Source organism: Astatotilapia calliptera, chromosome 18 (genome assembly GCF_964374335.1).
Source record: "Astatotilapia calliptera chromosome 18, fAstCal68.1, whole genome shotgun sequence".
Taxonomy (NCBI): domain Eukaryota; kingdom Metazoa; phylum Chordata; class Actinopteri; order Cichliformes; family Cichlidae; genus Astatotilapia; species Astatotilapia calliptera.
Window position 1 is genome coordinate 17,835,623 of NC_137439.1, and position 72,089 is coordinate 17,907,711.

The window sequence follows — 72,089 nt, forward strand, 5'->3', positions numbered from 1 at the left end:
ACTGCAACGATGGAACTAAACTTCCCAGATAATCTCTAAAACTTGAAACACAGAGGCCACAGAACTCAATGAAAAAAAACTCAGCTTTGACAAATAAACAAACTACACAGTCTTTAAATGGGTGCTATAACACAACATTAACATGTTGCAGTGTATTATCAGACAATCAACAAATGATTCTCCAAAGTGCTCTCACTTAGACCTCAAGATACAATCAACACCCAGGATGAATGCAACTTAGTATTCAGGCGTTAAAGCAGGAAGAAAAATAAACCCAGAGAGTAATTGCTGATATGTTCCTAATGTGCCCCCTCACCCTTGCCTCCCCCTTTCTCTGTACCTCCTGCTGATAGGCCACCCCTGATGGCTGTCACACCTGGTGTTGAAGACAGTAGGGTGTATTTTATCTGCTCAGGGCCCTTTGGGGGGCTATTCGTCTTCCTCCAGACTGGTGTTGGGAGGTCAGGGACAATCCCTCTGTTTATCCCGCTGTCCGTCAAGGCAGCTCGCATCCCTGGGGTTTCTTTTGCATCTCCCCCATGAAAGTGAGGCACACTCGCACCGCTGAGCTGGAATGTTCAAGTAGGGCAATCAAGCCGCTTGACACTAAATTCGCCCATACAGGAATGATGTTTTGAAATCTACTAAATATCTAGACATGCAGCGCACTGCAATTTCCATCAATGTGTTTTATGACTCAAGCAAAACCTTTAAGAAATATACAACCTGACACAGTGTCCGGGTGAGCGCCATTTTTTTTCTTCAAAAATCATTTTCTTGAGGTACACTAACATGACTATATTTGTGTTTGCCTTTTCTATACACTCCTGCAAAATAGTTAACTTGGCATTGTTTAGATGTGGAGTGTGCCCAGTGGCCAGCAAAAGCACTGTTTATCTACTCTGCGTTGCACTACTGCTTCTGCCTGCACACGTGTGTCTGGGATTCTGGGATAGGTCCCCTGGGCAGATGGACCACACATGTGGAGAATGTGAACTCGGCACTCAAACTAGTTTCTCCAAAAAGGGGGGGGGGGGGAAAAGTAGAAATTGTAGTGACTGGTATAAGGTGACAAAAATGCTTGAAATGAGTGAGTGTGACACAAAATGCAATTAGAAATATGCTAATATTTATGTGCACAGACTTACATTTGTGGTGGTACAATAAGTAATTCTTCTGCATTTCAAATTACATCACACACAGATGAGGTAATGTCTTGCTTTGGCAGTTTTCAGCTGCATATCGGGCTATCTCGAGCCACATATTTCTCTCCCAGTGAACCATTTTCAGCCGCACAAAATAAATCTAGCAACTACAGGCTTAACTACACATTAATTAAACAATGTTTTATCTTCTATTGCTTTTGCTATCAAGTTGAACGACACACATTTTGAAATGTTCAAAGTTAGAAAGAGGGTGAGAAAAAAAAAGAAGCAGGAGGGAGGGAAGGAGAAAATGAGTGAATTAGTGAGGGGAGCGGTGTGTGAGTGTGGAAGGTGAAATTTGACTCACAAGCTTGCACTCTTGCCTCTCTCTCTGGGACTTCTCTACTTGGCTTTGACTTAATTGCGTCCCCGATATAAACAAGGGGGTTAGTGTGAGAGCAGACCAGCAGCTGAGGGGCTCTCACAGAGGGCCAGACTGGGGATTGAGTTCAGAAGGAAGGAAGGACTTAACGCAGAAACTGATATAAAATATGCAAGGGAGTGAAAAGGAGAGAGACATGGACAGAGGATTAAAGATGCGGGGAAGAAATGATAGCTCCTTAACGCAGCAGAGATGACAAAATTAGAACGTGACAGAAATGTGCCAGCTTTCATATCTCACCATATTTTGCATCAAAGCTTGACTGGCGTATCAAGTGGTAATGCTGCCCTGTAATGCCAGAACCGGAGCATCAGACAGTAGCCCTTCTGGCTCCAGCACAGTTAAGGCTGCCCTTCTGAACATCTCTTTCACAGATACTCTCTACTGATCGATTAGTTCCAGCCCTTTCAAGCAGACAGCTAAGGATTGTATTCCATTTTAAGTGATCCCTACTCAGAGTCTTAAGCCCACCAGACCCAGGCAGATGCTGCTGAGGTGCACCTCTGGATTAAGCCCCTAAACTAACAAAATAACTGAGGTAACAACCACATACAGTATACTTTACAGTAGTAGCTCCAAATACATTAGGTCCATATAAATGGTGGCTCTGGATGGATAAATCCCATTAGAACTCGGCTATAGGAGAATATTGTCTTTTGGAAAATATGCTTTAATAGCAAAATCGTTGCCTTGCACACTTGAATTTGGAACAGTAGTTAAACATTTTGGGAAGCATGCTTAATTGCTTGCTTTCCAGAATTCTGCTGAGAATATCACTACAGCTTGAATATATTTATTATAAATACAATGAAGATGGGTAAGAGGTAGAACAGATTTGAACAAATCTATTCAAATGCATCAACGCTGGGGCACCAGGAAATCTAAAACCTATATTCCATATATTGGTAGTTAGAGAAAGAAAAGAATAGGTCCTCAGTGTGTATCTGCTACTTATGGACATTTGGGCAAGAACCTTGAGTTAAAACACTGAATAAAGCCTGCTAAAGTAGCTGTGAAGTTAGTGCAGGATCCACACTGTAGTTCTGGTGGCTTAACAGCAAGTTGATAACATAATTAATAAAAGCCAAATTAAACAAACTAAATGAGAAAAGAAGGGAGAGTTCCTAGACAAGGCATGAACCACAATACCTTGGCTGTTTTGTGTTTTACACCACTGCAATATGTGAACTTTGTCAGTCTTTTAAACAGTAGAGGGGTTTTATTAGGGTTAAGCTTAGCCAACAAAAGTGCCATGGTGTTGTACAGCCAGTGTTGGGAAGGTTACTTTTAAAATGTATTCCATTACAGAATACAGAATACATGCCCCAAAATGTATTCTGTAATGTATTCCGTTACGTTACTCAATGACAGTAACGTATTCTGAATACTTTGGATTACTTAATATATTATCATGCTTTTTACAACAACGTGAATGTACTATTGCTGTGTGATTTATTACTATTACTGAAGGTCCGCGACTCCGAACTGTAGTAAAGGGACCTCTGATTAAAACGGCGGGGTCCCTGTCGGCTCGTAGCCGAAAACTAGCTTTACTTTGTTGTGTGGGTCAACTTTTCTTGCGACAGACAGAGAGAGGCGTTGAAAGACTGCTCCAACGGAACTTATTGTTTTCGGAGGAAAACACGAACACGGTGTACAGTTGAGTCTTAATAGCTTACTTACAACTGGGCTCGTCAGGCACTCTTCTTGGCTGAAGTGGTTATTATTATATTTACATGCTTCCAGCTCCCGTTTTTCCTCGATGACAACTCGTACCTTTCCACTCCCCTTTTTCTCTCTCCCTCCTCGCGCTCACAGACCCATAACGTGTATGGCAGTCCATTCTCCCTGCAGCACGGACTACACTGCCCATGATGCTACATTCTTTAGAGCTATGCTTGTAGCATTCTGCCTGTTAGCTTAGCACAACAACAACAACAACAACGAAAAGGCGCTCTCTCACCCAGGAAACACACAGTCGCAGAGAGAGAGAGAGCGTCGCCCTGTAACCATGGCAACCGTAACGCTGCCGCCTGGATCAACAGAACGTAGCTGTCAAACAAAACCCAAACAGTCCTGACCCGCGACAAAATGAAACAGGAAAGTACCGCAGTGTAATCCATTTATTTCAACAAAGTAACTGTATTCTGAATACCACCCTTTTAAACGGTAACTGTAACGGAATACAGTTACTCATATTTTGTATTTTAAATACGTAACGGCGGTACATGTATTCCGTTACTCCCCAACACTGTGTACAGCAATGCTAAGGGATGCAGTCTGCATATGTCATGCACACCAGTGTCTTTGATAAAAGGGTGGTGTAAAGGTGAGGTAGCTTCATACTTCCTTCCAAGCCTTCAGCATGAACACCAATGCATATGTTTCCAGAATTTTAGATATATCGTTTATATATTTTTTATATTACATTGTTACCAACAGCAACAGAAAGATAAGCAGCACCTTTGAACTTTGTCTTGTGGATCGTTAATCTGCGCCACAACCAATGACTGCAGCACAGTCAGAGCTGTTGTCGTTGGGTGAAATATAAGGGTGAAATAAGGGTGAAATATTCTATTCACTCATTTTTGCTGGAAAGATAATAGGCTTTCAAAAATGCTGCACTAGAAGTGGGTATTGTTAATACAAAAATACAGGAATTAATAAGTACTGTGTGCTGTGTTTTTAGTCATAGAAACAAAAAACCCTCAAAAACAGTACAACCTTTATAAAACTCAGTACCATGTGTCAGTCAGAGTGATTAATTGCTACTGATTGGTATAATTTTCTGATGAATACTGTATTTTCCCATTTATTGCTCTGTAAGAAGTGGGCTATGAGAGTTCCCAGGAAATTGGTGTTTGACATGGTGTGCTATGAGAGCCATGTTGTCCTTTAAACTGGGACAAATTGTGTCTTGGGCAGCTGCCAGGGTGTAAAATGCCCAATTTCGGCCCCAGCTATTTAGAGGCAATCATCCACGAGGTCAGGCCAGTCTCAGCACTTCATTTCTCATCTATTTTGCTTCCACCCATGACAACTAAATGACGGCTGACACCGACTCACACGATTTTGTACTCACACGAATTTGTACTGGCTAAAAATTTGTGTGTGTCCCACAGCCATGACCCCTCGGCTCATGTCCTGCAGGGGATAAAGGACTGGGTCAAACATATGACATCATTCTGAAGTCATGGAGTTTAGCAGTGACCGAGCTGTGATTTTTATGTGTGTGTGTGTGTGTGTGTGTGTGTGTGTGAGTGAGTGGGAGAGAGAGAGAGAGAGAGAATGTTTATTTTTAAAATGTAAAAAATTAGGAGTTTTGCCAAGACATCTTTTTGTTAATCAGATTTAGCATCTGGATGCCATACTGTTTCAAATTAGATTGTCTCTCTACTCAGAACATTTACAAAATTCGCCAGTGGGACTGTTTCTAAAAGAATATTTACATGCATTTACATGCAAAATAAAGTTAGCAACCCAGAGTTCCTCTGTTGCCGAGAGTACATCCTCTACCAAAGTCAATATCAATGCCTTACCTCAAAATTTAAAAACAGAATTCAAATCCAAATTTTAATGGATTCTGCTCCACCCGTCCTCCTGATTTCATGAATTTCAGCTTAATGAATAAGCAATCAGTAATGATCCTTCACACAGGAGTTCTAGTAGGACTGAAAACTGAACTAGGGGAACTGCTGCTGTGTAAAGACAAATAGAAAAAGGAGTTGGGATCTGTCACATACATACTGATAAATGCACATACTCACCACGAACTGCAAGGTTAAGGAGCTTAGAACATGTCGAGTCAGTTTTATTCATTGCCCAATATCAGAAATCATAAGTATGTCTCGAGTGGCTTTCTAATCTGCACTGCGTACACTGCCCTGTTACCTTAAAGACTCTGTCCTAAGTGCTCCCTGCTGAGAGTAAGGTAAAAACAGATGTTGGTTTCTCATAGATTTTGAGCAACCGGTACCTTTTACATCAACCCTGCCTGGGCAGTCATGCATTTACAGTAGGTAGTTGTAACAGTTCAACATAAATGCTCAGTGGCTTTAAAATGTCCTCATGTTCGTGATTGTGAGTTTCATATGCAATAAACTAATGTCTTTAATTTCCTTTCAAGGTCACACTGGTGAAAAGTATTTTTTACTATTGATTATAAAGGAGTTGATTGTATTATAAAAGACAGTTTTTTTTACATTTGTTTCATTTCTTTTCTGATTGAGGTCATTAGAAACCTCAAAATTAGTAACAGCGGGGGGAAGGGTTACCATCACCTACACACCACCCTTCTGTTTGAATTACTGCTAATGTCTAAAGGCATTGTGTCTTACAAATGCTTTATTTGACACTAAATGAAAAAAAAAAAATCATTGAAAGACTGGAATTGGAGTCACCTTTTAAATGGAAATTCCAGCAAGTTTAATGGTAGGCCCTTGGTGGAGGTGAAGTAGATTATTATCCATCTTTATTCGCTGTTCTCTTCTTTTGTCTTTGGAGTCTTTGGGAATTCCAAGAACTCTGTATTAGAAGGTTGGGAAATCTGGCATATGATTGGAGACTGACTCTTTCTTTTTACACATGAACCTCAGCCCTGAAACTTTCTTGACATTACCCAACAGAGTGGTATGCAAGGCAAATGTTATCTTACTTGTCCCTTGCAACAAAGCTGTGTGATTGCCAATTGCAAATGATGTAGGCGAATTCACAGCAACTAGGCATCATATCTCCTGACTCTTGCATGCTCTACCTCGGCAGGTCCGCTGCCTAAACCAAGCACAGTATTTCCAGTTGTAAGAATATGTCTGAATCTCTGTCATTATCGGCTTTATGAACTCCTGACTGCAATGGTTTACCCAGAGTTTTACTCAGGTACTGTCAGTGTGATACTGAATGGCCAGCTACTCATTGGCCATTACGGTCAGACAGTAGCATAAAATCACCTCATTAAAAGAAAGCTAAATATTGACAAAAGGTTTAGGCTTGGCTGACTGAAAGTCAAAATTTAACACGTGTGGGCTGCATTAAAACATTCAGAAGCTATTTGCAATTTTTGTGATTTTTCAATCAGGCTATAAAATCACCATTGCTTTTTTTTTTATCCGCTTTTTCTGTCTCTTTAGTATCACAGATGACTGGAAAACAGTTGACCCCCATCTCATGTTGATTATTTAGCTATGCCTTCCTTCAACTCTGCACTTCACTCCCCTCACTGACCACCTCCGTTCCCCCAAAGACCGCTATCCCCCAGTCAGATTTACTGCAAAATATGTGTGTTCCACCATATTTGTGAAATTCCCCATGTGTCAACCTCCAGCTCCCCTAAGCAGGGCTTTGAACCTGCCCACGAGCTTGAGAGCGCACATAAATTCACCACACTTGATGCAGAGGAGTAGACTGTCTTTACATAGGAGTCTAATTGCTGAACTTTGCCACAGCTGAGTTTGCGGAGCTGAATGATTTGTCAAAATTCCTCTCTCTTAGTAATAAATTAGCCTGCCAACTTGGTCAGCCAGTTAACATTTTAAATAAATAATGACTCTTATTTGGATTGTCTTGGTTCTCTCTCCCTTTTTAAAGGAATAACTACAGAAAGGTTACTTGGCAACTGAGCAATGTTTTGACATTTTCAACCCTCGCTATTAATATCATAATAAACGTGCAGGGAAGAACTGTCATGAAACACAAAGCAAAACTCTAAATCTATCGTAGTGATTCTGCAAAAATATATAACCTGCATCACATATATGCCTGGAAAAGCGAACACTTTCATGAAAAATAATTACATCTGGAACATAATGTTGTGATGAGTTTCATGACCACCTAGTTTGTGCGACTATGAATTAGCCTGTTCTGGAAAATTGTGGGAAAAAGTGAGTGTGCTGTCCTATCAGAAGCCAAAATGAGTGTTTACTTTGACTTGGAGTTCACCTTGCACTTGGATTGACCCTCCACCAAACTGACTTCATTGGCTCACACTTGCTCTTCTTCTTTTGCTCATTTCCATCTTGTCTGTCCCCACTTAGTCAGCTTTTCAAGCTTCTCTGTGAATTTTCATAATTCTCTCATTTACTGCACTGGTAAAGCCCAAGCTATAAATCTGCAGTGAAGCATGTTACCTGACAGCAAAGTAATATTTACTCAACTACTGTACTTAAGTATTAAAGTTTGCCGCTTGCCCTTTAACACATTCTTCATGGATTTATTGTAGCTTTAACTCATCTACATTTATTTAGTGGCTTTAGTAACAATATTTCAAAATGCTATATAACATGTATTAGTATTTTCTAGGATTTTAGTATAATTACAAAAGTAGGACATTTACTCATAATTAACTATATTTCTAAGAATAACTCCTGGCATCCTGGGACGCAAGTAAAAGATCCAAATCCCATATGCAAGACTGCAAATAATATTTTCCTCGGTTTTTAAAAGTTTATTAAGACTTAATCAGTAACAAAGGGGGCCATGGTTAAGACATTCTTTAATTAAGTACAGATACTGGAGTTAAAAAATACTCCAGTAAAAGTGAAAAAGTGCAGGCTTTTCTTATTCAGAGTAAGAAAGTAAAAATCACACTTTGGAGGATGTTTCTACCACCTATTTTTGGATAAAGCTAACTGACACTTGTTTCTATATTATTGTAATAATGAAATAATATTAATAAAATGGGAATACAAACTTTAGTCTAATTTTCACTTCTAGCTGTATCAGCTTTAATCAGAAAAAAAATAGCTCTGTTTTCTGTTGCCTACATTGTAGAGGGTGACTTTGCCTCTAAACAGGAAAATTAGTACAGATTAAAGTGGGATTCAGCAGGAGGGGGAACCTAAAATCTATTGTAGTGGCTCAGTGTGGGGAAAAGAATCACAACTCATAATTTCTATTGAGAGCTTAGGTAGATTTTCATGAGTTGTTCTGGCTGATTTCCATCCTCTACACTGACACTACACTGCTTATGCTGTTGTTATAGCCTACAGTATACAGTTGGTATGAAGGTGGAATTCACTGTCAGCATAATCAGCTAAAATTCCTAATAATCTATGCTACACTTTATGTAACCATGAGCCCCACAGCTACTGTGCACCAGTCCAACACACTGTTGTTTACTTTAAATGCATCACAGTACAGAAAACTAACCAGCTTATCCTGTGCTAACCTGCATAGGATTGCAATCCTTACCTTTAAGTCTAACCTCTCTACCTTTTCTCCAGTCTATCTCCATCTCTGAGTGAAGTTAGCTCTTTTTCTTTTCTCTCCCTGTAAAATACAGCAGCTGGACCTTTAGCTAGCAGCACACTAAACGGCAAACTGCGCACAAACAGTTTGTGTGTTTGCTGATGTTTGTTGAGCTGATGAAAAACCTGCATTAGAAATGACCTGCCACAACATGTTACTCCCCTTAAGCTTGCTCGTCTTTTGTAGACTTGGTAGATGCTGCATTACCGCAACTGTAACTTATGACACCTGCATTCGTTCCAGTGCTGTGTCAAAAAATGGTTTTGCATCTTTCATCTCTTTTTATGCAACATCCCCTCATGATGAATTCACAAACAGGATTGCCTCTCATGGGTTACTGATTAGACTCAAATTGGGTTGATGTGTGAAGGCCAGTGTTGGGTAAGTTACTTTAAAATAGTAACTTAGTTACATTACTAGTTACTTTTCTCAAAAGTAACTCAGTTACTTCAAGTTACTCGTTACTTTCAAAGTAACTAGTTACTAGGGAAAGTAACTTTGGTTTTACTCAGAATTCTCTTGTTAATGTGTTGCTTCCATAACTTTGTGCCACCTACCAATAGAAAGAAAAAGATAATGTGCATATTTCCACGAGAGAAATCCCACGCCTGGACCGTCATTGACTGCTGCCATGATTCTAGCCTATGTCACAGCGTCATGTGCGCCTTTTACATCCAATACAAAAACTGCAGTCGTGGTGCTTTCGATTGTACTCAGAACTCGGAAATTCTGCCTTCTGAATAGGAAGATGTAGGTAACACCAGACTGCAGATGAGCTGCATACAGGGCTGGACTGGGACAGAAAATTGGCCCGGACATTTTGACTAGAGACTGGCCCACCATTATAGGAAAAATCATAAAGCCTTTGAATGAAAATAAACACTGTTGTGACAGTGATGTACACTGTCTGATGGTATATATGCATCAATCTATCAATCGTTTGTTGTAAGATTCAGATAATTATTTTTTAAAAGCTAGACATTTTAAATGAGAATAAGAAAGAAAAGTATTTCTTTGTGCCCCCCATTCCCAGTTAATGCCCTACATGCCCCCCTGGCAACACTTTGCTAGATCCGCACCTGCACAGTTACCAGCTGTCAGCTACCTAAAAAAGGATCCTGGTGTTATTTGTCTCTCAGAAACAGTTCATAACTTCCCTTCAACTCATTCATGTCACCTAAAAGGTAAACCTGTTTCTCCATCACCTGTTCAGCTCTGATGATCCAGTAAGGACATCCTGGTTTCATCTTCATGTTTCCCTCTCACCAGATAACCAAACCATATCATGACCAGCAGCTTTTTTGCAGCTGTGGCTCCAGCAAACATCAGCTGATACTAGAAATTAATATTAAATAAATTCTAACAACAGCTGATCAAGCTTAAACGTGCTGCTGTTGTTTAGCGCGACATCCGCTGGTTTCCTCTTTCGGCGCAAAGTGAGCAATAAACAAACAAGAGAGCCGATCAGCTGATCATTGATCAGTTTTCATGACTGAAGTAGAAACGGGAGAGGGAGGGGGGAGAATGAGAGGAGAAGAGGCAGCTGTGCAGCAAAGACACAGAATAACTCCAGCTTTGTGCCTTTTTCATTGTAGCTGAATTACGGGACAAACTGTTCCTTTTCACCTCAATAAGAAACGCGTAATATTTTCTCTGAATACCAGACGGGACGGTTGGCAACTCTAATAACTTATGAACAAAATAAAGTTTAACATCGTTAACATCATAGCACCACCCAGCTGTATAGAAACTCCGTCATGCTAGCTAGCACGCAGTACGGAAAAAGTCAAAATAAACTCCACCTAAACTTGGTTTATATCTGACCCAGAGAGACTGCAGGTCATAACTTCTTACCTGAAGTTCAGTTCACACTTGGACCGGCGGCCGCCTCGGGTCTCTTTTCCTGCTGGCCTCACCACTTGCTAATGTTACTGAATCTGTGGAAGCTCCGCGATAGCCACCACACGAAGTAACGAGTAACGACCCTATCTAAATCCCAGTAACGACTAACGCGTTCCTGATTTTGGCATAATAACTAGTTACCGTGCTCGTTACCACAATAATAACGTAGTTACTGTAACGCGTTACTTAATAACGCGTTAGTCCCAACACTGGTGAAGGCCTGCAGTGATGTGAAATTATAACTCCCCTCAAATGTATCAGACCAAAAGTAACGAGCCTGTTTGAAAATGTAAGGAGTAGAAAGTACACATATTTGTTTAAAAATGTAGGGAGTAAAAGTAAAAATTTGTCGGAAAAATACATGCTGAAGCAGAGAACAGATACCTGAAAGTTCTACGTAAGTGCAGTTGAAAATAAATGTATGCACATTTTGAACTTTCCCGGCTGTGTAGGTTCTCATTCATCTAGGTCAGGGCCGGCCCGTGGCATAGACCGTATAGGCAAATGCTAAGGGCGCCGTCCATCAGGGGGCGCCACGCCAGTGCCACAAATGTTGAAAAAAAAAAGAAAAAAAAAAGTTGGTACTATTATTTCTAAATACAAAAAATAATCCCACGTTAATTAAAATGCAAAGTAAAGCTTATTTAATAGAAATATTATTTGTTACAACATTACACTACACTGCTGATGTAGGGGGGCGCCACCTAAAATCTTGCCTAGGGCGCCAGATTGGTTAGGGCCGTTTCTGATCTAGGTCATGGTAGTAAGCTTAAAAAAAAACAGCTTAAAAAGTAGACACATGGAGTTTTAAGTTTGTTTTCATCCTAGAGGCTTCATTAGTTCTCAAACCAAAAGGTGGAGAGTGGTACTCTGCATTAGGTATTGGATGAAAGATGAAATGTCTCAACAAACCTTAAGAAGTCCAGTTACCGACTTTTTAATCTCCTTAGATTGACTTTTCCTTTCTTTTAATGTTGTTGCATTACTATAAAATGTACAATAAAATAAAACCTAAAATAATACTGTGAAAGAGGTTAATAATGTCACATTATTGCCACAAATGCAGCAGATGTTTCATTTCACTTCTCCGTGTCTCTCAATTTCATACGTTCTTGAGTGTATGTGCACCCTGCTGGGCTAATCCGCAGACCTTTAGGTTTTCCGCCCACATCAAACTGGGAGCCAAGATTCTTCACCCCAAGTTCCTTATGAGTGAGGCACTTTGTACCTCAGGCTCAAAATAGCATGCGGCTCTCAATTATTGGGTAAGGAGCAAACACAGGTGTGGAAATCAACCACCACCACTGGTGCCGCTGCCACAGAATAAAGGCACTCTTGTCTCAAAGAGTCTGACTAGGAAGACCAGGCCATGCCAGGCTTTGAACTACAGAGACCCTCTTGGTTTGTTTGGCGCTGGAGCTAAAAGAAACCTTTTAAAGGTGTGGAAATGAATCGTCCCACATCAGTCATGCATTTCCACTACTGAATTATTCAGCAGCCTCTGCTGCCTGCTGACCCTCTAATCCTGTGTCTGTGAGAGTGTTAGATTCTTAATATTTTTCAAAGTTTTGTCATCGTGTTATTTATGAGGTTTGATGACTCAGGAACATGCAAAAAGATAAATAAATAAAGGTGCATACTTCTAAAACTTAAAGCTAGCCTTTAAACTTCAGTTTAATGGTGTTATTTTTACCTTTATTGGAATAATCACTGAAGTCAAAGATAAAATTGACATTTCCGCAAAAGTGACTTGGGTCTAGCCCAGATTACATCCTAAAGAATAAATAGCTTGGAGATTAAATTTCTCCCCAGCGCTGGCAAAATGAATTATGAGTAATTTTTCAACTAGTGGTAGTGAAGGACAGTGTGTTTGGAGCTGGGTGGGGGGCGACAAAGAGCAGAACTTAGTGGTGTCTGCCACGGACAATGAGCGCTCTGTTTGTCTGGCTGTAATTCTGCTGGTGTGGATCAGGTGGCCCCGTTTACCTCCAGGTTCTTGGCCCCTCTCCTGCTGCTCTGCTTTTCTCTTCTCAGCACGTTCTTTAAATTTATTGGCGAAGCCAGTGGTTCCTGTGAGGGCTGACCAGGCTTGTGCACTGATGAATTGCTGACTAATTTAGCCACATCAGAAAATGGGAACCTCACAACAGAACCAGACAGATTAAGATACAGTAACTGTTCAACTGGTCACTCGCTCATTCGTTTTATTTACAAGGATTTAGAAGCCGTTTCAGATAAGGAACTAATCAGTCAGGAGGGCTGCGCTGACATGTCTTTCTAATTAAATGTTGAAAAATGACAGTGGCAGTGACTGTTGAATGAGTCAAGACTCAAAAGAATGTTCAAGAACTATTGGATGCTGATATTTATTTACTCTAACATTACATTTTTGCCCAAGTTGTATTTTTTTTAAAAAATATAAATATGATTTTGGATTTTCATGCGCATAAAATGAGAAGAAAAGCCAGTATTCATGAAAAGACTGTTGGTTACGGAGGAGAAAGTGAATACATGAATTATTTTTGTAGCTTTTCACAAGTGGGAGACAAAGCCCCCTCGCTGAAATCTACTTTCACAGTAAAAACAATGACAGCGGATTTTGCATCTTAGTTTCAGAGTGCAGTCTGTATCCTGAAGATCTGTGAGGTTGTGTGTGGCCCACACAGGAAATTAAGAAACCTCTGCAGCTTTAAGCATATTTATATCTGAATTATCCGGGAACAGCGGATTTAAACAAAAGTGAAACAAGGTTCAACATGTGCTTATTCTGGTTATGTGTGGTCAAGTAGCAGCTTTCCATTCATTTGAAGCTCTTGGGATTAAAAGTTCATATGTAAATATGTATTTTTTAAATTGTATGTATATTACTTTTTAATTGTGATAATATATATATTTTTTTTTTTCCTGTGGCCCAAATTAGATACGATAAAAGTTAAAAACTTTAAATCTTCATGTTAAGAGTTTTTGTTTAATAGATACAAATTCATTCTTGAGATGTTATTAATGTACCATCAACTCCAGGGGCAGCTTACAGTGTAAATGATTCATATTTACACAATCAGGATTAACCATGCTCCCGTCACTTAAAAATTTGAGAGCAGCCCCGTTACGTCAGCGAGTGTGTGTGGGCGACGAGGGACCCAACAAAAACAGGAGCTATTTATTTTAGGGAGGGATATAAGAAGCAGGAAAATGATGAGAGAGAGCCCCCTTTGAAAGCCCCGAGCCAGTCGCCGCGAGTTCATCACAGCCTTCTCACTGCTGTGCACAGCAGATACAGTACACTGCAGCCAGCAAGTGTCCAGCCTCTGTGGGCATAAATTTACACAGATGGTTCTTGTATCAATGGATTAAGGTGCGTATTTCCTCAATAAGCGAAAAAACAAAGGCTATACTGAATTTATTATGTCTTAATTGAGGAGACCTACACCGATGTATATTTGTGTGTGAACAACCTGGACTTTTTTTCTTTTGCTTTTATGATCTCATTTAGGGATCTTTGTCAGTGCAGTTTACATAGTTTCACTTTTTCAGACAAAGAGGTCCTCAGGTATGTTCTGTCCAAATACAAGGGCGTTAAAATCACAGTCAGTTTGCTTTTTAAGTTGTTTTTTTAAGTTAACTACATTTAAATTCCTTGGACGTAAACGTGAAAAAAAGGTGACAAGAAATGTCACTTAGAAGTTTATAGAAAGACTTGTTACAGTAGTAGACATACTATTGTTATACCTGATGATGGTGTAAACTCATGTTTGATTTAAAACACAGTAGAATAATATAAAGGAAATTCCCAACTTGTGGAAAATGTTCATTTCAAAGAATCGTTTTCTACATCTACATATTTGCACTGCTTTAATATTTATTAAAGCCAGTTTTAATGAGTGCTACATTATTATTATTTTTTAAATATCTGTGGATTTTTTTATGTATTTTTCACACTGTGAAAGAAATTAAAAAACAATAAATAAATGTGCACTGCAGTAGAGAATATGTTCTTACTTGACATGTCCAATGAGCTCTGGCTTTACTTTAAATGGATCGGAATGGAAAAAAGCTATAGCCTATAAGAAGGTAGTTCACATATAATCATAATACAAAATATACTTTAAATTTAAACTGCTGTATATTAATATATTTCTTTCAAACGTGGATATATGTGTAAAAACATGACGAAGAAGATTGAAAAGTGAAATATTTTTAAAAAACATGTAAAAATGTTAGAGAGGGACTCGGTAAGGTGTATATGAGACTTTCCCAAGTATGACAGAAGGGCCTGCAGTGGCGGTGTATAGCAGTCAGGACTCGTGGTGCCCTCCAAGGTGAGCTCTGTCTCCACCAGGCTAAGGAGACCATGGGAAAGCTCACATGCCAATTAATCACAGCTAATGAGCTGGAACAGTGTAGCTCGAGCTGCCTTCCATGACCATCTAACCTCACACACACACACACACACACACACACACACACACACACACACACACACACACACACACACACACACACACACACACACACACACACACACACACACACGTCTGTGTGGAGAGACGTGTGAAGGACAGAATAACAGACACTTTTTAATGTTAATCTCCCGTTATATTTAAAAATGGTCTCATGCTTCTTACGCTTCTTTTCACGTTTAAACGCATCATTTAAAATGTTAAAATATTATCTAATCAAATATATATTGAAATGCATATCCCTATATATTCTCATAAAACGTAGGAGCCATATGGCAAATATGAATATTTCAGATTTTTGAACTCGCAGCAAGAAGAAAACCGTAGTCTGCCAAATTTCTTTCTTCATTAATGTTAACAAAAATGCAAACTTACCATTGTGTATTCACACTTCTTGGCATCAAAGTGACCCCTGCAACCAGTGGGTTGTAATGAACAGAGTTTAAACAAACATGAAAGCAGAGCGATGAATGAGAGGAGGAGGAAAACAGAAATAAGTGAAGTCATGTAGAAATGACGAATGACAGGCTTGATGTTGATGAATATACTGCAAGCATCTTTTGCTGCTGAAAGGCACACCACGCTAAAACTTGTGGATGACTCCATTATATACTGTGTGTGGGCAAAAGCCAAATGCTTCCAAATAATCCACTCTTTAAATGTATTTTTAAAAAATGTATACTTTTTGCTTCATACCCAGCTATTGCATAAAAAGGTGAACCGCAGTCCTGAAGCGCAATAATAATAATAATAAAACCATCATCCATCGTAAGATCCTACATGGCGCAGCTGTTATTATTTTATGTTACACATGGCAAACCATACATAATGCGGTTTCTCGACCCCTCTCCAGCTACTGAGGAAGCTACAGCTGTTTGCCTCTTACTGTAACACTGATCCTTGTGGCACATATATCTTAACTGACCCGTGTGAGTGTACATTTCAGTTATCATTCCTTGAGGCACATATATCTTTAGACGAGCTTCTGTTGCAGCGTCCCCTGTCCTTGTACCCTGGCAGGTGATGCAACGGAGAAATCGTACAGGGTGATTGTCATTTAAATTCTTGCTGCACTGCCAACAGACCCGTTTGTTATATGATTGCATTTTTTGTAAGGGTGTGGCCGTCTTTTTATTTTAAGAACAATTCTATAGGTTGTAAATCATCATGGGTAATGTTTTGACAGTGGGAGAAGTACCAGAGCCAAGGAGATGACCTTGTGCAACAAAATTATTTTATTACAAATTGCCTCAGTCTGAGACTGCATGTTTACATTGCAGCCAAATGCCATCAAATTAAATAAGGAATCTGAGCATTAAAACTGTGCTGTGGAATGTATACCTGAAGTTATAGCTACACACACACACAGTCTCCTGCAGATGTTCACTTTTACAGACACACACCTGTCTGTAGTTTAAGAAGTGCAGAATAGAAACTTGAGCTAGTACTCCCTGCCAGAAATTTGTGGTATTTGGGTGTTCATGTACGTATGTCATCCAAATAAAAGAAGGCTTAGCCAAATCCCCCAACTGCTTATGGCATATCCCACCTTGAGGCATCCAAGCCACAGGAAACCTCCCGCCATAACATTCTACAGTTAAAATGGTATTCTGAGTGTTTAGTACTTTCACAGTTTTCTCGGTTTTAGTTTGGTTTAGGAAGTCATTCATTAATTTGAGGCCAGATGTAAAGGGTTTTGCCTACCAAATAACCATAAACATACTCAATTCAAGGAAACATTTTCTTGAAGTTGCTATTGTGGATACATGAACTTTATCACCAGCAATTCTTAAAGACTAATTTTGGTTAGTAATTCTCATATTAGCTTATATAACAACATCAGTCTGGAAAGACCGGAGGGTGGGGCCAACTCCTCGGTGTGTTTCTTATATCTCCCTAAATATCCCTGCGGGTAGGATCATCTTGGGTGTTCCAGGGAGGACTCTGATGTTGTTATGTGTAACGGGTTCACAGCACAGAACGCATGGCCAGGAGGAAAAGAGACAGCAAAAGAGAGCTACGTGATGAGAAGCTGAACAGAGGGTATCAGCTTGACCCGAAGGAAAAAGCACCCTCTGTGCATGGCTTGGGGTAAGATCTAAGTTGCCCTTTAACTTCCCCTCTCACACTCCTTTTTCTCGTTCTTGGTGGGGAGGGTGGGGGGGAGGGGGGTTGTAGGTAATGAAGCTTAAGTGAGCCTGGTGTCTGGTAATGTAATATACACAAAGCCCTTGTCAGGTCTGGATCCAATAATGTGTCATTTACCACGTCTGGAACAGATTGGCCCAGATGATCGGAATGAACCTTTGCCCGGGTGAAGAGTACTCAGCATCCCTTGGCCTCGAGGCCTTGCGAGTGAGCCCTAGCCGCACCCATTCTCCCTTGCACCTTTCATTTCTCTATCCCACTGCATGGCAGCATTGTGAGTTTAAGAGGAACTCATATATGTACATGATGTGTGGTGTTCAGTGCACCCCGAGCATCTTTAAAACATGTAAAAAAGAAAACTGATCAATGTCCGCAGCTCATTCTTTGAGCGCTCAATGTGCAAAACTTGAATTTGTTTCGACATCACTCTCACTAAACCTTACCAAAGTCCCTCTCAAAGTAAGTTTTCACTCAGCAGCCATTTTGGTAACATATTAGTGCAGTGACTTTGTCCTAACATCAGGTTAGACTAAGCATGTAAATTTTCACTACATTTTGTTTAATTTCTGAGTTTGGACTTAAAATTCCGACGCTGTTGAACAAATGACTTGTTAATTCCCTTTATGATTACAGAGAGCCTTTACAGTGTCTCTGTATTTTTCCTACAGATTTGGTGACACAGACTTCTGGTTACATGTCTTTGACTCCATAATGATCATTCTCATAAATATTGCTAAAAAATGCAATGAAAATGATTGCAACCCCCGATGATCTTGCAGTCTCATCTCCTTTGAAATGGTTGGTTTAAAATCTGGGATCAGGTCTGCAACCACTCACAATCACAGTTTTCAAAGTGACTTTGGTGTATCAAGATGCTGACAACATGACAGTAAGATGGAGCTGTTTGCAACAAGTGTGCTATTGTGTGCAATTGAATGGAAAATCTGTTGCATCTTGCAAATCTGTTGCTGTTTGTTATAAATCTGTTATCATCTACATAGACAGAAATTGCAGCAAGCATACTCCCACAGAGCTGCAATCTAACTGGCTGTGTCTCCAAGCCTTGCTGTTAGTAGTGCAGAGTCTGCCTTAGTTAGCTATCTGCTAACTGGTTTGCTAGGCAGATATGTAATGGCTAGTCAGAGCTGCACTAACCCACTTCTTTCTTACCTTAGTTTTTTGGCCGTGGTCATCAGATGTGTTATCTGCGGCGTCCCTCACAAGTTTCCCAGTTGATGCCAGGCACAACCAACCACACATCCTGCCATCTTTGTCCTTTCCCACCTGTTTCAGCTTTCCCCTTCCTCCTTCAGTTGACCTCTCCCTTCAAAATAAAAGCACCATAACAAATAAATTTTACCCCAACTAACACAGAGAAAGTGTAAACTATTTATACCTAATTGTACATTGGAAAAAAAATTAAGCTTCAGTGTCTCCAGTCTACACTATTTGTATCCTAGTGTGACACTAACTTGTTTCCTCTCAAGTCTTAGACTTTCTCTTTATGGTTCTTGTGTGTTGTTTGCAAAGTGTCACAGACACACAACATTAATACATAGACAACCTCCACTCTGAGTCACTGATTGAGTTTTTAAGAGGTTTAGTGTTGATGCTGATTGGTCAGAGTTCAGAGGTCATGCTTTTAAGGTAAACCAACTTCATAAATTGTGTTTAGAAGTGATCAACTTATTGGCTAGGTTGAGAGAATTGGCCCATAGTAAAGCCAGTCTGTTCATGACATTTTTTTTGTAAATTTGATTTTATTATCAGATCAAAAATAAACACTGTCAAATATAGCTGACAATCATTTGCACATTCAGAATTGTTAAAACATTAAGGTAACCATTATTAAGTCTCAGTTGTGTTTTCAAAGGCACTAGGCTGGCCATAAAACATGGGATTATGCTACTAATGAGTGGCAGCAGTCAACTGTGTTTTAGAAAAGCGTCTTATCAGCAATTTGTACCTGAGGGAGAGTGCATTTGTCCGTGGTTACAATTACAAACACAGGGGCCAGTGAAGTTGTAGGGGAGCAGGAAGCATGAGACTAGAAGGTGCATGTGTGTGAATTTACCACTTTGTCCGTGGTTACATGGGTGCTGGACCCAGCGCGAGGCCCACACAAATAGTTGAGGCCCCAAGAGTTCACTGATGCAGGGTGAGAGAGGAGAGAAAGACAGATAGCATGGATGTGCAAGGCTTAAAGAATGTTTTAGTCCTCTGACTCAGTGCAAAGCTTTCATAAAGTGAAAATGAAAAAAACTGTCCCAGACTTTGGGAAAGGGAACAACAGCCACACAGACTGAGTGAGAAAAACACGTTGGTTATTAAAAGCATTCCACCATCCTCGATCTTGGAGGAAATTCCTAAAATTCCCTTTTTTTTCTTTTCAATGTGCAAGAAAAAGGAGGAGAATAAAATAAAGCATATCAGAAGGGAATACAAAAAAAATCTGTCTTTATAATTCCCAATCCTCCTGCTACATACTCCAACTATGCAATGGCGTCCTCACCCAGGCGGACTCATTCTGAAGGATCCTCAGGAGTATTGCAGCTCCCCTCCACGGCAAAGACTCTGATTTAGTACTGTTAATAAACATGATGTAGTGCTTACAGTGATTGCTCAGACAGGAATGTTTCTCTTTTAACTTCTCTTTTTTTCAAGCACACAGTTTCATATATTTGTATGTAGCACTGAGAGAGTAGTAAGTAAATGCGGTCCCTCATGGTTTATTTCATGCTCTTTGTGCTACAATTATTTAAGTGGAGGATACAGACAAATTCCTTTGGAGCAGGTTTAGCACTCTGAAATGCCACCAGGTTTTCCAGAATTATTTCTGGGGCTGTGATCATGACCTGCTGTTTCTGAAGCAAAGGCAATGCAAATTGTTGTATTATTAGCTCATCCAGGATATTTCAGCTGCATTTTTGTTGGCTGTGAAAGGTAAACGTCAGATACTCTGAAAGACCTGGGTAACTCACAACATGGTATAAGAGCATTAGGGTAAGGAGACTTTTTAGTCTCTTATACATTGATTGGCTCAGAAGCCCAGCTCAGAAAGGGTTTCTCACAAATTAATGCACAGTTTGGTTATTCCAATCCTCTTCAAGAAAGCAACTGTCTACAGCAAGCTGGGTTTATGATGTGCCTGCCAGTTTCTTCTTGGTGCAAATCTTTCAGCAACTTGCTCCCGGAGTGGAGCCCACGTGGTCATCCACAGCTGGCTCTTATTATAAACCCATACAGTAGCCATTCTTTTCACTTACCCCCTCCCAGTTAGGTGATGCTTATTAGAAATGTAACATACTAGTCTGGGAGTGGGGTTTTTTTTGTTTGTTTTTTACAGATTTATGTATCATATGTACTTCTTTAAAAATGATTACGTGTGATCTATACTAAAATACAGTAATTAATCTGGAAGAAGTGAAATAGCAATACTAACACCTGATTAGGGATGAACTCACTAAGAATTATACATTTAAATTTCAAAAAGATCTGTGAATTTTTCCATAATATGAGTCTAAATGTTCACTCAATCATTATGCATAGGCCATCATTTTTAATCTTCGGTTCCACCCCATCCAAAATGGGGAGACCGTTTGAATACATGGTCAATAACAATCTTTTAAACAATGTTAAGTTGGTACTAAGGGGCCCAAAAAAGCCAAAAAAAACCCTTCATCCCCCACACCATTACCCCACTGCCATCAGCCCAAACCATTTATACAAGGCCAGATTGATACATGCTTTAATGTTGTTCATGACCAATTCTGATCCTACCATCTAGGCCGTTGACTCAGCGGGTCAATGGCCTATGAGACTGAATGACTCATAGGACCAGGCAACAATTTCATTTCTTCTATTGTTCAAAGTCGTCTCATTTTTCTTCTTTTAGCTGACAGGAGTGACACCCACTTTAGTCTTTGCTGCTGTAGCCCATCTGCTTCAAGGTTGGCCATGTTGTGCAATAAGAGATGCTCTTATGCCTACTTTAATTGTAAAGAGGAAATTTAAGTTACCTTCGACTTCAGGTCAAAGTAGTCTGTTCACTGGTTATTTTCTCTTCTTTGGACTGTTCTCTGTAAACCCTAGAACAGTCAGGCACACAGTAATATGAATGTTCCTGCTCAGTGTTGGAGGAGGATTGTCTGTATCTGAATGAATTTCCACAATGGCATCCTGATGGACTTTGACTGGTACCTGGTGTGTCTGTTGTCTGTCTGTCAACACCACCCTCAGTATGAGGTTGTGCGCAGGCACACCACTTCACTGAGAGTCTGTAACTACTGCCAACATGTAGGAGTGGATCACTCTGTGGTTCAGAACGCTAGAGCCTGTCCTCCTGAAGCTCTTGACTGACTCCTGGCTTTAAGCAAGCACAGACACATTTAGCATAAAAAGCATTCTTCTTCAAGCTACATGAAAACCAAAGGTGATGAGTTCAAGGACGCTCTATCGCGATAGCGCATGTTGATGACATGATCAAGCTGCGCCTGTTTTGCTCGAAAGCATCGCAGCGGCTACAACCATTATCATCTGCAAATTATGGCGGGCGACAGTCATAGCAAAGAGATGAAGCACTGTTGAAATATGGGGAAAGCCAAAAACTCGCTTCCTCCACTTCCGTAACATTGATTCATTAATGTTGAATTCTCTCGCAGCTGTTCTATTCCCATGTTGTTGCAGTATATTAATAACCAACCTCGTATTGTGGATTAATAATTTCAGTTGTTCTCCTGACTGAAGTTTGGCCCGTGTATAACATCCTGCTATGCGATTGCATTTGTCTCTAACCACCAGAATCCCTCACGTTAACTTTCATCAAGTGGAAAAAAAGTTGGCGTTCATCCTCCAGCTTCACTGTGCTAATGTTATGCTAACATAGCTGTGTCGCTAGCAATCAGGTAGCACAACATTATATACCAGGTAGTCCAACTTCAGTAACCCTGCAAACGTCACTGCTGTTTAGTTTTCTGTCTTCGTTTTTGTTGGAAGTGGTAGCAGAGCTGTACGTTTTAATTAGTTTCAAAAATCTCTCAGTCAGAACATGGTATGTCATGTTTAGGTGGAAACTAGCGAGCTAACTTCCTGTTAACTTCTAACTCCGTTAAATTTAAGAAATTCTGTTTTCATGGATGCATGGATGTTAAACTTAATTGTTACACCTGGTAAAGCAGCATCGCTGATCATTTTATTAAAGATGAAAGAATTTAGACCGTTTTTAACTCTCAGTGTTCGTTTGACTTTGGGACCTGAAGTGGATGGAGTTTTGGACCCAGATTACTCCGCGAAGCTCCTCACTACGGCAGCTGTAATGCTCTGACAATCCATCAAGCAGTGCGGCTTACCAAAGTTGTACTAAAACATTTTTTAACAGATTTCTGCACGCCAAAATCGGTTTGAGGTCAGTAAGCACAACCAGAATTCATACATAAGGCACACTCTCGATTTTTGAGAAAATTAAAGGATTTTAAGTGTGCCTTCTAGTTTGGAAAATACGTTATACAGAAGAAAAGAATATATTGCAATATATATTGTTATTGCACGTGCTTCAAATTATACCGCGATATGGATTTTAGGCCATATCGCCCAGCCCTATAATGTTTGTAATATGGCTTAATTCATATTACATATCCACAACAGAAATCCTCTCCTCCATCTGACCTGGTCCAGCTGTCCTCCTGAGACGCATATTAAAATGTCATTACTGAAAGCTTTTTGCGCAGCCATTGTCGTCATCTTTCACTAAACAGAACCTCAGCAGAAACAGTGCTGCATAAACAAGGAGAACCATATGAAAAATAATCAACAATCTAGCAATAAAAAAGCCAATTTGGGAACGTGTGAAGAAACTGGTGAAAGCCCAACGCACTCATGACTTCCATGTTTTAACACACTAGGTCTCTGAGCACAGATGCTATCGCACAGTTTCGGCGCACATATGCTGCAATTTCTATGAGATGGACATTATTGCTTTAACAAGGCATGATGTGACTTTTAATGAAAGTACGTGAGTTCCTTATGTCCAGACTGTGTGGTTAATTCCCAATATGGCAGTTAAAAGGGAATTTATTGTACTCGTTTACATTTCAATGCATGTTCCAGGGAAATCAGGGAAAACCATGGGTCTATTTTTCTCCTCTCTGAGCATGCATAAATGTTAAGAAAAATTTAGCTGGTATTTTACATGACCCCTTTTGCTCTGACTGCACCCTATGGACACTGACAAGAGGGTACTCTACATCGCCACATTGCTGTAAAAAAATAAAGTAAACCCTACACGAATACACTTATGACGCATGACAATCATTTAAGCTGCAAAATTGCATTACCTCGTCTTCTGCTTAATCAAACCATGTGAAATTATTAGAATTTGTGGGACAAACAGTGTAATTACGATATATTGTACAGCCAGTATATTCAAAGTGGATTTATGTGCACACGTGTGCACATATATGCCTCCGGAAACACTCACATGTGTATACAGGGTCAACGTGGAAGGAGGCAGAGTTTTGGATAAATAATGATAATGTGTAGGAATCACATTTTAAGTCAGCCACACTATGCAAAAACACATTAGTCAAACCACATATAGACAATTTTCTCTGCAAAGTATATATCAAACTCCTACCATGGTCAAGCCATGTTTGTTGGTTCTGTTGGTCAAACCTCCCACTAGCTGTGGTTGACCAGTGAGTCAGCCACACACAAGGTGACCAGTTTCCAACAACATCAGCTTTGCACATTTGAAGCTTTAAATTGCAATAAAGAGTAACTGTGTGAACTTGAGCTTGAACTCTAGATCCCAGAAATTGTGTAACACGATGTGAGTAAATTGCAACCAGCTTTCTCCTGTTTACAAAATTTGTAAGTTTACTGTATAAAGGGTGTGCAGAGGTCATATGATACATATTGACAATTTCACAACTGTTGCAGATATGCGTGCAACAGTTAAAACTACAAATTCAAATCAAATTAAATTAAAAAAGAACAACAAAGTGTGTTTAAAGTCACACTCTGGGAATAAATCTTTAATTTTCGGACTCTTAAAGATCCAAATTTGAGCATGCAGATGTGGTTTAAGGTATTGGCAAAGTTGGCTTGAGATGAGTAGTAAGATAATAACATAAGAGTTGAGCTTAGACCACTGTGTAACAGTTGAACATGTGGAAGCTAAGGTTTTATTCACCAGAAGCTTTGTTTGTAGTATGCTTGTAGTCTAGGCTTGTATGTCTCCAAGTAAACAATTATTCTGGAGAACCGTAGGTTCATAGTGCATTTGCAAAAGTTATGGTAATTACCTACTTGAAGATCTAAAAATTGTGATAGTTTCTAGCTTAATTTTGAAGTTGCTAGCTATATTGTTGTGGTACATTCGATAGTACAGTCTACATGTGTTTTGTGGACTTGGAGAAGGCATTCGACCGTGTCCCTCGGGGTGTCCTGTGGGAGGTGTTGCGGGAGTATGGGGTGTCTGGCCCATTGCTACGGGCCATTCGATCCCTATACAACCGTTGCAAGAGCTTGATTCGCATTGCCGGCAATAAGTCGGACTCGTTCCCGGTGGGTGATGGGCTCCGCCAGGGCTGCCCATTGTCTCCGGTTCTGTTCATAATTTTTATGGACAGGATTTCTAGGCGCAGCCAAGTGGCGGAGGGCTTTCGCTTTGGTGGCCTCAGAATCTCATCTCTGATTTTTGCGGATGATGTGGTTCTGTTGGCTTCATCGGGTGAGGGCCTCCAGCTCGCACTGGAACGGTTCGCAGCCGAGTGTGAAGCAGCGGGAATGAGGATCAGCACCTCCAAATCTGAGGCCATGGTTCTCAGCCGGAAAAGGGTGGAGTGCCCACTCCGGGTCGGGGATGAGTTCCTGCCCCAAGTGGAGGAGTTCAAGTATCTCGGGGTCTTGTTCGCGAGTGATGGGAGAAGGGAGCCGGAGATCGACAGACGGATTGGGGCTGCAGCTGCAGTAATGCAGACACTGCACCGGTCCGTCGTGGTGAAGAGGGAGCTGAGTGTAAAAGCGAAGCTCTCAATTTACCAGTCGATCTACATCCCTACCCTCACCTATCGCCATGAGCTGTGGGTAGTGACCGAAAGAACGAGATCGCGGATATAAGCGGCAGAAATGAGCTTCCTCCGAAGGGTGGCTGGCCTCTCCCTTAGAGATAGGGTGAGAAGTTCGGCCATCCGGGAGGGGCTCAGAGTAGAGCAGCTGCTGCTCCACATCGAAAGGAGCCAGCTGAGGTGGTTCGGGCATCTGACAAGGATGCCCCCTGGGCGCCTCCTGGGTGAGGTGTTCCAGGCATGTCCCACTGGGAGGAGGCCCCGGGGCAGACCCAGGACACGCTGGAGAGATTATATCTCTCGGGAACACCTTGGTATTCCCCCGGATAAGCTGGAGGAGGTGGCTGGGGAGAGGGAGGTCTGGGCCTCTTTGCTTAGGCTGCTGCCCCCGCGACCCGGCCTTGGATAAAGCGGATGAAGATGGATGGATGGACATTTGATAGTGTCTTATAATTCCACCATACAAAATCGTGGACTGTGTTTTTTAATGTATTGACCAGGCCAACTCGGCATGCGGGAAGTGTGTTAAGCAAACAACCTTTAATAAACAGTATGGATCAAAATAAAGGAAATGATTCATCTCGCTTCTTAACTGGATTACGTGAGAAGAGCAGCTCGCATTATTATTGCTTTTGGAGGACTTGTATTTCCCTGTTGCCTGGGAGAATGGAGCCCGTTGACCTGTTGGAGCTAAATCTGTTGACTGCTTGAGTTTGATTGGCACAGATTTCTCATGATACAGGGATAAAGTGCTTATTTTACTCTGATAGTGATTATTGAATGTTGACCAGTGGAGCCTGGTTGGTCTGATTTAATTTATTTGTAACATTTTTTCACCCCACCTCATTTCCTGGTTAAGTCATAACATCACATGATGATCTCATCATCATATGACTGAAGAAGACTCAATACCTGGACTAGATTTTGTTAACTTTGTGCGTGTTAATGATTATTACATATCATTGCTCTTGGTTGGTTGTATTTGGTTGGTTGAACCAGACAGAACCATTGTTAAAAATAATCTATGACACAATTATCACTTTGGTATTTACATAGTGTTAATAAATTACTATCTTTTTACCATTCAAGTGTTACCCCTCAGTTATTCTGCTTATTACTGGGATATATTATAAAGTGCTACGATTTAGCCTTATAACTGTTTTGGCTAAAATATGTTGTATTACTGCATTAATTCAAATGTTTTCTCAAGAAATAAGGTGAGAATTCAACTACTAAATATAATGTAATGTGATGTATCATTATAATGTTGTTCAGCAGCATGCATGGAAATGCTTACATTGTAGCAGTGCAGGTCTTGTTACCACAGAAAGCAGGCAGCCTGACATGGTGGCCAATAAAATCAAAAGTACAACAACCCCTATTGAGTTTCACGGTCACATTTGACATCAATCACTGATGTCCAGGGTCAGCAGTGTGATTTTATCCACATGACTCCTCTGATCACTCCCTGACACTACTCAGCAATGGGCCTCTACATCAGTTCTTTACTGAAAGGGCACTTACTGGACATAAGGTTGTTATTGCCAGAGGTAGTTTGAAAAAACCCCCACAAAGCGGTAATACCACTGGAGATCTCTTAAACAGTGTTCTTCAGTCTATGAGCGACAAAACCTGTAAGTGTGCTTTTTTTTTTTTCGTCAGAAAGAGAGAAAATTGTGTTGACTTTGGAGTCTCTTTTGTTTCTCCTCATCACAGGAGTGAGGGGTCCAGTGAATTTAATAGGCCAAATGGCTGACATTTTGATTTTGGCAGTGGGCTTTTGACTTTGATGTCAACCCCTACAATTTTCCTTGCAAAACAGGTTGTGATACGTCAGAGTATGTGCAATATTTACTGTATTTCCCTCTCTTTCTCCCGTGAGACCACTTTAAAGTGAGGAATCAGAATGGAAATGATCAATCACAAAATCTCCTAAAATCACATATTTACTGTTCAAATACTGCACGTTGTGTTCACGTATTGGCTTGTTTTCCACTCTCTTACTTAATCTGTTTAGTTATCTGGCTTATGAGCAACTTTTTGAGTCCCCTCACAGTTCTAACACACATTTAAGTTGTTTTTCCTGCCTTCAGTCTCTGTCCACCAAGTTACATGGAAATTCCCACCATGCAACGTGATAGTACAGCAACAAATCGAAAAGGACGCATGAATTCTGCTTACGAACATTAAAATCAAAGGTCACGCTGCAAAATGTTCACTACTGGACATATTGTACTCACGTGTGGTATATTCATAAAAGCAGCTAGTTACTCATTTCTATGCAAAATTAATTCTGATTTGACATGTCATGCTCTGCTGCCAGAATTCTGAAGCCAGATTGTGCCATGTGTTTTTGTTTTTCTTTTCTTGCGCATGTGAAAGACCATTTGGAAGCAATTTTTCTCTGTTAATATGAGTATTATTTTAATTGTGGTAATTATAGGTTAAACTGTTCAACCACTCTTAGGTGCTCAGCAACTTTTGACAACAGGTCAACTCTTTTTAGTCTATTTCATCTTTTGCATTACTTCTTTTTCCCTAAAATATGAGCACACACAATAAAAATCGTAAGACTGGTCATTTTTGATCAGTCTCTAAATACAATTAAAATAGTGGCATTTTTAACATTCCCATAAGAAATCTGTGCTCTGTACTTTTCAGTAATCGTGAACATACATAAAATAACATCTAAAGAATAGGGCTTGTTTTTCAAATAAATAACCTGTCTTTGACACAGATTACCACTGTGACAAATCAGCACAATAAGCAGCGAGAAACTGAGGAGAACGTTTTTAGCAGTTCGGGTGTTTGCTGACTAACTTCTTTGCGGTTTCCTGTTTCTGTGACCCCTAAATCACAAGAAAGATATAGTAGTCTAGCTTAAAGTCTGGCAAAATTTAACCTTGAGCAGACCTTAGTGGTGGGTGGTACAACATATTTCACCTAAATGAAGCCTACTTACAACTGAATTCTGCCAGCGCCTACAGTCTGAAATGTGACAACATCGTCATCGTTGTTTGTCCTTGCTAGTAGAGTAATGTCTGAATTGCAGAGCAGATTCTCTGTTTGTTTGAGCTGGCCCTAGAGCCCGATATAGCTCTTTAAAGTAGAATTTTCAAGAGAATAGTTTATGTAAACTGTATTAAGGTTTTTGTGAGAAAGTGAAAGTGGTAATTGTCCACATTCCAACAGTTTCAATCCATAAACTTTGGGACCATCAGCCGTGAACAATCCAGCTACTAGCAATTTGTGTAGCAGATAATAATCAGGCTACATGCAAAGCAGCGTTCCTTTGACAGGCATTAAGGCTGTGGCCCATGCTGTAAGGGATTTGAGACATTTAAAGGAATGGTTGGTTTAGTTTAAATAACCTTGGACAAGAGGAAAAACTAGACCTCCTCTGGCCACATTAACAATTTCCCTCCAAGAGAAATCCAGATCATTTATCAGGATAAACCAAAGTGTGGATACATTCATACTTTAGTCTACACAAAGAAGATATGTGGCACTCAGCTTGCATTTCATTTATTACCTCTTCTGCACTTCCAATTTTCAGAGGCTACAAGAGACAGCTTACAGAACCCAAGTGTAATCAGAATAATAACACAAACACATCTAACGACAACTTCTCCGAAGCAGCTATGACAACAATCTAATGTCTTCACCACATGCAGACACACGCAACAACTGCAGCGTCCTCAGTTGTGATTTATGCCCCTTCTCGCAAGTCTCTCAGGGTCCTCTTCAGCACATGGTCACCTCGTGAACAGCTGGGTGAGATAATTTGACTGGTACTGGTAGACTGGATTGCATGTCCTTTCAATGGGTGCTCTATTCTTAAATGAATGATCTGGTTTCATTTGAGTCAGATGGCTCACTCAGCAACGCTCTTACAGCATCAGGTAAGAGTGTTGCCCTAATCAGGCTGCTCTAATGTTTCCAGAAAAACTACGGGTATTTAGAAATGTGCACCAAATTGCTATAAAATAAAGCTGATGGTGTGTCTATAGATGGAGTAAACATGGTTAAGATGGGATAAACTTAAATTATAGACTGTGTCATTCTAACTTAAATTTTGCAAGCACAAATTTAGTACAAGTGATGTGAATTATATCTATATCTACATATGTCTACATAAAGTTTTAATGGAGTCCATCAGTCATCCTGATGGACCTGACGACTGGTTTTCAAGTAGCTGCCAGCTGATACATCGGGGGAAGTGTATCGGGTCAACAAAGAGCTGCCACTGATCTTGGTATTTTCTTCCTCATCTAGCGCTGCGCCAACAGGTGCTACTTCATTCAAAGAGATTAGGTGATCTCTGTCCTCAGATTCCTGCCCACTTGGAATGTCCCACATGCAGAGGGAGACAGACTTCTCTCTGCTAAGGTGGGAGGAGAAAGCATGAAAAGATCAGCCTTTCGTGCTATAATGCTAGAGCAAAAGCAAAACTTGCTATTCACTGAATCATTTAATTTTAAGGTAAAATAAATATTTCAGCTCATAGCTTAGCTTTTACTGGTTTTCTTTGTCTAACTTGTGATTGCTTTGGATTGCTAGTCAGATAAAACTGTCAATCCGGATCAAGATGTTAGATGTTGAAGAAGTTGTCTACTTGCATTTATTTTTCCTGTTGATGGTTTTATTTGTCTTCATGATAATATCCTCGAAATAAAACAAACGAGAAGAACTCAAGCAGATGAACAAATCTGATGGAAAAGAGGTGGCATTAAATAGGAGGTGAAAAGTCAGCAATAAACTTAGACTTACAAGGCAAGGCACAATGTACATTCCAATTCCTTTAATTTTAAATATGTTTATATTGTCTATCCTGTAAAATAGTCAGATATCTATTCATATTAATGTACAGAATTCACCTGCTTGCTGCTACTACTGCACATTCACCCAGTGTATATACTATATGTGTGTGTGTGTATATATATATATATATATAAAAACACCCAGCACGCCCCTGCGGGCGGTTTATCCTTCAAGCTCGGGTCCTCTACCAGAGGCCTGGGAGCTTGAGGGTCCTGCGCAGTATCTTAGCTGTTCCCAGGACTGCGCTCTTCTGGACAGAGATCTCCGATGTTGTTCCTGGGATCTGCTGGAGCCACTCGCCTAGCTTGGGAGTCACCGCACCTAGTGCTCCGATTACCACGGGGACCACCGTTACCTTCACCCTCCACATCCTCTCGAGCTCTTCTCTGAGCCCTTGGTATTTCTCCAGCTTCTCGTGTTCCTTCTTCCTGATATTGCTGTCATTCGGAACCGCTACATCGATCACTACGGCCATCTTCTTCTGTTTGTCTACCACCACTATGTCCGGTTGGTTAGCCACCACCATTTTGTCCGTCTGTATCTGGAAGTCCCACAGGATCTTAGCTCGGTCATTCTCCACCACCCTTGGGGGCATCTCCCATTTATATATATATATATATATATATATATATATATATATATATATATATATATATATATATATATATATATATATATATATATATATATATATATATATATACTTATATATAATGTTCTTCCTCTACACCCCCCTCAATTTTTGCACATGTCGAGGAGCGTGTCAGGCTACATTTCACTGTGTGTTATACTTGTATAACTATGCATGTGACAAATAATAAAGAACCTTGAACCTTGAAAGAACCTTGAACCTTGAACCTTGAACATGCCGGAGATGGAACATTTTTCCTGTTTCCATCCCGTAGCTTCTGTCTATTATTCTTTTTCTTTCTTTCTTTTTTAGCACAACTGCAATTGTCCCCCATCATCATTATTATTATTATTATTATTAGTAGTAGTAGTAGTATTAATATTATTATTATTATTAGATATGTAACATGGGGGCCTGTCTTGGGGTCTTGGAGCAGGCTGTAACCTCAACTATACTCTACTTTAAAAAAAAATCTGCCTTGTCTGATTAATGGCTAACATAAACCTTTTCAAGTTGTTTTTGCCTATTTTTGATTGAAACACTGAAGAGAAGGGTACAAAATAAAGAGGGAGAGATTATGAAATTTTGGTACATGACTATGCAGTTGACTGCCAGACAATAGCTGGTGAGACAATGTGGCAAGCTCCTTAATTATATTTAATTACAGTGTTTTGATGCTTTCAGTGCTGTTGAGGTGAGAATAGGTGAGTTGTTCTGTGTTACATGTTCACTTCATGCTCTTACTTCCCATATTGCTTCATAAAAGAACCACAGTCCCATGCAAACGTCAGGTAGAGACATAATCACAAGATATACTGGACTTATATGAATTAAATGCTTCATGAAGTTTTATTTTATGTCCACTTTTCCACTTCAGCCAGGCTTAAAAAAATGCATTTAATAACAACACTGTTCAAATTTCCTCTGATATTTCTCTTATTTTTTTTGGCAAAATCTCAAACTGCAGAAATTACCTGTAATAATCAAAATAAAGTTATCTATTTATTCACGGGCATATTTGGATGTAAAATTAAATGGTATATCTTGATAAATGTTGAAGTATGTCACTACAAATTAAGAATGGGACCATGGTGATACAGTGAGAGTAGTTTGTAGATGGGGTGCAGCCTGGGTAAAAGGAGGTCACACATGCTTTGTGTCCCCCAGGGAGTCTTACTGGGCGAGACATGAGTGCAGTCTGCATTTTAGGTGCAGCTCCTGGGCGCCACACAGATGAGCTCATGAAACGCTATGCTGTCCCCCTAACAGGGGTTGGGGCGGGGAGGGTGAGAGGAGAGGGTATTCTTGCCATCAATCACCCAGGGTGGATCTGAGATCTACTGTTCCTGGATGAGTCCAACAGGCAGGAGGAACATGGGGCCAAGGCCACATTAAAGGCATTGCGTGTCACGCCTCAGCATGAAAGGGTTGGGATGGAGTCAAAGGAGAGAGACCATCAGGATAACAACCAGGAGGTGTGGTGCCACGCAACTGGAGAGGTGTAGCAAAGCAAGGAGACAAAGTGAAGAGTGGAGACTGGGGTAGGGGAGGGACACATCTGAAGGAGAAACTTGTGAAAATTGAAGACTGAGGCAAATGAAAAGGGACAAACACTGTCAGAACACCAGCTTACAGCATAAAGCGGTATAGTCAAAATCTCTATCGTTGGCCAAATTTATATAGTTTCTATCGTATATCGTTTATATCGCTCACCCCTAAAACATTATTTGTGAAAGAATGTGTCATTTTAAATCGCTCACTGAATTTGAGGGTGTTACCAATGCGGAAAGTTTCTTACCTCTTACCATCGACTGTAAGTGGTAATTTTGCAAAGTGGAAGCATTTAGAAGCCACAGCAACTCAGAATGGGCCACCAAGTGCAGACTGCTAGTGTGTAAAAGTCACCAGTGCTGTCCTGGTTCAGTTCCTCTTGCATTCATATCAGCACAAAAACTGTGCAACAAGAGCTTGATGTTATGATTTTCCATGTAGCTCCTGTAGGTGTACTGCGTAGGCGGCCAACTACTTTTTTCCATATAACTTATCTTCTTTTGTTGCACCAGACTATGGCCATCCTGATTTTTGCCTTAAAGTGGGGAATTCTAACATGTCTAACATTCATGTAGCTTCCATAAAATTACCCACTAGATAGTGATGTTCTACTAAAATGCCTAAAGCTCAGTGTTTTCACTGCTGCTATCCTGGTGTTTTGGAACCACGAAGGTGAAAAAAAAAAAGAAAACAACAATTGTTTCAAGAATAACCTGCTCATTTTTTCTCAGACATTAGAGAAGCATCTTCTCAACTAACGTTCAGCAAGAAAATGATTGCGTTTCCAAAAATGTCCATGTATTCTTTCAAATCCTCAAGGTATTTTAAAGAGTGCTGTTTATTTGTCTTTATCATCTGTTCTCTGAACCTTACAGGTCATCAAACAGCTGCCTACCCAGTTAGCGTATTGCCGTCCTTCCAGGAAAACATGGCAGCTGCAGCCAACAGTGATAGAGAGAGCGGGAGAGAGAGGAGGAAGACAGCAGGAGAGAGCATAGCTATGTGCAAGGGAACTGGGGAGGCACTGGGGCATAATTTAAACAGGAGACGGCTGTTTCACAGACAGGAAATGAGAGGAAGGCTAGTTCCTGGGATGGGACTGAATTGGATGGTTCAGACCCAGACCGGTATCAGAAGGAGACTTATGTGGTGTTCATAAGGATAACAGTAAGGTCATTGAGAGCAGCATTTCCTTTTCTGATCATTTGGCGAGCTTGTCAGCACCAGTATCTCAGTTCCCACATCCCTCTAGAATCATTTCTATGGGCTGGATTCAAACTCTGAAATTCAGGCCGGAGCTGAATAAGACCTCCTGTTGCTGTGCCTGTTTATAAGTTCAGCTCCAGTTCTTATATGCTGACTACTTTGATTTGAAGTTTCGGGCAGCTTCCATCCGATGGAAGGAAGTCAAGTTGAAAAGGCACAATATTACATAAAAAAACAGTATAAAAATATGCTTACAGCTGAGAATGCCCAATGCGACCTGATCTCTTTGAGACCGCAGTTTTGATTTAAAACAGACACAGTACACCATAGTCAGAATCCCACTCTACCTAACGGTTCTCATGTCAGTGTTCTGGAGGAGCAGGCAGTCCTAAGCTGCTCTGGACTGTGTAACATCCAGCCATCTTGTGAGTTCTCACTGATCAGACTCATGAAGAGCAGAGTCCTGTGCCAGCCCAGCAGATTACTGCCCCTAATCAATCTGATTAGATTGAGAGGGTGGACACCTTGGCTCACATCTGGGCTACATGCTCTAACTCCCCACAGTTTAGTCTGACAGCTAACAGAGCCAAAGCATTCAGCTATGCAGGAAGCTGATCATTCAGTGATACTGATGGTAGCAAACTTTTTATGCTTATGTGCAGTTCTGCAAGATACAGAGCGTGTGTGCCACTCCGTGGTATTAAGAGACCACCGAGCCGGGCAGAGTAAATACAGTAATGGAGGAAATTCTCACATGTATTAAATCTTACTTTAGGTTAATATAATGCTTTGTTCTGGTAGATGACAATTTCAGGAACGTGTAGGAAGTGAGGCATCTGAACATATTAACTGCTGTCCCAATCTAGCTGTTCAAACACATCAATTTCTATAGTAACATTTCATAACACTCCCTTGTGAGGTCATTTCAACCACGCTTTAATGATATATGCGCGTAGGCCGAGTTCCTCTCACTTTTCTCTGCTCACAGGCAAGAATAACAGTCACATAAATCATCCCAGGCCTCCTATTTTAAACAGGTGTCACTTTGATGATAAAAAATGACATCTTAATTCAGAGGCGCAATGCTGTGTCAGAACGGATTAACACATCAGAAGCAATTTTTATTTTTTTTGGTTCCAGCATCATTTGGGTGGCGGTTGAGCGTGTCAGTAAATATTGGCCTCCGCTTCTCCTGGGAGGGCGCAGTGGAGTGACACAGTCAGCCTTGATGTCTCTGGAAGAGGAGTCATCTGTCAGGTGATCGCTGTTGGAGAGTCACCTCGAGGAACAGATGAGAACATTTTAAGATGTGTTTTAAATTATGTTGCTTAAGGTTCAATTTAAACAGTCATGCCTGTGCTTAGACTGCAGGACAGTTTGAGCTGCGTATCGTTATTGTCTGCCAGACAAAACTTTATAGTACCACTGTAATTTCAATTGAATGTCATAGAAGAGGTAAAGCTGACAGTATCAGGTTAAAATTACAAATGCGTGTTTGCTGTTCCAAGCTGGCACCAGCTGTGTGAATAGATTGCTAATACATATATATATATATATATAAAAAAAAAAACACCCAGCACGCCCCTGCGGGCGGTTTATCCTTCAAGCTCGGGTCCTCTACCAGAGGCCTGGGAGCTTGAGGGTCCTGCGCAGTATCTTAGCTGTTCCCAGGACTGCGCTCTTCTGGACAGAGATCTCCGATGTTATTCCCGGGATCTGCTGGAGCCACTCGCCTAGCTTGGGAGTCACCGCACCTAGTGCTCCGATTACCACGGGGACCACCGTTACCTTCACCCTCCACATCCTCTCGAGCTCTTCTCTGAGCCCTTGGTATTTCTCCAGCTTCTCGTGTTCCTTCTTCCTGATATTGCTGTCATTCGGAACCGCTACATCGATCACTACGGCCGTCTTCTTCTGTTTGTCTACCACCACTATGTCCGGTTGGTTAGCCACCACCATTTTGTCCGTCTGTATCTGGAAGTCCCACAGGATCTTAGCTCGGTCATTCTCCACCACCCTTGGGGGCATCTCCCATTTTGACCTCGGGACTTCTAGGTTATACTCGGCACAGATGTTCCTGTACACTATGCCGGCCACTTGGTTATGGCGTTCCATGTATGCCTTGCCTGCTAGCATCTTGCACCCTGCTGTTATGTGCTGGATTGTCTCTGGGGCATCTTTACACAGCCTGCACCTGGGGTCTTGCCTGGTGTGATAGACCCCAGCCTCTATGGATCTTGTACTCAGAGCTTGTTCTTGTGCTGCCATGATTAGTGCCTCTGTGCTGTCTTTCAGTCCAGCTTTGTCCAGCCACTGGTAGGATTTCTGGATATCAGCCACCTCCTCTATCTGCCGGTGGTACATACCGTGCAGGGGCCTGTCCTTCCATGATGGTTCCTCGTCTCCCTCCTCTTTCTTGGGTTTCTGCTGCCTGAGGTATTCACTGAGCACTCGGTCAGTTGGGGCCATCTTCCCAATGTATTCTTGGATGTTCCTTGTCTCATCCTGGACTGTGGTGCTGACACTCACCAGTCCCCGGCCCCCTTCCTTCCGCTTAGCGTACAGCCTCAGGGTGCTGGACTTGGGGTGAAACCCTCCATGCATGGTCAGGAGCTTTCTTGTCTTTATGTCAGTGGCTTCTATCTCCTCCTTTGGCCAGCCTATTACCCCAGCAGGGTACCTGATCACGGGCAGGGCGTATGTGTTGATGGCCCGGATCTTGTTGGCCCGGATATATATATATATATATATATATATATATATATATATATATATATATATATATATATATATATATATATATATATATATATATATGTAATATTGCTAATAGGTATCAGCGAAGTGACTGCTAATACAGGCCAAGGCAGTAAGCAAGGCCCATTTTGAGTAGCATTGCCTGCTAAATCTAAAAGACTTCCTCATATTTAGTAAGAATATCCCATTTCATGTTCTTTAATGATACAGCAAAATAAATGTCTGGTATTTATATACTCTAACTAAACACTCAAAGTATTTAAATACGACAAACCAGAATAACTCAAGCATACATGACTTTATTCTATGTACTTTAATTGCATTTTTTTATCTATTACCACCAGTGTTGGGACTAACGCGTTATTAAGTAACGCGTTACAGTAACTACGTTATTATTGTGGTAACGAGCACGGTAACTAGTTATTATGCCAAAATCAGGAACGCGTTACTCGTTACTGGGATTTAGATAGGGTCGTTACTCGTTACTTCGTGTGGTGGCTATCGCGGAGCTTCCACAGATTCAGTAACATTAGCAAGTGGTGGAAGCCAGCAGGTGGATGAAGGAAAAGGGACGCAGACGGAAAAGAGACCGAGGCGGCCGCCGGTCCAAGTGTGAACTGAACTTCAGGTAAGAAGTTATGACCTGCAGTCTCTCTGGGTCAGATATAAACCAAGTTTAGGTGGAGTTTATTTTCGTTATTCTGACTTTTTCCGTACTGCGTGCTAGCTAGCATGACGGAGTTTCTATACAGCTGGGTGGTGCTATGATGTTAACGATGTTAAACTTTATTTTGTTCATAAGTTATTAGAGTTGCCAACCGTCCCGTCTGGTATTCAGAGAAAATATTACGCGTTTCTTATTGAGGTGACAGTTTGTCCCGTAATTCAGCTACAATGGAAAAGGCACAAAGCTGGAGTTATTCTGTGTCTTTACGTTGCACAGCTGCCTCTTCTTCTCTCATTCTCTCCCCTCCCTCTCCCGTTTCTACTTCAATCATGAAAACTGATCAGTGATCAGCTGATCGTCTTTTCTCTCTTGTGTGTTTATCGCCCACTTTGCGCCGAAAGAGGAAACCAGCGGATGTCGCGCTAAACAACAGCAGCACGTTTGATCAGCTGTTGTTAGAATTTATTTAATATTAATTTCTAGTATCAGCTGATGTTTGCTGGAGCCACAGCTGCAAAAAAGCTGCTGGTCATGATATGGTTTGGTTATGTGGTGAGAGGGAAACATGAAGATGAAACCAGGAGATGTCCTTACTGGATCATCAGAGCTGAACAGGTGATGGAGAAACAGGTTTACCTTTTAGGTGACATGAATGAGTTGAAGGGAAGTTATGAACTGTTTCTGAGAGACAAATAACCCCAGGATCCTTTTCTAAGTAGCTGACAGCTGGTAACTGTGCAGGGGCGGGTCTAGCAAAGTGTTGCCAGGGGGGCAGGTAGGGCATTAACAGGGAAAGGGGGGCACAAAGAAATACTTTTCTTTCTTATTCTCATTTAAAATGTCTAGCTTTTAAAAAATAATTATCTGAATCTTACAACAAACGATTGATAGATTGATGCATATATACCATCAGACAGTGTACATCACTGTCACAACAGTGTTTATTTTCATTCAAAGGCTTTATGATTTTTCCTATAATGGTGGGCCAGTCTCTAGTCAAAATGCCCGGGATGATTTTTTTGTCCCAGTCCAGCTCTGTATGCAGCTCATCTGCAGTCTGGTGTTGCCTACATCTTCCTATTCGGAAGGCAGAATTTCCGAGTTCTGAGTACAATCGAAAGCACCACGACTGCAGTTTTTGTGTTGGATGTAAAAGGCGCAGATGACACTGTGACGTAGGCTAGAATCATGGCAGCAGTCAATGACGGTCCAGGCGTGGGATTTCTCTCGTGGAAATATGCACATTATCTTTTTCTTTCTATTGGTAGGTGGCACAGTGCACTTGTGGCAAGTAAGCAAGCTAGAAGACTGGCAAAGTTATGGAAGCAACACATTAACAAGAGAATTCTGAGTAAAACCAAAGTTACCTTCCCTAGTAACTAGTTACTTTGAAAGTAACGAGTAACTTGAAGTAACTGTGTTACTTTTGAGAGAAGTAACTAGTAATGTAACTAAGTTACTATTTTAAAGTAACTTACCCAACACTGATTACCACATGCCGATAGGTGCTTAGGGGACAGTTTGAAGTTCGGTATCTTGCCCAGGAATAGTCCAGCATGTGGACATGGAGTACTACCTACACGGCCTCTCAAAGTAAAGTTTAGTGATCTGACAAAAAGGTATTAAAGTAGTCAGTCAAATTAACCATGCTTTGTAAAAATGTGTTTATATCCTAAAAATGATCCTAAGAAATTTGAGTAAATTGAATAGTTCTAGTGAGGATAGTATGAGAGAACTGTATAAATTTTAAAGATATATTTCATCAGTATATGGAACTATGGGCTCACACTAAGTTTGACTTTTTTAAATATATGGTTAATGTTTAAGTCTCCATCATAATAAAACTGTTGGAATAATCCATCCTTCATCAGCTAATAGCACAAGGGAACTGACATGCAGGGGTCTCTGCAGACTTGCGCTTTCAGTGTTTATGGACACACCCGGTAGTTACCGTCTGTTTCTTATAAAGGATATCAAAGAGGGAGCGCTGCCTGAGCCACAAAGCACCTGTTTCCTGACACTTCCATAACACGTGTTTGCCGCCGTCTTCAAAAAGCTTTCAAAGGATGAAGACACCGGCCGTGCTGCCTTAGCTTACTACATTACATGTTAGATCTAAATCACAGAGCTGCGTTCATTTAGTTGCTGACTGAAAAGTTACATTTGTTCTACGCTGTCACCACACTCTGAAATCTCTCTTAATTTTGCTTTATCTTTGCAATTATCTCCTGAGGTATTCACATGTTATACATTTGGAGTTTTTACTCTTCCATCTGATAAAACTACAGTCACAAATGCAGAGATCAAAAGTACAAAAGGACACAGACGGTGTTGTATGCTTTGATACTGATGGTCAATATAGTCAGTATTGTGGCCGTGATAATGCCTGAGGACAAACATTAGCAGGAAGACAGGAGGGTTTTTGGTCTTGCTGTATGAATAGATAGTTCCATTTATAAACACACATGTAAAGTGATAAAGTCAAACCCAAAGGAAGGAGAGGAAGCAGTGTTATCTCCCTTGTTGCTGGTAACAACAGGGTGTCTCAGGTAGGATGTGATTGTTTCTCTCTCCATGTTTGTACATGTGTGGTGTTTTTAGAAGATCTGACGCCTTGCCTGCTTGTATTTGATCTAGTGACTGTAATCATGCCTAAATTAACCTTACTTACTACCAGGGGTTAAAGTCGGATTTGGCAGGTGGGGGGAGCCCTAAGATAGATTTATAGGGGCACACTCTGAAAGAAGAATTGCTTAGGAATAAATGAGAATAATTTGTTTTGCAAGCTCCAGTGAACATTTCTTTTTGTATGGACTGTGATCAGTGCTGCTCCTATTGTATTGTGTATTTAGCCAAATGAATTCAACAAGATATAAGAATATACCAACCACTAGACACTGTAAAGTTAGTATAAATGTCAGTGTTGGGCAAGTTACTTTGAAAAAAGTAATTAATTATAGTTACTAGTTACTTCTTCAAAAAAGTAACTGAGTTAGTAACTGAGTTACAATATTCTAAAAGTAATTAATTACTTGAAAAGTAACTATTGCGTTACTTTAAAAAAAAAAAACAACCTTTAACCCTCTGGGGTCCAGGGTATAATTGGCCATTTTTAACTACTTTTGATTTTCCCTCCACATTTTACCTTTAAAATCGATTTACTTTGCCTTGTTTGGTATCATCCTTTTCAGCACAACCTCACGTGTCTGAATTTACAGTTATGTTTTCATTTTGACATACTGTATTAACACAACTGATCTAAAATCAGATAAAAAACATAAAATCAGAGTAGAAAAAGTTATATTTTTTACTGTAACAACCACAAACATGTTTAACGAATCATATTTCATAACTTTAAATGCAAATATAAATTGTCAATTTTAAAATCCTATGCACAAGTTTTGCAAACAACAAAGTTATTTGCATCCATTTACCTTTTACCTTAATTTTTTAAATAACCATTTCAAACTATTTACAGAACAATCAGCTGTTCTGCATTCAATATGATGCCACACAAATTATTTGTGCCACTCCAAATATTTCTGTCCACTATAAAGGAGAACATCACCGCCTGATACCTGCAGGTCTGACAGCAGCAGGTGTATCACTCCTTTTTCTACCTGGAGACAGCAGTCGCCTCATTGTTTTGATACACAACACAAAACTATCCACAACACTACATGCTAACTACACAAGACAACACATTAACTACACACTCCAAACACGCTAAACGTCACAAATCTCTCAACATCTTAAACCTCGCTCTCTCTATCAACTTACATTAAAATTGATGTCTGCTGAACTCGATATAACCAAGTAGTAGATGAAACCAGTGCAACATAGTGCATCCCTGTAAGTTTTATCATAGTACTGCAAATTAACCAGTTTAGCCTGCACTAAAATGAATTAGGACACTGTATTACAGTTTAAATTTCAAATTCATAAAGATCCACTGGCTGAGCAGTGCTTACCTTTCAAAATAATATCTTGTCTTCCTCTCCTTTCCTCTCTTTCTTACATCTTTCCCCATCTTTTAGTGTTGCACACTTTCTCTCTGTCCATGTGAAATACTAGCAGGGAAAAACATGCGCACAGTTGGTGAATTTGGTGATATTTGTTGAGCTGCTTGAAAAGTTGTGTTTAAAATTACCCGTGAATTTTAAAAAACGAACAAGATGTTTAAGTACCATGTCCGCAACTTTACAATTGCATAATGAACACATCCCGGGAATGAGAAGGTAAAAGAACATGTTTAAGGTGTAAGCTCACAATGAAATGTCATTTTTTGGTCTTTTTTTACTGAGCAAATATAACTATGCTGTCATTGGAAGCAACATCAGGCTGCACACGAACAACAAAGTCAACTCATTCAGCAGGAACATGCATGAACCTGCCTATTGGATTTAATAACTCATTAACTGAAGGTGCCAGAATGCTGCTCCCCTGCTTTAACCCCTGCTTACTGCCTTGTGGTTGTGTGCCACTAATAATCAGTCAAGGCGCAGTTTAATTCCATGTTGGACTCATAAAATATGTAGTGAAGACTTTAACAGGTGGACACCAATTCAGTATTTTACCAAATATGAGATATGGTCATAATCTTTCCTTCTGTTCCTGAATAATTTATAACATTGCATAATATTTTTTTGCCAAACAATGTAATTTAAGAACAGCACAGTGGTGAATGAGTTTGCATGTTCTCACTGTGTGTGAGTGGGTTCTCTTTGTATAAACCGTCTTCCTACCACAGTCTAAACAAATTCAGGTTAGTTTAACTGGTGTTTTTAAACTGGCCATGAATAGTCATCCGTCTCACTGTGTTGGCCCTGAATTAGACTGGTGACCTGTCCATGATGACCACACAGTTTCACTTCCATTATATACATAAACTGTTAACACTTTGTAATTGATCAGCATTAACCCAGCAATTCCTGGATTATGGTCAAAACACATTTTGTGAGCTCACAGTTAGCTTAAGTATTTAGCGACAAAAAGCAATCAGTTCCGAATGAGTGTGAAGTTAACCCCTAAGGGTGTTGAAGAGCTATCACATTCCCAAAATTAAGATGGACTGAAGCATGCAAGAATGATGCTGGTGTAGAGGCATAAAAAATCAACACTGTGTTTAGGAAGACATTTCATGATGTGGCAATCCAGCTGTCACATCATTAACATCTACTTGTTAGATCTATTCACACACTGCTATAATGCTTTAAATAAATTCTCCTCATTTTAAATACTAAAGATGGATTTCTGCTGCTTATCCACCTGACTTGTAAAGACCTAACCAAATTACCCCGAGAAAATATCAGACCACATACTTTACATGCTGGTCCCACTAGTAAAGCGTTAAGAACCTTATGTAGACTTTAAGTCTGATGTTTTGATGTCACTGTTTTTGAATCTTTTCATTTTTCCACACTTGTGTCCCATCAAATTCCCCAATCTAAAGTCTAATTTAAAGTTCTTGCATTGCAGTTTCCTGATTTGAAAATGTTCCCAAAATCCAGATACATCAAACAACATGTGGCCACAGTCATTCATGCATATCGAGTGTAATATAAACAAAACTCTGGATTATGTTCAAGCTTTAAGTTAGGCACACTCAGACAGTCTGTAAACATGGCAAAAGCATCTACTTTTGCAAGAAAAAAAATTGGCTGAATTTGCTTTTCAGTAATTCTCCACTCTTAGTTGTGGAAATTGATTTACATATGGGATATTTGAGAAATTAGGTTACCTCTGTAGCCCAGTCAGCTATGTGAATGTGTCTGCACTGAGAAACTCACACTTATAGTCACCTGCTCCTTCTTTTCCAGTGAGAGCATGTTTAGCAAAGCAGGGTACTGCATGAAGAGATTTCCCCCCCAGTTTCTGTCTGGCTGTTCAACTGCCAACCCCATCAACAGACATTACCTACCTAACTTTGTAAAAGTCAAAGTATTTCGTCTGAACAACCAACCAAGCCAAGGGAATCAAAGTCAGGCAAACAAAAGGCAACTTGTGGGAGCAAGATCACTTAAAAGTAATTACAAAAAGTAATGACGCTACATTAAAAGGTGCTATTTGTCTTTGAGCAGTGGTCTTGCTTTAGAAGTGAACTGAAGGGTGTAAGTACATGAACCAGTTCTTCACAAACCAGGTCTGTTGAAAAGTCGGCGGTTCATGAACGAAAGCGGTAAGGTGGTGAGGTCAGGCGAATCAGGAATCAAAGGTTTGTGTACAGTATGTGCATTCTGGTGTGGTTCACAGGCGAATCTTGATTGATGACCACATTATCAGAGTGTTCATACAAAATGCTGCTCTGTAACTGATTCAAACAAGAAGTTGTCCCAGCAGAAACAAAACAGGATGCTTAGTAATGTCACATGAGTTAGCCACAGTTCCTTGATGACAGATAGCTCTGCATAAAGGGTGATGTTTTGTCATCTGGATGTCGTCAGCTCTGTCTGTCTTTGTCCTCACAGTCTCTGATCCATCTCCCTACAGGGCTAATGGCAGTACTTGTGTTGACCATTACATACAAAACATATTTACTGTTCACATGCACACACACAGACACACACGCAAAAAATCAGATAAAACATCCACATTAAACTACTACCTCTACTCCCCTTTCTTTTTTTTCTCTGCCCTCCCCCCACCCCTGCCTCTCCAGTAATGAAAACAAGATGTTCTTAGTCTCCATAGACAGAGAGTAGTAGCAAGTTAGGGCTCCAGTCTCCGCTCCACAATTCTCTTAAACCCTCATCTGACTTTCTTAAATATGTGACAAAAATGCATTAACGGAGACTTTAGGGGCAGCACCTTGACTGCTGTAAATAAAAACGTGCTGCTCAATGCGAACTTTCCCTCGCCTGTTAAAGGTGGGGAAGTGGCTGAGCCTCATGGAAGTGGGTACTCTGAAGGACTGAGATGAAGCTCGTTGAATAGGACATGAGAAAATTGGGAGTTTCTCTGCCGGCAGGCATCTCTCTCTCTGCATATTTGTGTGTGTGTGCATACTGTAAGCATCTGAGTGTGCACTTTCCACTAAAAAGAGGTGAGTATTACTACCAGACTCTGCACCTGACCTTCATTTTTCAATTTGTAAACCAATCTTCTCACAATTGGGCACCAAATTAAAGGATAAACACAGAAGATATTCATCGTGTTTACTTCAAAGCCCTAAACATCACTATACCTTCCTTGCTCTGTCCCCTTCACTTAAGCCCCCATCAGCAGCATTCCCACCCAATCACTGCTTCTTTTCCTGCCATACATTAGTCCTAATCACGGTCAGTCCTTTTTTTTTTAAGCCAGTTATCGCTTGTCACTCTGTAGCAAGCGTGTGATGAAGACATATAGTTGTTGGTGCTTTCATTTTACATGTACTTTCTCATAATCAAAGTGTGTGCTTGTGTCCTCCTTCTTTAAGACTATGTGCAATTTAAAATATGTGTTAATTGTGACTGATGCACACTGTTAATGGTTCCGATCAAATATTCCTATATTCCCTGTGTTGCATGTCACTGTTTTTTTTAACATGTTTTTTATATATGTAGCAATGTTGCTTCTTTCATGTGATTTTATCTTAGCAGAGGTTAAAACAAGAGAATGACTGTTATCATGTAGTTGAGTAACCCTGTGTTAGCAAGTTACAGGTATCCATGTTTATCCAATTTTAATACAGGAAATTCGTTTTACTTTACTTATCATTAGCAGTTATTTAAAAATTCACTAACAGCAAAGTTAGCAATGTAATATCCTCAACCCAATGTTTCACTGTGCTACACACGACACTATTTTTCCTTATTTGACACAGTTTAATATAGGCCTGGCCATTTTAAAATTTGATTACACTACAGAAATTGTAGGAAGATATACTACATAACACAAAAGCAAGTTGTGTTATGTCTAGATTGTTTCTGATTTGTGAATGTCTGCATGTTGTTGTTTCCCTGTTTCAGAGCTTTCAAGCTTGAAAGCGCAAAATGTGCGTATGTTTACTTGGACTGACACTTGTGTTTAGTTAGCTGCCCCTCAACACATTTTGGGCAGACTGTGTGAGTGGGTGTCTCAGGCCGCCAGTTTTTCAGAGCTTTCAGACATTTTAGTCTTAAATTAATTTAGTACTAGTTTACATGGTAAAAGTGTTTGGGAGAGACATTGATCTCAGTCAACAGTTCATTATCTTTAGTGGGCAATTATCCACATTGTCACGTTTGCATTTATCCCTGTGACTCTAAGGTCACAGGGGTCTAGTGTAATTCAAGCTGCATGGATGACTCCATGGCCTTAGTCTTTAGGGTAAAGTACACCCAAGGGAACTGTCTCCACAAGCACACAAAAAGCCAGTTTGGCTCAACCCATTTTGATACCTTTGCATTTTTTTTAGTGTAGGTTATTTATCTTGCTTTTGTATTTGCAAATACAGATGTGTTCAAAGTCACCTTCACTGTCGTTTTCCTGTAACTATAATAACTCACCATACCATAAATGTCCATCTATCAATTTATTTTCTGCTCGTCTAGTTCAGGTTGGTGGGATGGGGCTGAAGTGTACCTCAGCTGTCATAGGGTGAGAGGTATAGCACACCCTGGACACATCGCCACTTTGTTGCAGGGATAACACAGAGAAATAGACAACCATCATGCATATTGTGAAGAAGCTGAAGGAGAGAACCCACACAGACACAGGGAGATCATGCAAACTCCACACAGAAAGGACTGGATTCAAACCTAGGACCTTCTTGTTGCAAGGCAGTGGTTATTCCCGTCACACCACCATGCTATCCCGTGCCATAAATAATTTTGTAACTGTTGTTTTACATACTTATCTACAAGTTTAAATACCCAATCTCTACTTGCTAACACTTGTTTTATTATGTGCAAATCATTTGCCAAAAAGAGAGAGGGAGTTAAAATCATTTGATTAAGAACTCATTTAAAAACTTTTTTTTTTTTGGCGTAAATACTGAACAGATATTTGATTGATTTGTATACATGATTATAATTAGGACATTATTTGAGTTGCAAGTGCAACCTTTAAAATGAAAACTGTTGTAGCAATACAACATCATAGGAAAATTTATAATAAGCACTGGACTTGTATTTCTAAATCCACCAGATGAGTTACGGATGTATTTAATATAGAAATGCACTTGAATCACATACTTGTTTCTTTTGGCAAGTTATCGAAGATAATATTCGTATGTTGATGATTATGAGCAACCATGTTGTGGTTTTGCCAGGCTAGATGACTCCCCCACCACCACATGTGGCATTTGGCCGTCAGAAACTCCTTAAACAATTTCTCCCTATGACAATACACAATACTTCATACCATAACTGACCCATATGTGTGCAAGTTCTACAGTTGTGTCTGGTAAACAAGATCAGATTTCGATTTCCCTGATTTTGAAGCCAACCATATGTGTTCAGACAGAACGTGCACATTTTCTGATGTGGTTTGATTGCACATGAAGTCAATGAAAATACAAGAGAGGCATAACCAGTTAAGATCAAAACAAAATTAAAATGTTACAGCTTGCAACTCTGGCAGACGCTGGCATGCTGTCAATGCATTTATCTCTACCTCGATCACTTAGTATGCTGGTTGTTCGAGGTAAATATGCTCAAAGGTCAAGCAGTAGACTGTGAACTGCAAGAGGCAATCCTATATAATCAACAAATCTATACACTGGGCCAGCTTTACTGACTACACAGCAAATTTAAGGATAAACAAGTTACTTTAAGCTACATCATGAACCTGAATGCATAACTAAAACTCTGCACAGTATGTATGTGTGAGTTGTAATAGCACAAAAATAATATCTGTGTGTACAAAGCATTTTCTCTAGGTCCAGAAGCAGATTATCCCCAACATTTCCAGTTGTTTTGCAGGTTTTCAAGTGAGATCATACTAACAGCATAAGCTTATGAATGACTCATTTTTAGTTCCAAAGAGACATGAGGGGTACTTACTAAATCTGACATGCACTGACTCTTCAGCACAAACTTCTCAGTTATGTTACATCAGTTGCTGCTGCTGTTTAGTTTATATGGATCCTTATTAGGTACACCGATGCAGCTGCTATTCTTCATATGGTCCACAAATAGCTTCACACTATGACAATATAATAACTTAACAGAGAACACAGAGACATAAATTCTCTGTGTTAAGCCGTTACAGTGCACTGCTGAAACACTAAACTACTAAACTACTGTTAACTGAATAATTAACTTGAGCAGCAATAACTTAACTATAACTTAATTTGCTTACAGCTGTAAATGTATACCAGCAGAACTGAACTCCCTGCCCTGGTCCCTCCCACCTGTAAGTATACATGCACTGGCACGTAACTATCAATCCAATTATTCATCCATCTATCTATCCATCCATCCATTTTCTGATGTAATGTAATTCAGGTTAGTGTTAGAGTAAGGCTGGGGCCTGTCCCAGCTGCCATAGGAGGAGAGGCTGTGCACAGCCTGGACAGGTTGTCAGCCTGTCACATTCTGACACATAGAAACAGACAAGCATTCACGCTCATATTCACACCTATGGCCAGTTTAGAATAACAAATTAACCTAACGCTCGGGTCTTTGGACTTTGGAAGTAAAGCCAGAAATTTCAAATGTAACTTAGTTCAAGGTTAAAATATAGCAGCTGCACCTGAAGGCAAATACAAAGGTATAATTTGCATGTATAACGTTTAAGGTGTTGAATGATGCTTGGTTATGCAGGATGGAAAGGCATTATGCGGTGCACTCTCAGAAAAATCGCTGTGGCTATATTTCATTAAAAATTTCAGGGGAATATTTAAAATAGAGAAAGGCTATCCAGCACAAATATGAATGGCTGACTTTAAACACCTTAATGGCCCTCAGACCAGAACTTGGCAGTCACTGGAGTTGTGAGTAATATCCGTCTGCAGGCAGCTAGTTCATTTAAGAGACGAGCAATAAATGGCTCAAGTGAGGGGGAAGAAAATACTGTGGTTCATTTTAAACAAGGTATGGGCTTGTCCATTTCCTTTGTTTTTCAGTTCCAGAATGGAAATCATAAATAATAAATAATAGCGACTTTTTTTGGTTTTATATATAGTATGGCACAACAAGGGTGCACTAACAAATAATGGCATCAAATAACTTGTAAAAGATTAACCAAATCCAGATTTTAGGTCACAAGTTCAAATATGCATCACTTATTTGAAGCTTTGCATTCCAGCTTTGACCTTCTAAATGACTTAAAAGTCACAATGAGAGAATGAGTCTCAGCGTTAGTACTAAGCACCATCTCCCTGCAGTGACACATTTTTTAAGCAGATCCTCATGTTTTCTTGAGCATTGCCTGTCTTAATCTTGGGAAAAAGGCCTATTTCCTTCTGGTTCCAAGTTCTCCCACTGAGGGACAAAGTGTGTCCCTAAGTTCAAGCGGAACCTCGGGCAATGTAAAGGGGTGAGGAGGACAAGAGGTAGACCCATGTTAGAGCCAGGATATACTGTGGGAGTGTGTGGGAGAAAACTGAGAGGTTACTGACCTTACAGGGAAATAAGTAAAGCTTGAGAAAATACACAATAAACAAGAGACAGATTACAATCATCTTAAGTCATGGAACTGAAGAATATAGCCTCCATGACATAGAAAGGTTGCAGCAGAGAAGAAGCAAAGAAGAATATCCTGCACAGATACAGCACTGCCATCACTACTGCCACCATCCCTGGACTGCGTGTTGTTGTAGATTTAACAACATTAAAACACAATAAAAATTGTATGAGTGAAATGTCTACATAACAAAGCTTAACCAAACATTTAAACATGCTAGCTTAAGTAAAGAACTGTTTGCTGGTGTGACTTTAATGACAACATCTCCCAACAAAGAGACCATGCTTCCAGCAAAAATTGATGCTTTTACAAAATCTATTGAACATTTGATTAATAGTTCATCATTACAAGTGTTCATAAGAAAAGCAGTTATTGAGGAGGAGATCTTTGCTCTAGTTCACACAAAAATTGTTTTTGTGTCATTTGGATTCTTACTTGAAACAAGCAAACCACAATTTCAAATAAAATTCTAGATAACAAAAGAGCTCAGCGCTGTTTCTGATGTAACAAAACCGAAACAGTTTCCTATTAGAGTTTCCAACAATTATGTGTCACCACTTCCCTATACCTCTTATCAGAGCCCATGTACACAATGGAAGTGACTGACCTGTGCAGCTCCGATGACATACAAAATGCTCCCAGAGGCTTTTGGTCATGTAGCAGCACCAACAACCTTAGTGGACGTACTTGGGAGGTTAGCTGAACTCCGCGCAATTATTCAGTATCTCTGGGCATCTGTAAGACATTTTCTATGATATTACACAACTGTAATATTTTCTGTTAGTCGGAACATGTGATCAGATATAAATTACACAGACTTCTTACATTTCACAAATTCATGTTTAACCTGATACTTTAAATGAAAAATGTATGATTGTGAAATATAAATGGAATCACTGCAGCACACACAAACACATGCCTGGATGCCCATTAGCAGTTTAGCAAAGGAGATAGCCCCAGTGTGCAGAAGGGTAGAAAGAGAAATGTTGTCACAGGCCAAGATTAGAAGGTAGGTTGATAGATCCTCTCCTGCTTCTAATGAAGCCCTGCCTCATATTAGCCCTGGGTGAAGGAAACAAAAAGGGAGGGTAGCGTAAGAGGCTACAATAGGGGCCAGGAGGAGAGAGTTATCTCATGCTAACTTAGTTAGCTGATAGGCTCCAGGGATACAGGAGAAGAAGGGTCAAGACCCCTACCAACATCCCTCTGGGGACCAAAGCACAGAGAAGTCAACATTCCTGAGAAACTCGGAGACTTTCCTTCCCTGGAGAGATGGAAAGATGAGGGAAAGACTGATTGAAGGGGGAGACACAGTGGGCCTAAGAGAGCAAAAGAATGAGAGAACTTTGCATGTTCTTTCCATTTAGCCTCCTCACAGAATGACTGCACACACAGACACTCACTTCACTTTATGCATCACATACGTTTTCCAAGCCATTTACAATCCTAGGCATTGTTAGTGACTCATAAACTCACATTGACCTATGTACACTCATTCCTGTCATTATTTGTGAAATATTTTTAGGCGAACTCCTAAAATAGTCTTTCTCTCTCTTCTCCCCTTGGGTAAGTAATTTCCAGAGCAGTGGTGAATGGCGCCTGCAGAAGTCTGAGGGCCAGGAGGAATTCGTACTCTTTGGCAGAGAGCCTTTGTTAAAGCGATATATCAGGCTTATCGGTTGCATGTGCATGCAAAAACAATTTGCATGATCTGTACCTGTGTTTGTTTACAGACAATATGGGGACGCAGCTAAAGTACCAAATACCATGCGGGGGGCTGATTTTCACTTAATCATCAGCCTTGTGTTAGACCTCTCTCAGCTGATGTTCAGCTGAGGCATGAACTGCCAAATATGTGAACATTAAATTTTGGAGTTCTTGAAATCAAAAGATTGAAAAGGTTTAAGTTTGAGACTTTTCCCTCTGTTTCCTTAAGCCTTTTTTGTCGATTCAATGAACAGTGAAAACCATTATAATCAGGGGATTATTTTGACCACAACCCCCCCCCCCCCCCCCCTTTTTTTTTTTTAAAAACAAATTGTAATATTTTAGAGTCTTTGAAGAAACTACTTAGCATGAATGTGGCCCAGACTGTGTAAACTGTGCCGGAGCCAAGACCTCTAAACACAGCAGATTTCAAGGTCTTACAATGATGCATTTTAATGGCACTTTTTCTGACCTCCCAACTAAATCCCCATCACTCCCCCTACTGTACAGATAGCACACAGAGGAATTTGAATCTCAGCTTCGTGTGGGTTTGATCGTGTTGTGAAATCAGGAACACTTAAGGAGAGTACGCACACTGACACAATGGACATTTGTGTGTGTGTGTGTGTGTGTGTGTGTGTGTGTGTGTGTGTGTGTGTGTGTGTGTGTGTGTGTGTGTGTGTGTACTGTTTTCATGTTTTCAACATTCAGCTGGCAGAGGTGCAGATCAGAAGGCCAGTGCAGAATAACAAAAAACCAATCTTCTGTTTCAGAGTCATTTCCCATTCCAGACTGAGTAAGCACCAAAGAAGGGAACTCCGCCCTGACAGACTGAGTGAGTAAGTCACCGAAAGCAATCATTTGTCTTTGTTCTGCACAGCAGGCATTATTTTGTCCTGTGTGTAAGCATTTGTCTTTCTTCATCATCATCTAATACAGCGAAGCTTTGACAGCCCTCATTCTGCTCTAGAACCCAGCTTGTCGTCTGCATCTCGCTCATGACAGCCCCCACAGCAGAGTCCTATGCAAACATGTAGGAATGTATGAGAAATATACCCTCCTGGAATGCCCCTGGCAATCACTGCTGGCCAGCGAACGAGCAAGAAGGCGGTCACATGTCTTCACAAAGGTCCAGGCAACTTTACAGCATTCTCAATCACTCATCGATGGTCCCTTTTTTTGGCAGTCATCTGTGGGCTCTGTGCAGCGAGAGAAAGTAAATGTAGCATTGCCAGAAACACCGCACAGCGCTGCCGCGCTGCTCCGAATAGGAGCAATGCCCTCCAGGCACCCCTAGTCTGGGCTCAAAGCCTCCAATATCTGGCAGCAGTTGTTAGTGTGCTCAAGGGGTGGAAGGATATTCAAACTTTCATCCCTGGTTAAAAATAGGCTGGCCCTCACAAAAAGAAGGCCCTGCTAATAATCACAGCTCTGTACTGGCTGTCTGAAGCATCTGGTCTGAGAATGTGTCATTTTTTAGGAGGGGCCTGGGAAACTGTAGACACCATGCTTGCTGCCCAGAATAAGAACCATGGGAATGATTGAAGGGGTCTTTTTTTGTGTGTGTGGGCCGCTGAACTAGGACTAGCCTGTCTGCAGGATTGGACAGCCTTCCTTGCTGCCTCCCGGCTGCCAAGTCAGGCATAACTCACTTAATGGCTGGTTTGCCAGAAACAGATGATTTTATGGTAACACATAAATGGCTGGGGACACAATGAGGTCAGGGACTCGTGGACATGGGAGCGATGTCAACTCTTGAAGGTCAAAAAGAAATCTTATATCGACAAGAGAGCGTTTCAGCTGGTTGCGGCACATGTATTCATGTAAATTAAATACTGGGACATTAGATTTGGGCTATTATTCCAGATATTTCCTTTAAACTTGAGGCTCACTTGACTTTTACATGGTGAGAGTTATTTTCTTCTTTTGAATATGTTTAGACAAGAGTTCATTTAGAAGATCCATGCCATTGTCATGTTTATATGTGTGGTAAATGTAGTTGCTAGCCATTCAGGGAATAGAACTGCATTTGATTAAGATTAAAAATATGTATTTTTTGTATGTAAATATGTAGATTTATGTATGTAGATTCTTTTATGTATAAGAAAGATAGCTGTTGCCCTTATTTCCAGTCCTCATATCAATCTAAGCTTTTTGGGGTCTACACAAAATCACATAAAATAATAAAAAGGTTCAATTCACAACGTACCAGCCAACTTAAAAAAGTTTAAAAAAGGAAGACAATTTGTTTTTTCCTGTGTTTTAAAGTGGAATGTACTACTAAATAAATGTGTCACTGTTGCTGACTAATTCCAAATAAACCACTTTGTCTGTTTATATTATATATTACAAAGTGTGGGAATGCTCAAGTATTACCACTATTCTTAATTTACAGGAAATGTGACAGGTGCACTGTGAATTGCCTTTTCTTGAGGAAGCAAACTTGCTGCTGTCATTAACCTGGCTAACAATTAGCTTTTAAAACAGAGAGAGGTGTTCATGGGAGACAAACTGGTTAATGAGTTGTCAGACCAGTACTTGGCTTGAAAAGCTTCCAGAGCTGAACCTGGGAGGGATGAAAACCATCGCAGAGCAAAATGTCACAAATAGTCTGAATAGAAAATCCGTGATCTGCAACTTACATAACCTGTTGTACTTTTATTTATTTATATTTGTGACCCAGTAGTTGTTGCTCTGAAAATAACCATTGCAGAAATGTGTTAAATTTTATAAATAAATGGCATTAATCTGCAACCTAATGCGAACAATGCATGAACAAATCCATTTTATTAAATCCATTTCATCGTGTGAACGAGCCAAAGCTTTTCAGCAGTGCTGCAGTATTAATCAATCCAAATTTCGGTTTAAATGGATATAATACTTGTTTGTTTTTGTAACTGTATATTACTTACCCCATTACTTGTGTTTAAATACTCGAGATCTAAACAGTTTTTGTATTTTTCTCTAACTCTAACATCTTATATTTTAAATGAAACTTTGCACATGTTTGCCAACAGTTGTATCCAATATAAACCTGGCTTGTTGCTATACTAATCAATTATGATCTGTTATGGATTTTCAATTTTTCTCGCTCATTATGGAGTATGGCCATAATGAGCAAATGACAAACTGTGAATGAAGTACTTGATTTATTTTTGGATTATGGCCCTGCTGAGTATAAAACTGTCATAAACGAACAGAGGATGACCACAAAAGCTTTGTGTCCGTAATTTGTGAAGAATTAACAAAGACACATGCAGTCTCTGTCACGTAGTGAAACTCGTGACCTTTGACACCCGCTGACCCACAAAAGCACAAGCACACTTGGAGCTGCTGGACTTCTGGCTCGGTTCTGGAAAAAGGTGTATAATGATTGGCTGGGTGAAAAGTTTAACATCAATAGCACTTTAAATGAAAAATGACCGAAGTAGGACAAATATAACACGACTTAAAAAAATTGCTTTTGAGAATATTCATTTAAAATCATGCCTGAGGATGGTTTTTTTTTTCTAAATCTGTACATTTTGTACTTTCCTGGTAAATAACCTTGCGGTAATGTACAACTTTAAAAATTTATCAGCTTGTTTGTTTGACAGTGAACATGTGTGTCAGTACTGCCTGACCTTTTTTCCAATAAAAATAAATCACATATAAAGTCCAAATCTGTTACTCCATGGTTAGTGTATAACCACAAATGAAGAATTCACAGGAGGTGAATCAACACACAACATCTTTATAAGAACAAAAAGTACATTTCAGATTAAAGAAATACGAATCATTGGTTAATTAATCAATGAAAATTTTTACAGCTTTTGTTGAGTTTGTAAGTCTGTCCTTATTTTGATATTTTTCACTTCTAATAGTTCTGCAGAGGTGAGGAAGATTGTAGTACATTGAAGGAGCTCTGTATGTGTGTTTGTAATGTGTGTGTATCCACTTACTACTAATAAAGCTCCATTACTCTTGCGTTTTAAGGCATTAGAGATGTCAACATTGTTAAGGCATGTGTATTGTTTTCTCAGTCAAGGAAAATTAGAAAATGAATTCCTCTGGGCTGAAGTGGAGTGTGTTCACAAGAGAGGGTAAGTGAGGGTGGTGCTCATGTGTGGGGGTCAGAGGGGAGGTGGTGGTGCTGCTAGGAAAGGGATGCCAAATTGTGCTCAGTCACTGGCAGATCATTTGCACTGAGACAGCTGAATTGTGGGAAAAGAGGAAGCATGGTGGCTCTGCCATTTGTTTTACTTGTTTTAGCCTCTTACCCACACATGCTGAGTACATCCTGGCGTAAACTCACACTTTTCTATTCGATTTAGTAGTAATTTTATTAGATAAAAATATTCCTGGAAACTGACTTCATCAAACTCCAACCCACAGTCTTTTTTATATGATATTGCAGTACATTGTAGTATATGTGTAAGTAGCTTAAAATATTTGTCTTTGCAAAAATGGTGCATTAACTAAACCATATGCTCATTATGTGTTATATTGGTACTGACTGACTGTATACAAAGAAACTCTCTCTCTGCATCCCCTCCTTTCTCCATCCCTGGCAAGGAAAGAGCAGCTCAAGCACAGTTGAGAGCAGTTATGGCATTAGGACAACAGAGGCGTTGCCTGGCTTTAAATGAGGGGACTAATTGTAGCACAAGGAGGGCCAGGAACCAGCAGTGGCACATGGGAGGTGGCCCCTGAGCAGCTCGGCAGGGTCAACCCGGCCTCCCAACCACGTGAACAGGAAAGGTGTGTGAACTTTTGCCTTGCCTCGCTCAGTCCATCATCCAGCAAATGGAGCACATCAGCCACACTGCAGGAGAGAGGCGGGCTGGGGTGGGAGTAGGTGAACACCTCACACAGGCTCCCTTTGTGCTTTGGGCAAGACTTCGCATTACTGTGAGGGGCAGCTGTGGACTTCAGTTAGGGACATGGGCAGGGTATTGTGAAGCAATTCAAGGAGAGGAAAATACTGCTGGAACAATTACCACTTTGGCATTATGATACTCACATGTCTTCTCCATATTTGTTCATTTTGTGTTTAAGATGAAAACTGATCTAATCAGATCTGTGGCTTTAACTACGACCACCTCAACTGACACATACATAACAATTAGACCAAGCAGGAAACGTCTGTGCAAACTCATGTGTTGCTTTCTGTGGCTTTAGATGTTTCTACCTAAAACTCATTCAAATACTTGCCTAAAATAGATCGAACTTTTTTTGCATGTGTACTTAAATCAGGTCCTAAGATGGATTATTAGCCTGTATGTTTATTTTGTATAACTTCTCAGACTTGTTGGTGAGATGTCTCAAACAGCAGCCATCCTAAAATTACTCTGACTTTTCACAGTTTGACTGTCAAACACTGGCATCTTACAATAATATATGAAATCCATTTTTGTCTGTCTGTTTGTGTGTTTCTTTGTCCAGTAACCCCTCCTAGATGGTCAAAAGTTCAGTAACCACTTGGAATTCAGGTACATGTTAGACCTATGAGGGTCTTTATCTATATCAGATGTTATGGATGTAAGGTGCCTAGCAACTACCTAGAAGTGAGCTAGAATTAGCATAGATTTAGCATTTCTACACCTAAAACACCATATAAAAATCATATCATTTTCATTTCACAACAGTCACATCTAATTTATATCCACAAAAGCTGAATGATGCCTGATGTACTATGACATATTGCCTGGTAACCACCTATCGACAGGCTAAAATGAACTGTTTTTTAACCTTTATTCACCTACAGCAACTTATGAAAGTAGGTTGTTGTTTTCATTTCCCTGCAGTAACATCTCATTTACAGCCTCAAAAGAATGATACATGCCTAGCAACCGCATAGCAACAGGCTACAGTAAACCATTTTTTGCCATATCCACAGAACTGACCACTTGTAATATTTTACTTTTCTAAATGCAATTAAGAATATCAGTTTGCTGACAATACCAAAAGCCCAAATAGTACTACAGCATGGGAATGTACAAGTAACAAATAACACAAATTATGGCATTTGCAATGCAGTTGTTCAACAAAAGGAGTATTCTGCAAATGGCTCACAATACATACGTAGTTCACTGGCACACCTTAATAGAACATGGCCATGGTTAATGTTATTAGTCGCTTTCCTTCCACAACTGGTGAGTAAGTCCTGCCACGACTGGTGAGTAAGCCCTCTTTTATGGACTTCTAACTTTTAATTATCTGTAGTGAAAGTACTGGTAAAGTATGCAATACAGCCAGTTTATTTTACAATGCCAATTCCTCCTCCACTCAAACCAGAGACGAAATTTGTTAGTTGTGCACCTGTGAGCAGATTTTCAGACTGTGAGACATCAAAATTAGATTAGAAGTGAATCTTGAGCCAGTCTGATGTGGAAACTATAATTTTTCATCATATGTACACTAAAGCCATTTTGACACATCACCTCTGGAAAGTATCTGGAGAATCGGTTCAGGGCTTTGTCCAAAGTTAATTTTCTTACCACACAATGGGCGCTTGCCTGAATCAGACATGTTCTCACCACTGGAAAAGCATTCTTTAGTTTACGGCGTGTACCTCAGTAGAGCGTCCAGAGCATTAAGAACACATAACTCTGAATTTATGAAACAACAGGATCCTGTGCTATTACACTGGCTCAGTGTGACCTTATATGGCCTTTGTATTAGGGAGCTGGCATGGTAAAATCGATCTACTGTAATATTCTACTGATTTGGACATTAACATTCTCACATAGATCTCTGCCAGGTAGATATTTTGGGCATGTCATTATATTTATAATTTCATGCCTGGGACTGGGGGGTACAATGCTAGCATTGTACCACGTTTGCATTCCTATTTGGTGCTTATATGTTGTATTAAAGTTGGTAGATTTTGTAAGGAGCAAAGTAATAAACTTGTAAAAATGACTCAAATGATTCTTCTGTTCTATGTAGATCAACTGCTGATAATCTATTTATCACATTGCCTCCTACAGCCCTGTGCTTTAATAAAATCAGGGATAACTAAGCTTTTAATATGGTCTTTATAAGTCTCTGATTTAAAAAGGAAAGGAAACAACAACTGATTGTGAAATTTATTTGTGTAATCTAATTAAGATGTCACTGAACAGACGGAATATTGGAGGGGGAAAAGCCACAGATTTTGTCAATCTTTACAATTGATTTAATTAACTGCAAATCTCTTGCTGTGACCCCTATAATCCTGTTTTTTTGCCTTTTTTCACCCGCTAAAAATTAAAGTTTAACTATAAATAGAGGTGGATAATGCAGTTGACCCGAGGGGTTAATTCTCAGGCTTTTGGATGCTTTCATCCCCTAGAGGCCCCCGGTCTATGCTCTCCTCATGTTACATTACCATGAACTCGAGAACCACCACAAGGAAATTAGTTCATATGAAGAAATCAAGCCAGGATTTGGTCTGCTTGGGTACCTTTGCAGGCGCTCCTAAGACAAGAGGCCCGAATGGGCTGTGCCTAAGTCCCGGTTAATGCTCTGACTTTGTGCAGCGTCATGAGGTCAAAGGGAATTCAGACAAAAAGAGAAGCTGGGGAATAAAAGAGGTGAATCGCTGATGAGACTACAGCACACAGGATTGGTGTGTTAGAATGTGGAGTAGCTTTCTTCTCTCAACGCCTGTCAGAAAGACAGACAAACACACGTGTGAGATGGAGAAAACTTAAATGAAATATCTCAATTAATACCAGATGAAAGTTCTTGGTGAGTTCAGCCAGTGTGAGCAGCCTCTGTGAATACTGCACAGCCAGCAGCATTGCTGACTAATTGCTCCTTTACATAATCTTAAAATGTTTTTACATAATCTCCAATAGTGTTTACACGTGAAAACTTCTTAGGATTAGCGTTATAAAGGACTTCCCAGTGCCAGGATAAATATACATCTTGTGCAAGCGAGCCAACCGTTTTAGCATTTATCTTTCTCAATTTGTTCACCTAATCAAAATAGAGTTGGATAAATAGCTATATATGGCCTGAGTATACATACAGAAGTCAAACAGCAGATGACATGTCAGTCAGTCCACACCTTTATTTGCAGTATTTATTTGACCGTGTTAGTGACACATAGAACCTGAGGCCATTGGATTTATGTCACACCAATATGATAAATGCATCACGCTACAACACATTCGCACACCACAAGCTACACAGAGTCACAGTGTACAAACAAACACACGTGTGTGCGCAGCTACAGTCAACCCAAATTTAAGAAACCAAACTGATTGCCTGAGCAGCTGAGGTCTGGAAGCTCAATTCAAAGTGCTACTGTTGGACCTCCTGGAGTGCTGAAGTCTGGGAAAAATGGCCACTGAAGATTTGTTACTGAGGGCATCGAGTGACACAAGACATTGGAACTTAATGGCACGTGCACTTTTTTATTGAGTACATAATTTTACAACAAGCTGGAAAAAAAACCCTGTTATTTCCCTTGTATTTTAAATGCAAATCCAAACCATGTGTTTTACACATATATACTAGATAGTCGATCAGAACGGAGAAAGGAAAAGAAATTTTAACTCCCAAAAAACTTGAAAAAATATAAAGAGAGGTCAAATAAAGTATGCATTAATTCCATTAATACAATACGTCCATGCTTTCTTGATTACCTTTAAAAAAAGAAAAGCTTTTTCATTTCTTGTTTTTGTTAATGTTTGTAATGCTGTTGGTCATTTTTTCAACACCAACTTGCAGATTTCCCTGTTACTTTGAAGGCTTCAATTCATTTTTGGGGGGGAAACGTGTTATAGACAAGTTTTCTTCTAAATCTAAACATAATGTGAAGAGTTTAGATTCATAATCTGATTAGAAGATATTCTTAGTAAATGATTGCCTGTTTTATGTTCCAGCCCTGTGATTAACCTGTTCTCATATCAGCTGGGAAATTTCCTTTCCCTGCCACTACTATCTAAAAGATAAGCAGGTATATTTGATAGATGGATAGATAAAACATTTTCGTTATACTCCTTACAGTTGCATCCCTGTACTACAGCAAGGGGGAATAAAAGAAGGTGTAAGATTTCTTCATCCCTGGGTTGTGTACATGTGTGGGTGTGAAAGCAGTGTTGTGATGCCCAACTGAGTCAGTCCAGCCCTTGCTGTTTATCCATAGCTAACTGCATTATAAATGGTCTCAACTGCTTGTGCACTCAGTTACAATGACTTATCACGCTTCAGACACCTTATGGACAAAGCCTGCAAATTCTTCTGCCATTGCAGGACATCCTATATGAGCAGCTCACAGTGTGCAGAACTGTCTTGAATCATTCTTGGTCCAACTGCACATGCCCCCCAAAGTTCCCCCCAGTGTCTCAGAACCCTGAAACCCCCAGTGCATGCATTAATCTTGTACACCCGGGAGGGAAAAATCCAGCAGCTGCCAATGTAGTCCCACCCAGCAAGCTGTGTCCCAGGAGTTCTACTAATTTCAAGGTCATGTGGACACCGCCGCCCCTTTCGCCTTACTTTGCCTGCTTACCTCAGCTGTGAGGATAGGAGAGGAAGTGAGAGAGCAAACAGCAGAAGAGCATGGAGAATGCAAGGCCTTCAAAAGTAGCACTGCCACACGGAGCTCGTTGGCTGTCAAGTGAGAAGTTCCCTCATGCAACAAATCCGAGAGCACAGATTACTGGGGTGTGACAGGGCATGTATTTCTGGAAGAGGGAGGACAGGGGAGGCCCGATGCTGTCTTCAGAGTTCTCTCCATATTCAGTGATTGAATATTTCATTACTGGCGCCCAGACCAGTACCAGACATTCCTAAACCTCCCTCCTCCTCAGTGACCCCTCTCAGGTGGCAAAGGCAATAGATGTGGCTTCTATTAACCCTTGTGTGGTGTTTAATGTTTTTGCTACTCATTATATTTTTGGGTTTACAGCTATAAAAATATATGTAAAAATACTTCACAGATGTTTGCTTTATTTCACCTCCAAGCAGAGAACATATAAGAGTCTACTTATAAATAAAAGTGCATTTTTTACGTGATATGTTATTATAAAATAAAAAAAATGATCATAATGGTGGTATAAGTGAATGAAAAGCTAAAAATGAGATTTTATGTCCTGTACATCAGATGTTTGTGTTGGTCCTTGTTGTAAGACTAATTCCTTGGGCAATGAGACCATTAAACCTGACAACTTTTTGACATTCATATTTCTCCACTTTGTGACTGCTGAGACTAGTTTTGGAGCTGACTTCTGGTCAGGCTCATCCTTGTCTTCAAAGTCACTGTAAGACTCGAACTGATGGTGCTGAATTGATAGGTCGAGGCTGAGTACTGAAGGTTTCAGTCCTGGGGTTCTGGGTTGCCCCAGACCATTTCCTGTGTTTCATTCCCCTTCACTATCTCCCCACCTTCTTGTTTAAGTTTCCTGTCTAATAACAGCAAAAATAAAAATTTTGGCATCTCGGTGAATAAGTGGCTGCATAGGCAAAGGTGTTTATTTATTGTGTCCCATCTCCGATATGCAGCCGGTAGGTAGTGTGAGAAAAAAATCGAATGGTTCCCACAAGACAGGATAAAATGTGTGGGAAGAAGCAGGTGTAGGTGCCTAAAATGTAACAATGTTGGAATTTGTGCGGCAAGAGCAGGAACGCACACACATAGACACACAAACTCACACATAATATTAATGCGGAAAAAAGCATTCTAAATGTGTTATTTTATATGTTCTTCACAGAAAATAAGTCAAAGGTAAAGACTCTGGGGTTGAAAGACTAATAAATCATATTTTTTTCTTTTGGTAAATGTTGAAACGGGTCCCAAAAGACACACAAGAATTAGTCTGAGTCCACGGTGGAGACACAGAGGCCTGACCAAAATCTGCCTTGCTTTTGCAGATGTCTGAGAAAAAGCAGAAAACAAACATGCTATATTGGTTAAATATCAACTGTGTTTTGTAGTAGTTTCCAGTGTTCTTTCGAACAGCTGTGTTAGATGCTACCCAGTCAGGATGCTGACGTTTAGAAATGTTTATATAACAAATATGTACTAAATTAAAACACAAAATAGTAGAAATAATATACCGATAGCATGGGGAATGGATTCACAGAGACCCATTACATGAAAATTTTGCCTAAATTACATAATAGCAAATAGAATTACTTTCATTGTTCTATTATTATATGCTGTATGTATGCAAAACAAATATTTCTTAGTTCACTTGAATCCAAAGAAACGTTTTTTGACCTTTTTGAACAAATTTGACCCTTTGATTGTTATTGACTGCTCACAGTCACTGTACCGTTAAATAACATTTATAAGTTTATATTACCAACAATGTCTGCATGGAGAATGCAAGCTATGTAACAACAACCCAAGACAGTGTGTTCACAAAAAATTTATTTTGCCTGCTGTAAGTCAAAAGGAGATATTTAAAACAAGAAAATAAATGTTTTATTTTGGTGTAAGCCTTTCTTTGTCGTTTCGAGCCAACTCTTATGACTCTATGCTTACATGTTGCCATGACTCACATACTTTGTTCTGCATGAGTGAAGTCTTTTAGCCCTGTTTTCTCAACACTTCTTTCAGTGTAGGAAATGTGTTGAAAGGATGCCTTCTTTGTCTTGGATATAAGTGAGATACTCACAGTAATAAATAACTCCTTCTGTCAGCAGGATGAACTTTCTTGTCGACCTGGGATGTGTAGCAAAAAGTCAAACTTTGGACAGAGGTCTGCGACTCCCTCTCTGCAGAGATGCCTGCTATTTTGGCATAGCACAATATAGCGTTCCGAAAAAATGGAATTACATCAAACTTATCACCTGTTTTAAGTCATGCATAGAGAAAGAGTGTGCTTAACATGTACCGTGGCTAAGCTTTTGTTTTTGTAAGTAATCAAGTACTTTTTTTGTCCATTTGCCAACCCTATGTTTAATTCTAATTCAATCAGCAGGTCCATATGTTGCAGCTTTTTTCTCTTTCAAGAATGGGGCCTATGAGGCTGTTTCATTAATCATGCCTTTAAGTCAGCTCTCCCACCACTGTCCAGCAGACTCATTAGCTGAATCTGAGATGTGGTAGTCATAAATTGTGCTGGGTGGGTAGGCAATGGTATGTGACAGCCATGGGAGGAATTATAAGCTAGGTGATCCTATTGTTAAAAGAGAGCATGGTTACCTCCAAGAGAGGGATGTAGAGGCTGGAAGAGAGACGTTAGGTGTCAACAGACCCCAGTACCCGATTCTCAGCGCAGGTTGGTTAGTAGTAGGACACTGACAGTGGGAGATGAATGGGAGGGAATTATCTACTCACTCGGTCAGATAATTGCTCCATTTGGCCCTGAGTTAGAGAATAGCTTCTAATTAGCTCCCTGCAGTCCCCTAGACCTTCACTCCTCCCCCAAAAGTAAACACTCTCACACATGTTGGATATTTAACCAACTGGGTCACTTTGATGAAACCTACAAAGATGCAACCTCCTCAGCCACTTGGCAACATGTCAAATTTAAATGATTTTCCACTTCTTAAAAAAGTGAGGTTATTTGTTACTTACAACTGATTACCAGTTTGGTGCAGGTTTACTTCCACAGTAACAGAATCCGATAGGTGTGAATGATTTGCAGCTCTGCAATCTCATCTGCATATATGGGAAATGTGTCAACAAGGTGCCAAGTGATATCAAGTAAAATAAAAAGCTTTCTTTGCTTTAAAAGGACTAGTTTAGGGTAATGCTCAGAATTTGGTGTTTATATCATATACTGCAGAAAGCCATTTTCAGGTGCTCCCTTATTCACAACAGGTCCGCACAGCGGGCAGCTATGCATATTTGATTTTGCATATTTATTTATTTATTTAATATACTGGATGCCCTTCCTGAAACAACCCCCAGGGGAGGATCTCTTGCTGGTTAGGTAAATGTGTAAACTACTACACTGTAGATTCCATTTATATCGTTATGGTAAATGTGAAGCTAGCCAGCAGCCAGTTAGCTGTAAAAGAAAATGTTGCACTGGCCAAACCCGGCTCCACCCTCCAAATTAAAAAACTAAATAAAAAAATCTGCATGCCAGTACCAGTAAAACTCACCAATTACTAGCTTTTATCTTATTTGCACAATCCTTATAAAACCATGTAGAAATAACTTCTGGTCTGAGTCAGATACTGAGTCATCCACTGTCTTAATTTTAGATTTTCTCATCAAACCAGAAAGTATTTTCCTCTAATGGTGAACTAGAAGAAACCTCACTTCTGCTCAAATATAATTCAAAATTAATCACCCTTACTATGGAGCTATTTTTTCGTCACCATTAGCTATTGTCTGTGATATGCATACACCTATCCTCTTCCGTTCAGCTGAAAGATTTAGAAAGAAAAACAAATCAAATTTGCTACAACAAACTTGCATGACCTTTTGGGCTGTTATCACATTTACAACCGCTGAATGGCCGTTTTCACCATCAGCGGGAGGCCATTTACAACTGAACTTCTCTAATTAGCATTCTGTTTATTTCTTCTCACAGTTCAAGAGCAACAAACCTCGCCCATTTCCTCCTGTTGTTGATAGGATCCATAAACCCACAGTCTCATCAGTAGTCTAGGCTTTACACTACAACCACAGTCTTCTTCAATATTTGTTGCTCTGTGATTCAATACATCTCACTAAATCCTGACCTCTGTTGAAAGTTGATGAATATCTTTGTGTGAATTCAGATCCCTTGCTTAACCCTTCGCAAATCTCAAATCTTGATTTAAAGACATTTTAAAGCAGAGGAAATAAAAGTCATTCAGAGGGCCATTTGGGACTTCTGTGGGGAAGATAACCTCAAGCGCTGCTGCAGTAGAAGGCGGTGACAGCTTTAGTGCACATGCCTGTGTCCCTGTGAGTGGACTGCGTAGGGACCTCTGACATGTGCAAGCCTGCAGAGTAGCCCAGTTTTGTGCTGCTGCTGCTGCTGCTAGGGTTGAGTGGGGTTAAAGTGGGTGATGATAGCTTCAAGGATTAAAAAGTCAGGAAGGGTTTATAGCACTGTGATAACCACCCTGACAACTTCTCCTGTTAGCTTGAGATGTAATATGGACACCATGCCACGAGAGGCATGATGTGAGTGGGACACTACATCAAATGTAGACATGCTACATTAGACAGACTATGACATTAACACTGTCACTGATGCACCGAGTGCTCTCAAAATGGTTAAACCAGGCTTTGTATTCATGAATTTCTCATGACAGTCTCAATTTCAGGTTCATATTTTTATATTTGTGGAGGTCCATCTCATCTGTCAAATGTTTATTTGAAGTGACTTCAGATATCTCAGGGTAACACGGGAACTACGGGCTTCGGCGATTTCTTTGGCAAATGGGTGGAGATAATGGGGAAAGCACCCTGGGAAAATAAACTGCTGCCAATGATCCTTGTGTGCAACAAAATCCCTTCTCAAACTCCACTGTTTATGGATGTTGGGATTTCTTTCTGCAAGTGTGAAATATTTTTTACCGAGGTCATGTGACTGCTTATTAAAGCAAAGATGGCTTTAAGGCAGGGAAACAACAAAATGCTTTGCTCATTGCCAAAGCTGACATAATTGTCCCAATTTGTGAGTTTAGCAGACATGTTCAATTGCAGGCAAGGATTCACTTCTGACTACAATTAATGAGGGTTCGGCAGTGGTCCTTAGAGACAGGGGGATATCATTAAGTCATTAGTATTGTTTGACAACTAGGAATTTATCACTTTTCCTTTGGAGGACAGTTGGAGTAAATAGGGGGTGAAAAGAACATAAAGACTTAATATGCCTTTAGATAGGAAAAGTGTAGTTACCTGTATTGATAACATTTTCAAGTCAGATATTGTGAGCATGTGCAAAACTCTGGATAAAAATTAAAATAAAATTAAAACATTAGCAGGACATAACCTAGTTTTGGTTGCTCAAATAAGCATAAATCATAATTTACAGAAGATATTGGTGAGTTGAGAATGTGTCACACGTCACCTGTGGGAGAATGAGTGTAGCAGAGCTCAGCAAAGTGGATGGAGCTGATAAAGCTGGATTGTCTGGCTGTAATCAGAGCCAGATGTGGTCAAGCCCCCACCACGGTGGTCCAACCACATCTGCTGTGTCAGAGGGACAGGAGAGGGGGGGAGGGGGGCACAGCTGGATGACCTCTAACCTAAAGAAGGGAACCACGAGCCTAGGTTGACAGCTGCCATGGATGAGGCAGGCGACCTGCTATCATATCCGTTGTTTGCGTGTTTTATGAAAATTTCACTTCAACGGTGATACTTTAAATGTCGAAGTTTAAAAAAGGACAAAAAATGAAAGGAAAAAGAAAAAGTGAAAACATGCTTCAAATGTGGACTGAATATTATGTGTAGCTTGTAAACGCACATTTTTGCCCATTATGATTTAAACTGTGTTTCCATGCCATTGTTATGGGTATATCAAGGTAGTGTCCTTTCACACTAAGTCGGCTTCCTGTTGAAATGCACATAGAAGCGTTTCTTTAAGTTTTTGTCCACTGAAGGAGTTGGGTGCAAACAGCAAGAGGAAATCTATCACTACTGCAGCTAAACTGACTGACATTATCTCCACGTTCACTCTAGCCCAGAGACGAAGGGAACTGTAGCCGGGTGATGGACAGCTTTGTGCCTGGAGCTATTAGTAGATCATGGGAGAAGCGTACCCTTCCTATTCTCAGTTCTCACTGGGAGGAGGGGGAAAAAAAGATACTGATGTGATTTAGCTTACACGACCACATTGCTGCTGAGGTTAGCCATTTGTTCCATCTCCATGGAAGGTGAAATCCTACATAAGCATTCATTTGTCTGTTCATTTGTTCTTCAAGTTTCTCTCCATGTTTATCTTTCTAATATTCTGTGTGTTGATTTTCTCCACCTTTTTCCCCCTGAATAAATAATAGGCACTAATCCTCTCTGTTTTTTAATGTATTTTTTCCCTTTAGTGTGCACTGGACTTTATGTATTTTCATTGCTAAACAGTCTTACCCGTATACATGGAAAATATTTGTTGAATGTGTTTAACATGTGTCATCAGAAGCCCACAGTGTAACCCCCCATTTCAGCCAAAAAGATGACACAAATCAAGGCCTTTCATATTTGGTCTTGATTGATAAGAAGGGCAGGCAGTCAAACATAACTCCCTATACTTGAGGTCTGTGAGGTGCAGTGATAGGGGTGGGTCGTCATCACCGTGGCAGCGGGTGCTCTATCTCCTATGCCTGATGATGGAATTGCCATAAAAAAAGAGATTTATCTGTCTTCACAGCACCAGAGATGAAGGAGGTGGTCCATGAAGTATCCCCACCAAAGCCTGTCTCCTTAGTTTCACTGCTTCAGGTGCCTCATATTTCCTTCTCCGTACCCCCTCATTTTACTCCAGTCAAGGTATGCATTTATCAAGAGGAAGAGAACTAAATCATTTCTTCCACCCAAGCTAGGGGTTGGAATGCCATGGCTGATATGGCTGAACACACTTGTGCTTGAGTGTGCATGCCTCTGCTTATGTGCAGTATGTCTTGTTGCTGTTCAGGTTTTCTCTTCAGTGTGCTCTAAAGGACACTGGAGATGACTCCAGGTTAGCCAGGAATTACATATTTACATTTCAGTTTAGGATTTACAGCCTTCATTTAGAAATAATCTACAATGTGTTTGATGCATTTTGGGTTATTCAAGCCCCCCTTTATGCCTGATTAAAAGTAAAAATGTTCCAAAACTATTGGTCCCTGTTACAGTATCCCGAGTTCAAGTCTGCCCCAGGTCATTTCCTGCCACTCATCCTTCTTGTCAAAGCAGTGGAGGGCAATAATAGCAATAATAGCTTGCTGTACATGTAGAATTTCTCCATTTGCTGACGTCAAAAGTCTCAGTTCAGTACAATATCTTATTTGTCTGTCACCAGTTCTCTCGGTGCCATAATTACCAACAGTAATTGTGTAGGAACAATAGGAAGAGAAGCTCAGAAGGGGTGTGATTTTTTTCCCCTTCCTGTTATCAGGACCCAGCACTCCATTACATAAAAGCAATAACACCCAGGACTATGCTAAAAGTAACAGAAGGAGGAGGGCTTGGGGGTGGGGTGTAGAAACCACATACACCTCCTTTAGAGCTCAGGTATTTCCTTCTGGGATATTCCCCTATTTTGACCTTTAATGGTAAAAGAAGAAATGGTGTTAAGCAGGGAAAAAGTGAGTGTAAAAGTTGCAGTGTCCATTAAAATGTTTCCTCCTGAGGCTCTGAGGGTTGGAGGGTAGCAAGCTACACTGACCTTTAATGGATTTGAGTGACAAGCAGTCAGCGGTGGATCAGCCAGAGAGGAGTGGTTGGAAGGAGGCTCTTTGTCCATTGTTCTCTCTGTGACGTTCCCTGCCATGCTTCAGTGAGGGCAGGTGCTTTAGGGTGTCAAAATAGGAAGACCCACGGACAGGCTTGGCTGCAGTCCATGCTCCTTTGACATATGACAAAAGCCCCAGTCTCACTTCAGTACAAAAGGGAGACCAAAAGTAAGAGCAGGTCATTTACAAAGAGCTGCTGGAGACTCTCTGTGCTGTGCTTAAACGGGAAAGGGCTGACTAACCTTTGGACCTAAATGAGAGCATTCTGGAAAGATTTTCTCATCTCCTTTTTTTTCTCTCTCTCTGTGTGTATGTTGTTGTTGTGTAACTTTGCCATGATACAGGTCACACTGATAACTGTTTCTCCATGGGAGATGGATGATATCACCATCTAATAATTGTTTTGTTTCTTTTTGACTTTCCAACAAAGAGCTTCCCTTAGTAACTTTAAAACATCGTCAGAAATCAAGTGACCAAACCACACTTTAATGGCTTGTGCATGTTTTTATTGAATCATTAAAACACATTAAAACATGGCAAAACCAACGCAAGATAAATAAATAAAAGTCACAGATAATACCAAGCCAGAACTGGACACTACCCAACTGAAGACTGCAAGAAAAAGCCAAGTTGTTATCAAAGCCCAAGTTATTATTTTCCACAAGATTTTCCTGTCAGGATGTTATGAATGTCTCCATGCTCAGTGGTCAGTGATAAATAGTGTCACTTTTGCTGTGCTGATGTCACCCGCAGCCTAAAGCCCTCTTGTCCTGTCCAGGGCAGATGGTATATATGTGTGTGTGTGTTAATTCAGCATGGTGTAGCTTTGTGCTTCCATACTTTCCACAACTGTATAAAGCCTTTAGGAGGATTTTAGCCACAGTTAACCCGCACAATCCTCACTTTTTTCAAGTATTAGAAGACTGAATGCAATTCTGTACAGAAGCAATTGGATCTATCATCATTACAGCTGCTCCAGGGGACATTATTTACACTAGTTACTACATTATTGATTGTATTTTATCCCTAGTATGTGCTATGGGAGAGTGGAATGTATTTTTGTTGGCAGTGAAAAATCCTTCCACCGCAATAATGTATGCCATGGCATTGCATTAACAAGTCTCTATGCATTGTTTGTTTTTATAGGGTATCTGGCCTTTACTTTGCATTTAGGTAATTGGGGTTAGGTTTCCTGCTGTGTAAAGAAAGACATGGGAGGAATGTGAGCATTTCACTGATGCACTGTGGAGGACAGTCACATAAAGCATGTTGAATGGAGATTTCAGTGGATCATGTCACTGCCTTCAAACCGATCTGCTAACTTTGTGCGCTCTAATTGTGGGAAAGGAGTAAAGGTGTATTATCATTACTGTAGCATTAGTAACAAGAAATCCCCTAGAACCCACTTTTAAGTCTTCTGTCCTTTTGAGATAGTGCATTAGTTATGTAAACTCCAAAGAAACAGAGGGGAATCTAATGTGTGCGCATGCATGGAAGTGAATATTCCAGGATTCCTTTCCCTTATTTTCCTCTTAACGTTATCTCTTCTCTCAGTGCCAGCGAGATTGCAGGCTGAGTAACTTTTCCCGATGCCATGGGAGTCTGCGGCTATTGTTCTAGGCCCTGACGGCAGCATAGCTGTCGTTGATGGACAACACCACTGATTTGCCTGTGTTTCCTGTGCAGACCCAGACAGAGCACACAGTTTGCTTCGCTGGCCTTATCATACAGGTCACAGTGCCAAGAGAGAAGGGGAAAAAAAGGGGGGGGGGGGGGGGAGTCGGGGGAGTATTAAGAGCAAGAAGAGGGTTTTTCCTTTATTCTTCTTTGCTGGACAAAAAGTCCACAGTTAGCCTGAGTTGATGGCGTATTAGTTTCAGAATATCCAATATTTATGGCAGAGCAAGTAGCTAAAACGCTGCTTTCATTATGATTCGGTTTCTCCCTGTTTGGGCACGATGAGGTGCAAGATTGTTGCTGCTGATAAGATAAGAATGTAGCAGTCGCTTTGCTGGTGAAGAAGGAGGAAATTCCTATCTGATAGGATTTTCAAATTGGATTTTGAATGGCCAGACAGGGAAGGAGAAAAAATATTTACATAAGTGACATCTCCATCAGTGGGAGCTGTAGGCATGGGCCCTGGGCAGTATTATAAACAACAGAAACACATAAAATTAAACTGCTGAAGTTTGCAAGATTAGGTGACACTTGGCTTTGGGGGATTTGCTGATGTATTTGTCATAGTTTGACTCACTTCTCTCCTTTGTCTTTTAAACTCATTTGATATATGAAGTGTATTGTTTTATGTGTTGACATGTGCTAAAAAATCCACTAACTGAACGTTTAAGGTGCAAATTGTATCAATATAATTCAATCTGATGAATTACATTCCATGCTATGATAGCATAACATGTGACGAGAATATTAACACCTAACCTGCATTTACATAAGTCTGAGCATAACTTCAACCCTGTTTTAACTTTAACAATGTCCACTAAAATACACACAGTTCTTCCTCTTTATGAAAAAATACCAAGCTATTTTCCTCACAATAGAAAAATAGAAAAAGTTTTGAATTGCTTATATTTTTGTAGTAAAAGATATTGTGCATAAAGACTCCAAAAGAGAGGGGAAAAAAAGTTTATTAACTCTAATGAAATTTTATGGTTACCCATCAACTGCACTGACGCTGGAAGCACAGCCATGGAGCCACCAGCCCGCATCAGGAAGGTGAAACCTGTGTATACTCCCACATGGCCCCTGTCTACCTGGCCTTACTGTCCGCTAGCATTCACCACCCACCAAACATATCTCTTTCTTTACTCGCAGAGAAAAGGCACTTGAGTTGAGTTGTCCAGATCAGATATGCAGGATGAGGCTTGTGAAGGAAACGGGTTCAAGCATATGTGTACATGAACAAAAGCAAATTTTGTAACAAATAACAGAGGAGACACAAGGCTTCTATTGTGTCTGTTTTCTTTAGAAGTAACATTTACGCTGCGCATTATCCAAGAGTGTTCAAATGCTTCTCAGTTGCTTTGCTAAATAGCAGAAAACCACCAACAGAAGCTAAATTAAAGGCACTCAAATGTGGACCTACTTACTGGACTCTTGACCAGTTGTCAGACCCCATATGTCTGCCCAGTAGTACAGCAAATGCAAGTCAGTTATAGAAAAAGTGCATGAACAGAGGGGTCAGTGTTTTTTGAGAGTTTGCAACCTCCACACGGCAGATTGATGGCTCCCTCACAACAGCCAATGAAACACGCAGCCTGGGACTTTTATAAACTTCAGAGTGGCCAGAAACCCTGGCGCTCAATTTGAAGAAGGTGCTGTGCCAGGTGGCTCAGGAACAGAGCTGTTTGTTTCTGTGAACTGCAGGGGACTGCGGTCCTGCAAGCAGTCCCAGAGCCTTCATGTTTCCCCCGTACACCACATGCCCTATGCAATCCGCCTGTTATGAGCATGAAGTAAACAAAACATTAGGTCATCATAAATCACTGGCCAATGACATGTCTGGAACTGAGATTAGACAACCAGAGTAGAGCAGTGGAGCACAGGGAAGCCAGACTCTCCTCCTGCAGCCTGCAGCTCCTTCGCTCCTCCTCGGTCCCAATGTGTAAGATCATTATTAAAATTGCAGCTCAATTAAGATAAGACTAAATTACTTTCTCTGTCTACCTCTTTGATGTACAGGGGATTTTTCTGCTTTCTCCAGATGAAAAACAGGCAGTTTAAAAGGAGCAGGGGCAGACAATTGTTCTGGCTGTGCTTTGATGTTGGAGTTGTAGCATTGCATGGGGCTTGGATTTGATTGGAAATGTGCATGATTATTTTTACCAAGATTATTTTCAGACAAAGCTCTATTTTCAAAAGTGAATGTTACATCTCATTTGCTTCATTGCAAAGACAATTTAACCTTCTGGCAGAATTGTGCATTCACATGTGTTTGCATGTGTGTGCATGTGTGTGTGTTTCATTCCACTTTTCCTGAACTCTTCATTTTGGTGGCCAAAGGCTCTGAATGCTGAAACGTGACTTTTTTTTCTGGGTCAGCCCCTGGCTATGCTGAAGTCATGTAATTGGGCATGTTTCCTATTGCTTGTAGAGTGTGGTGTGCAGACCAGTGGGTGTAGAGTGTGGTTACAGCTCCCACGATGTTGCAAGAAGGGATAAGAAATAAAATAATAATATTTTAAACAGAAAGGAATTTAGCAACATTGGCAGTGTTTTTAAATGTTTGGTAAACAGAATGAAAAATTAAAATTAGATTTTTTTATGCAATTACTAATGTTTTATCATAAATAAACACCCATTTGCGCGATGGAACAATTATAATGTTTCTCTATAATCAATTGAAGCATTCGGCCACTCAGTCTATTGTTCGCCCTTGTTCTCTTTGTCGTAAAGTTAACATATTTGCCTGACTTCTCACTGTAAACACAAAGGCCGAAACA

General features: G+C 40.2%; 1 long non-coding RNA gene across 1 annotated transcript; it reads left to right on the plus strand.

Annotated features, from left to right (window-relative positions):
- The first annotated feature begins 26,883 nt into the window (after nt 1-26,883).
- Nucleotides 26,884-53,996, plus strand: LOC113010934 (uncharacterized). Its single transcript, XR_013903054.1, has 4 exons — nt 26,884-27,039; nt 47,304-47,355; nt 51,108-51,173; nt 51,305-53,996. It is a non-coding gene; the product is annotated as an uncharacterized LOC113010934 (long non-coding RNA).
- The last annotated feature ends 18,093 nt before the right edge of the window (nt 53,997-72,089 follow it).